Source organism: Erinaceus europaeus, chromosome 8 (assembly GCF_950295315.1).
Source record: "Erinaceus europaeus chromosome 8, mEriEur2.1, whole genome shotgun sequence".
In the NCBI taxonomy this organism is placed as follows: domain Eukaryota; kingdom Metazoa; phylum Chordata; class Mammalia; order Eulipotyphla; family Erinaceidae; genus Erinaceus; species Erinaceus europaeus.
The window spans coordinates 9,208,817-9,280,905 of NC_080169.1; positions in this window are offsets into that span (position 1 = coordinate 9,208,817).

Consider the following 72,089-nt stretch of genomic DNA (forward strand, 5'->3'; position numbering starts at 1 on the left):
GGACGTTTACCATACGGCCTCTTCGACCTTCTATGACTCCATTACTATTGGAACTATTCAGCTCGTCAATGTATATAAGCCTCCCAGTGCCTCATGGGATAATGAGGTCCTGCCTAGCCCAAATCACCCAGCCATTTACGTTGGAGTCTTTAATAGTCATCACCAAGACTGGGGATATTCCTCCACTCATGCTGACGGCTCTATCTTAGCCGACTGGGCTTCAGCAAATGACCTCTCCCTTTTATAGGATCCCAAATAGCCAGGCTCTTTTCACAGTGCTAGATGGAATAAAGACTCGTCACCCGACCTGTGCTGGATTAGCACAGTCAATGGCCAAGCCTTTCCCGCTATGAGACAAGTTCTCAAGATCTTCCCGCACAGTCATCACCGCCCAGCTATCATCCACATTGGTCTTCAGCTCCCACTGATTCTGTGCTCGGAGAAAGTAAGATGGAACTTTCAGAAAGCAAACTGGCGTCTGTTCAGTGATCTTACCAACAAATCTATTCCTGTAATTCCAATTAACTCTATCCCCTCTGAAGATTCCTACAGGCGCTTCCGCCAAGCCATCTTCAAAGCAGCTTCCCAAGCCATTCCTCGTGGGAGACGTGCTAACTATACGCCTTGTCTTGATGCTGAATGCAAGCAACTACTAAAGCAGTATGATGAGTCAGGCGACCCAGATGTGGCCGACCATCTCATTGCCTCCCTGGATGCAGCACGCCAAGCCCACTGGCAACAACTCACAGAAAAGTCTGAACTTCACCCACTCAAGTAGGAAGGCCTGGAAGCTTCTTCATAGTCTGGGTGCTGGTAGCCAACCCTCTCCCGTCTCCCATCCTCCCGTATCTCCAAACTCAGTGGCCAGTCACCTAACTCAAGTTGGACGTGACAAGATCGACCCAGTCTGGAAAAGAGAAATTTCCCATGAGTGGTCACCCCCACTTCCGTTTATCTTGTCCATCTCCAAAAATCTCTCCCTTTACACTGTCTGAACTGGAAGACGCTTTAAAGAGGGTTAAACCAGGAACGGCTGCTGGCTATGATAACATCACCCCAGAACTCATTCTTATCTTGGGCCCAGCAGCAAAGAAGTGGCTCACTACATTCCTGTCCCACATCTTGGAATCCAAATCTATGCCCAAAATTTGGCGTCGTGCGAAGATAATAGCAGTTTTGAAACCAAAGAAAGACCCAACACTGGCCGCCAGCTATAGACCAATTTCTCTCCTCTCCATGTGTTACAAACTCCTTGAGAGGCTGCTTCTGTCACGTATTTCTCCTCTTACAGAGAAATTCCTATCACCCGCCCAAGCTGGTTTCCGCCCAGGAAGATCTACCTGTGAACAAGCCCTGGCCCTCTCAACTTACATTGAAAATGGTTTCCAGAAGAATTTAAAGACGGATGCTGTCTTTGTTGATCTCACAGCAGCCTATGACACGGTCTGGCACCGTGGTCTCCTAGTCAAGATCTCAAGATGCCTGCCTCCATGGGTGGCCAACACTATATTGTTTCTTTTCCAAAACAGAAGATTCCGGGTGCATCTGGGTGACAAGTCTAGCAGATGGAGACTTGTCTCAAGTGGCCTCCCCCAGGGCTCTGTTCTGGCTCCTACGCTATTTAATATTTACATCAATGACCTTCCAGAAACTTCTTCAAGGAAGTTCATCTACGCCGATGACATCTGCTGTGCAACTCAGGCATCCAAGTTTGACATCCTCGAGGAAACACTCACGAAAGACATGTCTCTGATATCTGATTACTGTAAAAAATGGCGAATAATCCCTAGCACTGCAAAAACGGTATCATCTGTTTTCCATCTACACCATGCCTCTGCCTCGCGTGAGCTTAATGTGCAGCTTGACGATATGAGAATCCGGCATGAAGCCCAGCCAGTCTATCTTGGCATTACTTTCGATCGCACCCTGTCATTTCACAAACATCTCATAAAAACTGCAGCAAAGGTGGGCGCGAGGAATCACATCATTGCAAGCCTGGCCAGCTCCTCATGGGGCGCTAGCGCTTCCACACTACGATCATCCTCTCTGACATGATGCTATTCCACTGCAGAATACTGTGCCCCAGTATGGTTCCGTAGCCCCCATGTCCACTTGGTCGATTCCAAATTATACTCCTCCGTGAGGATCATTTCTGGAACCATCCGTTCCACCCCGGTTCCATGGCTGCCAGTTCTTAGCAACATCGCCCCGCCAGATATTCGTCGGGATGCGGCATCATCTAAGTTCATTTCCCACATCTACGCTCGACCAGACCTGCCAATCTACGCGGATATCTTCGCCCACCCTGTCCAACGCTTGACGTCTCGTCGCCCAATCTGGTCCCCTACGCCTACACTGAACTTCTCTGTTCCAGACTCTTGGAAACAGAGTTGGCAGTCAGCTGAGGTCAAGAACAAACACCTCATCACAGACCCCTGCAAGCGTCAACTCGGCTTTGACCTAGCATGTTATGATTGGGCCCTCCTCAATCGCTATCGAACAGGCCATGGCCGGTGCGCCGCTATGTTCCATCACTGGGGGGCCAGAGACGACCCGAACTGCTCCTGCGGCTCCAGACAGACTATGACCCACATAGTCAACGACTGCCACCTCTCCAGATTCAAAGGAGGTCTCGAAACTCTACATCAGGGTCAAACTGACGTTGTTGACTGGCTACGGAAGAAGGGCAAATGCTAGAAGAAGTCACTGCATTCGTATTTTAAGTGTGGATCGTATTAATAATTAATGAGGCTGCAACATGGTTTGTCTGGATAGTGTGCCTGCTTTACCAGGCATCTGACCCAGGTTGTAGAAGTGTTGGTATGTGGCTTCTCCCCCTCCACTGCATCTCTCTCTGAATAACAATGCCAGCCCTGCATATTGAAAACATGCCAATAGCCAAAAAACAACAATTGCAAAGCATTTAATGACAGCCCTCCAAAACCACTTTTTTTTTTAAACCAGAGCACTGCTCAGCTCTGACTTATGGTGGGGCAGAGGGTTGAATTTGGGACTTTGGAGCCTCAGGCCTGAGAGTCTCTTTGAATAACCATTAATCTATCTACCCCCAACCCTTCTTCCACATTCCTTTTAGTACCTCTTGTCAAGTGCCATTCAGGGGCCTGGAGAGACCACATAATGGCTATGCTAATGATTTTCATGCCTGAGGCTCTCAACTCCCAGGTTCAGTCCCCAATACCACCAAAATCTACAGCACTCTGAGAAAAAAAAAAGAAGTGTCATAAACCAGGACTTTGTCAGTTGAGCTTTCTTCCATGCCACCGCTCTGAGTCTTGGGAAATGTGTCACATTACTAGAGACTAAGAGTATCCTGAAGGCCTTCAGAATCAATGTGTTGTAGGAGAGAGTGGCCAGGAAGGACCCAAGGTAAGTCCTGGAACCACAGTCCACTGCTGGAAGGGTCCAGTCATAGCGCCTTCTTGAAAAAGAATTACAAGAGACTTATGCTCAGCTGTGCATATCTTTCTCTTTTATTACAAAGATGTAAAAGTTGTGCAGAAGTGCTGAGGCAGCTTGTGAAGTCTATAACAGACACACACACACACACACACACACACACACACCAATTCTCTCTGAGGTTGCCTGTCTTTCCACAGTCTCCCAGGTGTAACTACCTCTCTCAATCTCCCTTATAATGTACAAGGTGCTGGGGTTGGATGGTAGCACAATGGGTTAAGTGCACATGGCCCAAAGCTTAAGGACTGGCTCAGGGATGCTGGTTCAAGCCCCTCCCCCTGCCCCCCACCTGCAGGGGAGAGTTGCTTCACAAGTGAAGCAGGTCTGCAGGTGTCTATCTTTCTCTCCCCGCTCTGTCTTCTCCTCCTCCCTCAATTTCTCTCTGTCCTATCCAGCAACAACAACAATAATAATGATGATGATAAACAATAAGGGCACCAAGCCCCAGCAATAACCCTGGAGGCAAAAAATAATTAAAGAAATAAAAGAAAGAAAGAAAGAATGTACAAGGTACTTCCTATCTCCACTATTTACAATTTCAGAACTCCCATCTTTGTACTGTTCCTAACAACCTTTATAATTATCTAATTTGGAAACATTTCAATTTGAACTCTCTCCTTTCTAGGGATAATTCAAAAATCAACTCTCTTTGAATAGTTTCCTTTGGAGAAAAAGACAGAGCAGGGATTTTGTGCAGGCGGTTCATTTTCTCAAGTGATTCTAGAGAACAAGAGTGGAGACTGGATAGTGAGTCAGGGAAGGGGTTGAAGCCACAACCAGAGATTTCTACCTTGGGTTTCCTTGAGGGCAAGTGGAATTCTCTTCTGTCTGGGCCCTCAGAGAAGCCTAAGAGTTACCCACTTTAATGACAGAAGATGTAACTTACCAACATTTTTTTAAAACTAGTGGATGGGTGGTGGTGCACAGGCTTTAGCACACATAGTACAAAACTTAAGGACCTGCACAAGGATCCCAGTTTGAGACCCCAGCTCCCCACCTGCAAACAATTGCTTCACAAGCAATGAAGCAGATTTTCAGGTGTCTGTCTTTCTCTCTCCCTTTCTATCTTCCCCTCCCTTCTCAATTTCTCTCTGTCCTAGCCAAACAAAAATTGAAGAAAATGGCCTTAGGAGCAGTGGATTTGTATTGCAGGCACCAATCCCCAGGGATAACCATGGAGGCAAGGGGGGAAAAAAAAGAAAGAAAGGAAGAAAGAAAAAGTCTGTTGTACAGATACACCATGGACTACTACTCAGCTGTCAGAAGTGAAAGTCATCTCCTTTGCCATATCTTGGACAGAACTTGAAAGCATTACGTTGAGATAAAACAGAAAGATAAGGTTGAATACTGATTGATCTCATTCATAGGTAGAACTTAAGAAACAAAAACAGTAAAGATTGCATAAGGTGGAACTTAGACCAGGAGTGGTATATTGCACCAAAGCAAAGGACCTTGGGGAAGGAAAGAAAGGGTTGGGATGGAGACTCCCTGGGCTTCTAGTGTAGAATGGGGGAAAGGGAACAGATTGGGACAAACAAAATGTCTTGCAGATACCTATACGGAAAGATGAGAGGCTGTACTGAAGTATCAGCAACTAAACTGCAAACTACTAATTCACCAATAAGGCGAAAACAAACAAACAAAAAAATGTCAATGTAAGTCAGTAAAACTCCAGTGAGAACAACAACAAAACTATAACAACCTCAACCACCAAGTGCCAGAGGGTTATGGAAGAGGGTGAATGGCAGAGTGGGAGAAGCGGGTATCCAAGAAGTCCCACATTTAAACACGACACTAAACATATCTAGGGAATATCTGGTTCTCTTTCTCTCTGTGTTATTCATTCTCTTGTTAATAAATAAGCGACTTTAAAAAAAAAAAAAACGTTAGAGGGAAGCAACCAGAGTCTGTCAGGTTTTACCTTCTTCGCAAGATTCCTAGAGCCAGAGTTGCAGGAAAGATGGGTTGGGATGGTTTAAAGTGGGCACAGCTGTTGTCCTACACAGGTGGGATGGATGCCCACTTTTAAAGCAGGAAAAGTAAGGAGGAGATTTCCTCAAATATTTTAAAAAGAATAACTCTGAGTTGTTATTACAGTTGTTATTGCCAGGGCTTTACTGTTCTGGGATGACTATTTCAGACAGAAAGAAAGACAGAGATAAAGAGACAGAGAGAGGGAAAGCCACTACCACACCAAAGCTTCCTCTAACAAAGTGGGGCTCAGGCTTGAACCTGGGTCACATATATATGTGGCAAAGCTATTGCCACACACTATCGTCGTACACACACACACACACACACACCTAAAATGACACGCTTGTTATATTTCATTAAGTACCCCGTATAGAATCAAAAGATCGAAATTTTGAAGTAATGAAATGCCAGCAATTCCCTGTGAACTGATTCCATAATCAAATGAAATGCCAACTGTCCTTCCTGATAGCACTAAATTAGAAGACCAGTGAGAAAAATCCTAGGTTTACTTTGTAGCGTGTGTCAGGGAAACGACATGAGCCTTTCTTATGTGAAATAATACGAATTTTCTTCCCTGGTCAGGGTCCACTTTCTCTTCTCTAGGCCCGAGGGTGGACATCAGCTTCTTCTACGTTTCTGTCTAACATTTCACACAATCTAGCATAAATCTCTGGATTCCAGAACCGTGAAGGTGATAACTTTGTACAGTGCCAAAGGGAATTTTATATTTGTAAACATAGAAGGAATTTTACTCTGTGAACCTTTTGAGGCTTATTATGCTCTATCCCATTAAATGAGCAATGTTTATCAAGCATTGCGAATAGTGCTCAGCACATAATGAGTACTCAATAAATGCCAACATAAATGTAATTCTTGTCGTAATTTTATCGCTTAATAGAATGAATGTAGGGAGTCAGGAGACCTAGTTTTGTAGTGTTTGTTGATTGCCACCAGAGCTCTATGCCTCCATGATGACTCCACCACTCCTAAGGGACCATTTTGTTTTTCTTTATTTTATTTGATGGATAAGAACAAACTGGGAAGGGAGGAGATAAGAGAGAAAGCAAGACATCTGCAGTGAAACCTTCCCCCTGCAGGAGTGGGCCAGTGGGCTGGAATCCCTGTGGTATTAACTCTCAGGCATTCGATCTAGTTCTGAATTTCATGTGCTCTTATTCAAGACAGAACAATATTGCCAACAAGCTGACGTCCAAGTAAGGATAGCTGCAGACTGAAAATGAGGACCGCGAAACACGACACAACCTCCTGCTATATCTGATGAGGTCAGTGATATAATGGAACTTATGTAAATTATCTATGAAATATTCGGTGCCATGACAGGAAGAAATACTTTCATTCAAATCCTGGGAAGAGCATTGAGACAGGCATGAAAAACGTCTTCTCGGGAGTCGGGCTGTAGTGCAGCGGGTTAAGCGCACATGGCACGAAGCACAAGGACTGGTGTAAGGATCCTGATTTGAGCCCCGGCTCCCCACCTGCAGGGGAGTCGCTTCACAGGCAGTGAAGCAGGTCTGTAGGTGTCTTTCTTTCTCTCCCCTTGTCTCCCCCTCCTCTCTCCATTTCTCTCTGTCCTATCCAACAAGGACGACAACAATAATAACTACAACAATAAAACAACAAGGGCAACAAAATGGAATAAATAAATATTAAAAATAAATAAATAAAACATTAACACCGTAGTCTTCACTGTTTTGATAAGAAATACATCAGTCACCCTTTACCTGAGATTTTCAAAGTGAGAATGATAAAACTTATTGACTTCTAATATTTACAGTAAAATTCTTTTTTTTTGTAAATATTTAACTTATGTGAATGAAAGAGAAGTATAGAGAAAAAGATATCAGAATAGTGTTGAGTACTGCTCAGCTCTGTTTATGGTAGTGCTGAAAACTGAACCTCAGAGCCTCTGGTGGTAAGTCTGTCTCCAGAACCAAAGAAAATCTTTAACTATGTTGATAGTTGTTTGTTTGTCAAAGTTTGACAAGATCATCTTAAAGAACAATCTCATGATTTAAAGGATCATAGATGATGGAGACAAACTCAGACCAGTATCTTCCTATTTCGAATATTTCCTTTTCTAAAAGATGAAAGTATTAAAATAGCATAGCCAGTAGACTTTTAGTGAGTTTGAATGATTCTTTAATTATCTTTATTTATCTATTGAGTAGAGACAGCCAGAAATTGAGAGGAGAAGGAGTGACACAGAAGCAGGGAGATGAGAGACACCTGCAGCACTGCTTCATCACTTGCAAAGCTTTCCCCCTGCAGGTGAGGCACAGAGGCTTGAACCCGCATTCTTGTGCATTGTAACACATGTGATCAACCAGGTGTGCCAACACCCGGCCCCAACTTTTACTGAGTTTTACTTAAAAAAATCCACAGGTCAGCAAAGTAACTAACATAGAAAAATGCCTGCTTTGTCAGACAGGGGACCCGGGTTCCAGCCTGGAGGAAACTTCAGTGTTGTAGTGTCTTCTTTCTTCTCTCTCTCTTTCTCCCTCTCTCTCTCTCTTTTTCCGGAAAAAGTAGACTCAGAGTGGTCTGGGGAAGACAAAATAATAATGCCATGTGATAAAAAATGCTTAATTATTATTTGCTTGGTTAGTAATACGTATTCATTAACCACCATTTCCAGATATCATTATAGAAGTTGGGAATAAAAAGTTCTAAGAGCACAACCCATGTCTTACTAGTATACCAAAATGGAGTTATTATTTTTTTATATATTTATTTATTTATTCCCTTTTGTTGCCCTAGTTGTTTTATTGTTGTAGTTATTATTGTCGTCGTTGTTGGATAGGCCAGAGAGAAATGGAGAGAGGAGGGGAAGACAGAGAAGAGGAGAGAAAGACAGACACCTGCAGACCTGCTTCACCGTTTTGTTTTTTTTTAAATTGGGGAATTAATGTTTTACATTCAACAGTAAGTACAATAGTTTGTACATGCATAACATTCCCCAGTTTCCCATATAACAATACAACCCCCACTAGGTCCTCTGTCATCCTTCTTGGACCTGTATTCTCTCCACCCACCCACCCCAGAGTCTTTTACTTTGGTGCGATACGCCAATTCCAGTTCAGGTTCTACTTTTGTTTTCTTTTCTGATCTTGTTTTTCAACTTCTGCCTGAGAGTGAGATCATCCCCTATCCATCCTTCCGTTTCTGACTTTTTCACTCAACATGATTTTTTCAAGGTCCATCCAAGATCGGCTGAAAACGGTAAAGTCACCATTTTTTATAGCTGTGTAATATTCCATTGTGTATATATACCACAACTTGCTCAGCCACTCATCTGTTGTTGGACACCTGGGTTGCTTCCAGGTTTTGGATATTACAAATTGTGCTGCCAAGAACATATGTGTACACAGATCTTTTTGGATGGATATGTTGGGTTCCTTAGGATATATCCCCAGGAGAGGAATTGCAGGATCATAGGGTAGGTCCATTTCTAGCCTTCTGAGAGTTCTCCAGACTGTTCTCCACAGAGGTTGAACCAATTGACATTCCCACCAGCAGTGTAGGAGGGTTTCTTTGACCCCACACCCTCTCCAGCATTTGCTGCTGTTACCTTTTCTGATGTATGACATTCTCACAGGAGTGAAGTGGTATCTCATTGTTGTCTTGATTTGCATTTCTCTGACAATCAGAGACTTGGAGCATTTTTTCATGTGTTTCTCGACCTTTTGGATCTCTTCTGTGGTGAATATTCTGTTCATGTCCTCCCCCCATTTTTGGATGGGGTTATTTGTTGTCTTGTTGTTGAGTTTGGCAAGCTCTTTATATATGTTGGTTATTATACTCTTGTCTGATGTGTGGCATGTAAAGATCTTCTCCCATTCTGTGAGGGGTCTCTTGGTTTGGGTAGTGGTTTCTTTTGCTGTGAAGAAGCTTTTTAATTTGATGTAGTCCCACAGGTTTATACTTACCTTAGTCTTCTTTTTGTTTCACCATTTGTAAAGATACTCCCCTGCAGGTGGGGAGCCTGGGGCTTAAACCAGGATCCTAACACAGGTTCTTGTGCTTTGCACCATGTCCGCTTAACCTGCTGCGCCGCTACCGCCCAACTCCCCAAAATAGTTATTTTATAAGTGTGCTTCCTGTTTGCTCTGAGTTATCACCATGTATTTGCTTATGTGTGAGCTTTCACATGTTTTTGTTGAAATAGAGAAACTGAACTTCTAGAGGAAGACCCCCCCCAAACACACACAGTCTCCCTTTTATTTAATATTTATTTATTCATTTTTTAACTTATTTGTGTATAGAGACCGAAATTGATAGGGAAGGGGGAGACAGACAACCACAGCATTGTTTTACCACTAGTGAAGCTTTCCCCCTGCAGCTGGGCCCTGGAGGCTTGAACCAGGGTCCTTGTATAATAGAATGTGCATGTTCAACCAGATATGCCAACATCTCCCGGTCCCACACTTCAATCTCTGAAACACTTCTATATTTCAAATTTCTTAGCTTCTTGGTCTGAGATTATGAACTGGCCAGTTGTCATCACCAGCCCTTTAAATAATAGTCCCTTCTCTGTGGTGTTACCACATGGAATGCAGTGTGAGGAGTTACAGTCAAAATTTGACATCTTATGACAAAGTGCTCATTGAGTCCCATCTCCTGTACTGCAGTGGACTTGACCTTAAGCAACCTGAACATTTTCTGGAGAAAAGTACGTTCTACAAAGTATCTGTGAAATAACAATTACTGCGAATACTAATCAAGGTGCTACGATACCGATTCTCGTAGATAGTGTCAAATGACTAAGACAGATCGTATGCAAGGGTGTAGGTGGGCGGGGGGGGGGGCGGGTGTGAAGAATTAATCGGGAAGTTAGCAAATGGAAGTTACAGGAGGAGAGAAGAAGATACTATGCTTGAGTGATTTCTGCAAACTTCAGGTACCTGTTATTTTCTCCGGAGGAGAATCTGAAAGAACCAAATCAAGGACCTCTCCCAGGATCTCATACCATTAACTAAGTGCATGCCTGTAAGAATGACTCTTGTGTAGATTAAACACATAGAAAGAAGCCAACCTGTACCTATTTTAGGGACTCTGTGATTTCGCTTATTCCAGTAACCATTGTTTATATAATCATGCACAGAAAATGAGCATGGCCTCTCAGTAGGAAGCAGAGCTCAGTTGAAATGGTGTCTTTCATGACTGTAATTAAAAAAAAAAAAAAGACACTCACTTGTCTCATGGTTGAATAAAACAGTTGAATTACTGTGTTGAAATGAAAGGACTAAATCTCTAGCCACACAGGCCAATAACCACACTGCAGTGTTCGTCCATGTACATGAAGAGGTATTCAGCTCACTTCACTGTCATTTCTATTCTTAGGTTGGTAGCTGTTATAGAACTGAAAATTATGGGAAGTAGGGATGAGAGACTGAGAAACACATTTCAACTATTTCTTTAAAGAATGCCAATCATTTTAACAGATAAATGATTTCATTGTGATGTAAGACTTCTAAGAATCAAATCACAGAAAGATTTCTTAGTGATTTTTTTTTCTTTAATAACACCTTCCTTTTACAGAAAAGGAGATTCTGAGAGAGAAAGATGAAATGACTCATTAAAAGTTGCACAGAAAGAGAGATAAACAGCAGCCACTGAAACTTCTGGCTCATGTCTATAGTCCTAAATGCCAGAACTCGTATCAGAATGTGTCTAATGACAGGAGGCACAATCAGAAAGCATCTTAAATCAAACTCTTGGTACCAGCAGCCCCTCAAAACATGTGGGACATTCTATCTTCAATATGTGGGATGGTTACCAATTCTGTTGTTTTTGTACCTGTGATTTTTGCTACTTCATTCCAATACTTTATTATTTTTTTCAAAGAGAAATAATTACAATGATGTCCACTTTGAGGTGAAAAAACAAGTTATTCTGTTACTCAAAATTTTACTAGAGATAATTAACTAAAATCATTGAATCTATTGTGGAATGAAACAAAACATGAATACTTAATTTATTTCTGCATATAATTAATAATGTCTGAGGATGCTTACACGTATTCCTTTTTAGTCAAGTGTACAGAGAGAATCATGAGTTACCCTTCTCCAAAATGTGTAGCATATTAAAGTCCAGAAAAGGGGGGGGGTTGTTGGCATAGTGACACTATGTATACACGTGGGGGAGGCAAAGACAGCAGGGAAGCAGTTACAGAAGCCAGACCTTCCACCTTCTGCATCCCATGATGACCCTGGGTCCATACTCCCAGAGGGATAAAGAATAAGAAAGCTATCAGGGGAGGGGGTGGGATATGGAGTTCTGGTGGTGGGGATTCTGTGAATCATTCCCTTTTATCCTTTTATCCTATGGTCTTGTCAGTGTTTCTATTTTGTAAATAAAATAATAATAATAAAAGAAAACACACACACACACACACACACACACACACAAAAAAAAAAAAAAACAAAAAACATAGTTTTGTAGTTGGAAGCAGGAAGGATGGCCCCAGAAGCAGGATAAGTCTCAAAGGACTCTCTTACAATTTTTTTCCCCCAAAAGTGACTAGGATACCAGAGAGAGTAGATTTTTTTAAATGTTAAGTAAGTAATCCAGCTTTGTCATGTGGCTGGTCCAGGTTCTAGCCTGGCCCCCACCATACTAAGGAAAGCTTAGGTGCTGTGGTGTCTCTGTCGGTGCCACTCTCTTTATTTATTTAACTTTTTAATTTGTATTGTCATTGTCTCCATAGTTATAACTGAGATTTGGGGCTGTTTTTTTTTTTTTTTCCCTCTTTTTCTTTTTCATCGAGACTAAAAGGAGGAAGAGAAGGAGAGAAAGGGATATAAGGCAAACATCTGCAGCACTGCTTCACCACTCATGAATCTTTCCTCCTTCAGGTGAGAATCAGTGAATTTGAACCTGGCCCTTGCATTGACAATGTGCTCCACCACCCACCCCCACTCTTTTATATCTGAAAAACATAAATAAATAAGTAAATAAAAGTATTGTGAGCAATGAAATCCCACTGACCACAAAAATAATATGCTAGAGGGCAGAGAACCTTGAATAAGCAATATGAAATGTCTACCCTTAATCACTGATACATATTTCTCTCCCTTCCCTTTTCTCTTTCTTCTTTATCCCTTACTTCTTTCTCCTTATATGTCACCAGGATGCTCTCAAAGACACTTAGGCAGTTTACAAAAAATAACAAGTTATGCACTGAGAATACTAACTGGTAGGAAAAGGAAGGTGGTGACAGAGAGGAAGAAAACTGTAAATAGAATGAAGATTATGTTCTGATCTTCTACTCAATGTTTTATTCAGTCCTCATGACAAGCCTGTGAAGGATATGGGATTATTACTTGATTTTACAGAGTGGGGAAGGAAAGCTCAGGAATAGCTCATCTCTTATTAGGTGGCAGAACTGGGATTCAAGCTAAACACACTTGGGAAATGCCTCCCAACATTTGTCTTTCTTTTGCTTTGCCTCCAGGGTTATGGCTGGTGCTCACTGCTAGCACTGTTGTTAACATCATAGCATGTCCTCAACATCATAGCACTATGAATCCACTGTTTCTGGCGGCCATCTTTTTTCCATCTCATTGGATAGGACAGAACAAAATGAGAGAGAAGGGGGAGACAGAGAGGGAGAAAGAAAGAAAGAAAGAAAGAAAGAAAGAAAGAAAGAAAGAAAGAAAGAAAGGAAGGAAGGAAGGAAGGAAGGAAGGAAGGAAGGAAGAAAGAAAGAAAGAAAGAAAGAAAGAGAGAGAGAAAGAAAGACACCTGTAGACCTGCTTCCCTGCTTGTGAAGCATCGTCCCTGAAGGTGGGGAAACTGGGAGTTAGAACCGGATCCTTGCATGTGCTTCATACTATGTGCGCTTGCCACGTGTTATCTAAGTTCCATAGTTTTTGTTTGTTTGTTTTTCATGGAGTCACAAGATCTCTTGCATACACAGTTTCACTGTTCTGGGTGGCTTTTTAAAAATATATACTTATTTTCCCTTTTGTTGTCCTTGTTTTTTATTGTTGTTGTAGTTATTATTGTTGATATAATGTCATCATTGTTAGATAGGACAGAGAGGGGGAGAGAAAGAGAGACACCTGCAGACCCGCTTCACCACCTGTGAAGCGACTCCCCTGCAGGTGGGGAGCCGGGGGGGCTCGAACCCAGATCCTTATGCTGGTTCTTGCGCTTTGTGCCACATGTGCTTAACCTGCTGCGCTGCCTCCTGACTCCCTCTGGGTGACTGTTTTCTCACAGAGTGACAAAGATACCATATACTGAACCTTCTCCCAGGTGCTTCATCATTGCCATGTAGAGTACGGGGGCTCAAAGTGGGGCAGATTACACAGCCAGGCAGGCACCCCACCTCTCTCCAGGTCCCATGTTCTTTTGTAGAGCTAATACCCAATGCTACTCTCATCAGTTTGGGTGAAAGGAACCAGGACCTTGAGAAATCCTACTCCAAAATGGCCTCCTGCTGCTGCTGGACTTAGATGAGGGTGAAGCTCTCTGGATAAAGATAGATGAAGACTTTTCAGGATGGAGCAGGCACTCTGGAGCCCAGATGCTCCTCCCACAGCATGACCAATGCTTTCCATTTCTGCCCCTCACTGGGTCACGTCAGCCTTACGGTGAGCAAGGCTGTGAATCAGCACCTCCAAGTGCCTTTCCCACCATCCCACTAAAGGATCTGCATGAATCAACATCATGTGTAGGCTGCTTGAAAAAGTGATGTACCAGTCAGCCACTGACAAAATTAATGTAAATAACATATTTTGTGCTCTCACCTTTGCGTTTTGAAGAGTGCAGTTATTACCCATCCAGCTCTCTTATGTGTCATGATGTAGCTAGCATGAAACTTCCTCTTAAGGGAATAATTTAGATAATATAATTTTTCTACTTAGTCACTGTTTCTTAATTTCTTTTAGTATCTTTATTTATTGGATAGAGATTGGCTAGAGATAACCAGAACTCAAGAGGGTAGGGAGAGATAGACAGTGAGAGAGACAGAGAGACACCTACAGGCCTGGTTCACCACTTGCAAAGCTTTCATCCTAACGGGTGGGGGAAGGGGGCTGGAACCCTGCTCCTTCCTTGTGCACTGTAGTATGTGTGTTCAACCAAGTACACCACCACCCGGCCTCTCTAGTTTCTTGTCAGATGAATATTGACAAGCAACAACCTTGGAGACTCTCTATACTTAAGATTGTAAAGAAGTTCTGAAACCAAAATGTTTAAAGATTGAAGAATAACTGTACAGGTGACATTCTTTTATTTTAGCCATTGTATCAACAAGTTTGGTCCTTAATAGTAGGCCAGTTCAGACTTAAAGCGTCTTTGAAAATTAATGACCCCTTACCATTTATAGTCTGCATGTCATATGCCAATGAAAGAAAAACAAATGAACTCAGGGCAGAAGCCATAACCTCCCAGTCAACTTTTGCAAGGATTTTGAACATATTCAATAGAGTTAATATTTATACGATTGGGCAGAATCTAAGCTTCAGTTAAAAAGAAAATGACTTAATGAGCTGCAGAAACAGAATTGGGAGACTAGTGCATAGCTAAGAAGCAATAAACCATGGCAGTTATATTGATTCAGGACAGGAAAGTGAAACCAACTGAGAAGATCTCATTTCATGATTAAGTGGATTAAATGATTGCTCCGCAACTGTGTCAATGATGCGCATTTTCACCTTCAAAGCTGAAGGAAGATATATTTGCTTTATGATGGAAAGATTTATTTATTTATGTTTTATTGAACAGAGACAGAGAGGAATCAAGAGGGAAGTGGGGGGGATAAAGAGAGAGAGAAAGAGAGACACCTGCAGCATTGCTTCATCACATGTGAAAATTTTCTGGGGACTTGAACTAGGCTACAGCAAGAAGACTGAAAAAAATTGTATTTATTTATATTTATGCATGTATTTTGGATAGAGACAAAGAAAATTGAGAGGGAAGGGGGAGAGAGACAGGGAGAGACAGACCTGCAGTACTGAGTTCACTGCTCATGAGGCTTTCTTCTTGCAAGTGGAGACTTGAGGCTTGAACCTGAGTCATTGTACACTGTAATGTGTGTACTCAACCAGGTGTGCCACCACCAAGGCCCTGCAAGAAGGTTTTTAAAGAACAAACACAACAGGAAGACAAAACAAAACAAACACAGGGCATTTATCTCTAAGCACTTCAATGGTGGAACTCTAGTAGTTTAAGTGTAAAAATAAAGGCATAAATTTATTGACTGAATTTTTGCTTTATGATCATTTAATTTTTTTTTTTTTACCAGAGCACTGCTCAGCTCTGGGTTATGGGGATGCAGGGCTATTGAATCTGGGACTTTGGATCCTTGGGCATGAGAGTCTCTTTGCATAACCATTATGCTATCTAACCACAGGACTTAATTGCTATACTTTAGACTTTCTGTTGAAGTGTATAGTATGCTCATGAAAGAATACAGCTCAGCTCGGTGTGTGAAGCTTGGGATTTCTCACAAATACGGAGGAGAGGTGAGTAAGCACTATTTAGACAAAAAATAAAAAATAAGACACAGCCATGATCTGTGAAGCCCTCTCAGTCATGATAATCTTTTCCATTATCTTTCCTTCTATGGTGCCAGAGATTAGCTTTCTCTCTTTCAGAGTTCTAGTTGAATAAAATGATTCATCATGTATCTGGCGTTTCTTCTCATAATTAAGTTTGTCATATTCATACTATACACTGTTAGGTATAGTGACCATTTATTATTTTTTATTGTCATCAAGTATTTTACTTTATGACTTCTATTACTTATATGTTACACTTTGGCAGCACATAAAAGTAGTAAACTAGTTTACAACATTGCACTTTGCAAGTTCTGTCTAGTCAACATTCTTATTTTATTTTATTTTACCTCTAGGGCTATCGCTGGGGCTTGATGCCTGCACTATGAATCCACTGCTCCTGGAGGTCATTTTCCCCCCTTTTTGTTGCCCTTATTGTTTATCGTCACTGTTATTATTATTGTTGTTATTGCTGTCATTGTTGGACAGGACAGAGAGAAATCAAGAGAGGAGGGGAAGACAGAGGGGGAGAGAAAGACAGACACCTGCAGACCTGCTTCACCGCTTGTGAAGTGACCTCCCTGCAGGTGGGGAGCTGGGGTCTAGAACCGGATCCTTAAGCCAGTCCTTGCGCTTCGCTTCATGTGGGCTTAACCCCCTGTGCTACCTCCTGGCCCCCTCAGATCATCTTTCTTTTTTTAAAAAATTTTTTATTTAAGAAAGGATTAATGAACAAAAACATAAGGTAGGAGGGGTACAACTCCACACAATTCCCACCACCCAATCCCCATAACCCACCCCCTCCCATGATAGCTTTCCCATTCTCTAGCCCTCTGGGAGCATGGACCCAGGGTCGTTGAGGGTTGCAGAAGGTGGAAGGTCTGGCTTCTGTAATTGCTTCCCCGCTGAACATGGGCGTTGACTGGTCGGTCCATACTCCCAGTCTGCCTCTCTCTTTCCCTAGTAAGGTGTGTCTCTGGGGAAGCTGAGCTCCAGGACACATTGGTGGGGTCTTCAGTCCAGGGAAGCCTGGCCAGCATCCTGGTGGCATCTGGAACCTGGTGATTGAAAAGAGAGTTAACATATGAAGCCAAACAATTTGTTGAGCAATCATGGATCCCAAGCTTGGAATAGTGGAGAGGAAGTGTTAGGGAGGTACTCACTGCAAACTCTAGTGTACTTCTGCTTTCAGGTATATATTTTGCAGTAGTTTATGGATACATGTGCACATAAGCTCTCTTTCACAGAAACTGGTGTATATCTAGGTTATGGGACTTTGTTAGAAAGTGAACCACCGGAGATGAAATTAGAGTGTACTATAAAAGGAAAGGTCTCACCCGAGTAATGAAGCTGAAGGGTTGTCATTCTACACGTGAAGTCTCTGGATACAGTCTGAGGTGAAGCATGTTGAGGTGGCAATCGTTGCGTTGGTTAGGTTGTGATCGGCAGATGCAATATTATTTGGTTTGGATTGGGAGAGGCATACGGGAAAGTGGGCCCTATCCAAGGGTTCCAGGACTGGGGGAAGTAGGGGCTCTATAGTGGAGATATGAGGTTCCTGCTGTCTTAGGGTTCAAAAAGACAATCGATAGTTAATATTATCATCACATTATTTGTTAATTGGGTTAACTTTGAAAAGTGCCTTTGTTATGGTTTGCTGTACAGTATCCAGTATCTTGTATATAGCTGTGCTATTGGATGCTTCTAATCTACTTGGTCTAGGCTTTTGAGAGAGCCCGCATATCAAATAGATAGCCTATATATTAAAAAGATTCAGTTTGTCTTTTGAGAAACTTTGAGACATACAATTGATTTTCCCCCTCTCATATTAATTAACTACTGATTTATATGTCTACATTTTGCTAGGAGTGTACATAAACATCATTCCCACCACCAAAGGACTGTGACCCATCCCTCCCGCCCACTCCCACCCCCCACTGGCCCAGGAAGCTGCATGTCTACCCCTCACCACTGGGTTTTTACTTTGGTGCCCTACTTACAATTTGATCAGGTCCTGCTTTTAGTTTCCCTTTCAGATCTTCTTAGTCAGCTTCTGTTGATGAGTGGGATCATCCCATACTCATCTTTATCTTTCTGAATTAGTTCACTTAGCATAATTCCTTCTAGCTCTGTCCAAGATGGGTCAGAGAAGGTGGGTTCATTGTTTTTGATAGCTGCATAGTATTCCATTGTGTATATATACCACAGCTTTCTCAGCCACTCATCTGTTGTTGGGCACCTGGGTTGCTTCCAGGTTTTAGCTATTATGAATTGTGCTGCTATGAACATAGGAGTACACACCTCTTTTTGGTTGGGTGTTATGGAGTCCTTGGGGTATAACCCCAGGAGAGGAATTACTGGATCATATGGAAGGTCCATGTCTAGCCTTCTGAGAGTTTTCCAGACTGCTCTCCACAGAGGCTGTACCAATTTACATTCCCACCAGCAATGTAAAAGGGTTCCTCTGTCCCCACAGCCTCTTCAGCATTTGTTGCTGCTGTCCTTTTTGATGTATGCCATTCTTACAGGAGTGAGGTGGTATCTTAGTGTTGTCTTAATTTGCATTTCTCTGTCAATCAGTGACCTAGAGCAGTTTTTCATATGTTTGTTAGCCTTTTGGATCTCCTCTGAGGTGAATGTTTTGTTCATTTCCTCTGCCCATTTTTGGATGGGGTCATTTGCTTTTTTGGTGCTAAGTTTGCTGAGCTCTTTATATATTTTGGTGATTAGTTTCTTGTCTGATGTCTGGCATGTGAAGATCTTCTCCCATTCTGTGAGGGGTCTCTCTGTTTGTTTAATAGTTTCTTTGGATGTGCAGAAGCTTTTCAATTTGATGTAGTCCCATTGGTTTGTTTCTGCTTTAGTCTTCCTTGCAATTGGGTTTGATTCATCAAAGATGTCCTTGAGGTGTTTGTGGGAAAGTGTTTTACCAATGTTTTCCTCTAAGTATTTGATTGTTTCTGGTCTGACATCTAGGTCTTTGATCCATTTGGAGTTGATTTTTGTTTCTGGTGAGATAAAGTGGTTCAATTTCATTCTTCTGCATGTTTCAACCCAGTTTTCCCAGCACCATTTATTGAAGAGAGCCTCCTTTTTCCATTTAATCCTTTGGGCCCCCTTATCAAAGATTAGATGCCCATAGGTGTTGGGATTCAGATCATCTTTCTATGTGATTTCTTGCTGCACGTTTAAGTCCTTTTTTTATTGAGTGTATATCTATAAATGAAATAATTTTATCATTCATAGTTAACATTAGACAATAGATTAGATCCCATCTCTCCCTCTTCCTTGTGCTCCAAAGCACAGCCTTGAGGTTAATCTCCTGCCCTATCAACTGAGTTAAACAGCAATTCAGGGGGCTGGGTGGTGGCGCACCTGGTTGAGCACACGTTACAATGCGCAGGTCTGAGGGAGGAAAAAAGCACTTAAAAGTGACTTTAGGGGGCCCGGCACTAGCACAGCAGGTTAAGCGCAGGTAGTACAAAGCATAATGACCTACCTAAGGATCCAGGTTCGAGCCCCTCCCCTCCACCTGGGGGAGGGGTCTCTTCACAAGTGGTGAAGCAGGTCTGCAGGTGTCTATCTTTCTCTCCCCCTCTCTGTCTTCCCCTCCTCTCTTGATTTCTCTCTGCCCTATCCAACAACAATGACAGCAGAAACAATAAACAATAAGGGCAACAAAGGGGAAAAAATAGCCTCCAGGAGCAGTGGTTTCCTAGTGCAGGAACAGAGTCCCAGCAATAACTCTGGAGACAAAAGAAAAAAAAAGTAACTTTGGCAGTGGGTGTGGTAAGAAAGTATACCCTGTAGTCTTTTTTTTTTTTTTAATATTTATTTATTTATTCCCTTTTGTTGCCCTTGTTTTATTGTTGTAGTTAGGGGTATTAAGGATTTTTATGCACCTAAATAAACACATGTTGTAATAAAAGTGTTGTTTGTTAAACTCCCAGCAAAGTCAACAGAAGTCTTTTTAATTTTTACTATACTTTACAGCCCAGCTCTGGTTTATGGTGGTACTAGAAATTAAACCTGGAATCTTGGACCCTCAAACATGAAAGTCGAGAACAGAACCATTGTCTCCTTGTCCTCATGTCCAGATTTTCTATTAATCCTTTGCAAAGGTGCCACACTTTTCTAGATCAATTTCCCCAGATATTTTATTTATTTATTTATTTATTTATCTATCCCAGAGCACTGCACAGCTCAGGCTTATGATGGTGAGGGGAGCATTGAACTTGGAACTTTGGAGCCTCAGACATGCAAGTATTTTGCATAAGCATTATGTTTTCTTCCCCAACTCCCCAAATATTTTGAAAGTATTTTTTTTTTAATTCAGATTTAACATAGACAACTGATTTTTCCCCTGTTCCTCTCTTCTGTTTTGTCTGTTGCCCATGGTTTTAAAAATTTGATTGCAAATTAATGAGCCCTCGATTTATAATGATGGCATGTTGCATTTAAAATAGTGCCTATAAGGAGACCCTGACGAGGCTAGTTAGAATAAGGCTTCAAGAGAAAATTAAGCATTCCATCCTGAACATGGTGCCTTATATGTAATCAATTAATTTTTTTCCCATGATAGAGGATAGTGTACACAGGCAATATCCTTGACAGAATTGGAAAAAAAAATTCTAAGTTCAGTTTCTGTGTTCTGTGATTCAGATGAGGAACCTTTCTGGAGACAGATGATCTAAACTATTAAGCATTTTTCAAGCTTTTCAAAATCCAAACTGTATTAACAAGAAATTCAAAAGTTCAAGATGATTGCTTTGTTTCATTAAATACTAAGTAGCACACACTCTCTTTTTTTAAAAAAAATTATTAGCGATTCGATATTGATTTACAAAATTACATGTTAATGGATATAATTCCACACTGTTTCCACCACCAGAGTTCTGAATCCCATGTCCCTCCACTGCAAACCACCAAAGTTCTCCCAAGGTTGCAGATAAGGGTTGTCATCCCTACAACTATCTGTCTACATTTGTACATATCTACCCCCTTTTACTTCCAGGTCTAGTCCTTTTTTCCCCTCCATGCCACATGTTACATGGCATTCAAATCTCTCTCTCTCCTTTTCATCCCCTCTCTCTCTGAGACCTGATGGAGCTGAAGTCCAGAGCCTTCTTATCCTCTTCCTCTTCCTCCTATCACTTCTCCCCCACTGGGAGTATGGATCAAAGTTGTTTTTGGGGTGCAGAAGACAGGAGTTCTGGCTTCTGTAATTAAGTAGCACACTCTCAACTAAGTGTTTTTATGCCTCTAAAGAAATTGAAACACAATTAAAGACATATTGGATGTTCAAAGACTTCCTATTTTTTGTTTCATTATAAATTATTTTGAAAGAAACTATTATGGTATAGCAGAAAAGCATAGACCAGTCAATTCTGAAAGAACAGTTCTTTTGGAGCAGATGAAAAGAATTGGTTCCTAAGAATTCTGGAAAATGTTAAAAGAATCTTAGATCTGGTTTTAAGTCCCTCTTCTGGAAAGACAAGTTAGTCTAAATTTAGTTCTTTTTTCTTTTTTTTCAGTTGAAGCGCAGCCACTTTCCTCAGAAAGTAAAATGCAATTCTGTTTTTTTTTTCTTTGAAAATTCTTGATGATGCTTCTTTAAAAATGTTCTGGGAAATTTATTTAATTATTGTTCTATCCTTTTTCATTCAAAAATTATGTTGTGAGTCTCTTTCTGAAACACGCACTACCTTTATGGCTTCAAATATATTCATACACTTTAACTGTAAATACACACTAGACATTTAGTCCTCTTGTAATATCTTATAAACTCTCCAAATGTAATGGGCCTCATATTTATTTCTTTTGGATTCCAAGCTAAATTGTGAAACACTTGGATTAGTGACAGGTAATCTCCCAGTAGCTACCTTCAACAGCCTGTTGCTAAAATGTAGGAGTCTTGGTGCAAACCACAAAAGACCACTTGGGTGGTCTTTGCACTGGTGAATGGTTGATTCTCACTCAGATAAGTGATCCATCAGACACTAATAGAAAGTGACTCTCCTGTTAAATATAGCACCCCTCCCCACCAAAGAAAATATGTCAACTTATGAAGTTGTCTCACACACATAGATACAATACTTGGAATTCTTAGGAAAATAAGCTACCCAATTTCATTTAGTTGGATAGTCAATAATTAGTGATTTTTGTGACTTGACCCTCATATGGAACATCAATCATAGTAATTTTTTTTTCTCTACTCCAAGTAACACCACTACTTCCCACACAATATGTCATTACCATCACAATAGGATCTGTGCAGTAATAGAAGTTGGATTGGATCCTTAGCTTTTAAAGCTCTATTTAAAATGCAGCTTCCTTCCTGTTGCAGCTTACCCTTAAAGCAGATTTCTAGTGATCTTGGGAACTCACTCTATTTCCCTGTCTGTGTTTGGTTCTATTACCCTGTATTTGCATAAGTTTGAATTTTCTATTTTTCCACACAAGATCAGCTTTCCCTAAGTATATTATTATTTTTCTATATTTTTTATTCTTTTTTCCTTACCTTTTTTAAATTTTTGATTTGTGGCTTAATATTGATTTATAAAACTATGAGATAACAGGGTGTAATTCTGTACCTTTCCCACCACCTCTGTTATGCCCCATTGCCTCCAGTGGAGGCTGCAATAGTTCTCTTAAGATCACAGATAGATTTCTGTAACTATCTATATTTATATATTTGCCCATTTTTCTATGATCCTGCCTTCTCTTCCTTTCTAAGTCACACCTACTATTTCTGAGTGTCCTCCTCCTCTTCCTCCTCCTCCCCCTCCTCCTCCTCCTTCTTTTTGTTTGTTTCCTCCTCTTCTTCAGGTCCTTATGGAATGAGTTCAGAACCCTCTGGTCATCTTCCCCCTCTGGGAGTATGGACCAAAGTTCTTTATGGGGTGCAGAAGGTGGAAGGTTTGGTTTCTGTCATTGCTTCTCTGCTGAACGTGGATGGATGTTGGCAGGTGGATCTATACCCCCAGCCTGTTTTTATCTTTCTCTATTGGGGCAGAGCTCTGGAGAAGGGAGGTTCCAGGACACACTGGTGAAGTCCTCTGCCCAGGAAAGGAAGTCAAGTTGGCGTCATGGTAGCATCTGCAACTTGCTGGCTGAAAGGCAATAAGATACAAAGCAAGACAAAATGTTTAATGAACAGGAACCATAAAGTAGGGATAGAGCAGATGGGAATAGGGATTTTAGGGTGGTTAGAAGCTAGGAAGTCTAATTCAGGCATATTCCTAGGGGCCCATGATGGTGGTAATTTTTGCTGGAGCTTGATAGCTAAACCTGCAGGTGGACTAAAAAGATTATCTGGGAAGATGATGTCATAATTGAGAATAAGGCTAGAAATTTAGATCAGGGCAGAGAGTAGCCACTAATCTTGAAGAAAATATATAAATGCAATTAACTGTTTGCCACACCCATCTGACCCAGGCCCCATATCTATTCGGATTTAGCACAGGAGCCTGTGTGACTTCTGAGTCCCTGTCAGTATGTGCTCACAGTCCCTGGTCACACCTGGGACATTTCCAGGCTGCTCTCATTTCAGGACCAGTTTTCCCTCGAGTGACAGAATAGGCTAATCCAATCTCCCTTCAGAAAGGGGAGGCAGTTCTCATCACTGGTAATTCATAGTGATGAGAACTCTCCTATAGAAGCCCGTAAAATGGCTTATGGTGACATTCCTGATGGAAGTGATCAGTGGTAGTGGAGAGAGGGATCTATTAGAAGTCTAGGCCTTTTGCATCGATGGAGGAAGCCAAGGATTCCCTGACCAGGGCCCCAGGTAATGGGGTGGCCTAGCAGTGACCAAGAAGGCCATCCTAAATGAGCCAGCCTGTTGCCCTTTCTCAGCCTTTGTAGTCCCTTTCTTACTTGATAAGCTTCAGCTTTCTCCCAGTTGTTAAAGTGTCGAGCATCATTTCTTGTGGTATTAGGTTGATGGGGTCTGGCCTCAAGTTAGGGAGGAAATAGGCCTAGGATTTTAGTGAGATCTAAGCTACCCTTGAGTTTTCATTGCATTTCCTTTTTCGATGGTTCTAATAAAGGTTACCATAGAAACAATAATTATTTTTTTAATTGATAAATATTTTTTCCCCAGTATATCTCTTGGCCAACTGTATGCAGTGTTTCTGGTAAAGATTATTGCGGGGGGGTGGGGGGGATGGATGTTGGCACACTTGATTAAGTCCACGTATTACCATGCGTAAGGACCTGGGTTCTAGCCCCTGGTTCTCTCCAGTAGGGAGAAATTTTTACAAGGGGTGAAATAGTGCTGCAGGTCTCTGTATCTCTCCCCCTCAAATTTTCTCTGTTCTATCAAATAAAATACATAAAGTTTTTTTAAAAAGGCATAACAAAAGATTATCAGGGGGTGGTAATAATGCCGATACTGTCAAAAGAAATTAAGAGATATATCTTACCTCCTTTCTTTTGTGTAATTGGTTGAGCTGATAAAGTGATTGAGGGAAATAAAGTAGGGGGTAGGAGAGGAGGGTGTCTAAGGCTAAGTAATACGTACTTGATTAGAAAATCCATGGTGCCTACTACTAGATTGCTGAGCTAAATAGTTCTAAAAATAATCACAGAGGACTATTAAGCACTTTTATTTTGAGGTATATTATTGTCCCTAACTTATGGATATGTGTATGCATGTACCCAGGCCTGTAGGCCCTAGCCTATATCTAGGATCTGAAACTTTGCTAGAGAAAGCACCATCTGAAGTGGAACTAGGTAATCCCATGTGTTAGGAAACATCTCACCAGATTACTGGGGTTAGAAGGTTGACATCTCCGGCTTGGGGGTGGGTGGGTCCCTGGATACAATCCGAAGGAAAAAGGCAGTGGCGGCATAATATGGCCTGTGACACAGGTCACATTGTTTTAGTTGAAGTATAAAAGGGTAAGGGTTCTATGGAGAGGAGAGACATCAGGAAATACAAGCAAAGTCCCAGAAGCTCCAGGACTGAGAGAAATACAGATTTTAGGAGAACCATTAAATATTTAAAGAAAGACATTGGTAGAACTCTTTTCATTGTAAACTTTCAAAACATCTTCAACAACTCAAGTCTAATTGCAAAGGAAACAAAAACAAAAATAGACCAATGGGACTGTATCAAACTAAAATGTTTCTGCACAGCAAAAGGAACCAACCCAAAACAGAGATACCCTCTATGGAATGGGAAATTATCATTACATGCCTACCCATGCTATAGGAGATCCTGGAACCTGAGATGTTTTTAGATTGCTTTATTTAAAAAGGAAGAGGAAGAGGAGGAGAAGGAAAAGGAAAAGGAGAAGAAGAAGTGGAAGAAGAAGAAGAAGGAGGAGGAGGAGGAGGAGGAAGAGGAAGAGGAAGAGGAAGAAGGAGAAGGAGAAGGAGAAGGAGAAGGAGAAGGAGGAGAAGAAGGAGAAGAAGGAGAAGAAGGAGAAGAAGGAGAAGAAGGAAAAGAAGAAGAAGAAGAAGAAGAAGAAGAAGAAGAAGAAGAAGAAGAAGAAGAAGAAGAAGAAGAAGAAGAAGAAGAAGAAGAAGAAGAAGTAGGAGAGGAGGAGAAATAAAGAAAAGGAAAAACATGTAACAAAGGTTTTTCTTTTTTCTCTTCTTTTTTTTTCCTATTTTCCCTTTTAGTTTTCCCCAAACTCTTTATTCTAGAAATCTAACATCAGTTTAACAGCGTTCAGCAGAAACTTTTTTGTTGAAAGCCTGAGAATTGAATGAGCACCAGTTTTTGGTTTTTTTATTTTTATTTTTATTTTTTTAAGATCCTCCTTGGGAAGTGAGTGTGAAATTCTCAACAATTGAGTTACTTCTGAATTTTTCTTTTTAGTATGGAAGGAAACTTCCTCTCACTGGTTATTTTCACCTTTAGCATATAAGAAAAAAAAAAAAACACAACAGAATCTCAACATACTTCGCCACTAACATATTTGCTGTCCCCTATTTTGCCTGCTCGCTGACTGACCTGGACCTGTTTCTATGGCATTTGCTCCCATCTGCCTCATGCTAAACTCTTTATAAATTACTCTTTCAACACATTTCTGATCCACATTCTATTAAGTACCCCAACCAAATATAAGTTTCTATTGGCCTAAAAATAGATTTCTTGCCATCTGGAGTCCCAGGTTTCTGTTTGTTTTTTTTTTTCTCTTTCACCTCGGAGCAACTCCAGCAGTCATACAAAGAACTTCACCTTTTTTTTTTTTTTTTAATAATTGTGTGTGTGCTTCCAACTCCTCCTAACACATTCTGGAGTTTTTGTTCTGAGTGAATAATTCTCCTCCATTATCATTGGGTTTCCTAAAGGGATCAGATGCTCATTCATTTGGACACTCTGAAATCCTCAAGATAAACTTCAGAAATCCCCAAGTTTCATTTCAGCTTTACTCTTAGCATTTAAAATAGTTCTTTTTTTAAAATTTTTTTAAAATATTTTATTTATTTATTTATTCCCTTTTGTTGCCCTTGTTATTTTATTGTTGTAGTTATTATTGTTGTTGTCGTTGTTGGATAGGACAGAGAGAAATGGAGAGAGGAGGGGAAGACAGGAGGAGAGAAAGATAGACACCTGCAGACCTGCTTCACCGCCTGTGAAGTGACTCCCCTGCAGGTGGGGAGCCGGGGTTCGAACCGGGATCCTTATGCCGGTCCTTGTGCTTTGCGCCAACTGCGCTTAACCCACAGCCCGACTCCTTTAAAATAGTTCTTATACAACACATGTATAAACTGGATCTATAAAATCTCAGACTAATCAACATCCTTATTCTTCTCATCAAAGAGATCAAGTTCTTTTTATAAAGTTTAAGAAGGTAAAAATCAAAACACTTGAATTTTCCTATGCTTTCAAAAAAGCTCCCATTGTATTTAAAACCAATAAATTCACATATAATCTTGCAATATCCAAAACACTGTCGTCAATTGAAGTTTGAAATATAGATCGAACATTCCACATTAATTCTCACTGATAGTCTATGCTCACCTCCAGCAACCGGATTATTTATTTTTTTTCCTACTGAAGTTTTATTTTAGTGGTGGTGCTTTCTATTTTATTCCTTATACACAAAACCAAGAAGCTATTCCTAACTTTTCATTTTTGTCCCATTTCAAATGTTTTCATACGTAGGTATCATACATCTTTAATACCCCTTCAACTCACTCACCATTTTATCTCTCTCTCTTTGTCTGCCATTGTAACCTAAAACAGTTGTACCTTTCTGTATCTAACCAAATATTCCCAGAACCATTCTTATCTCCTTCAACCAATGTGATTTTATCATAATTTTTTTTTTTGAGCTACCATCCTCTACCTAAAAACCTGGTAATGTTTTGAGTCTTGAAATGGCCTAAATAGCCTTTAGAAACTTTAACGTTTCTAACCTTAATTAAATAATGGACTTGTGTTTTGGACAGAATTTATTATAGAAACTCACAAAAGCTCAAAATAACATGTTTACATTAAACAGAGTAGTGGGGATTAGTTCATCCAATCCTGTAAATACGTATAACCTAGTTTAAATAATCTCCTCATACAATATTTTAATGGGAAAAAATGAAGACATCACATGAAAATTTTTAACAAAATGTGAGAATAAGCAGTTTATAGAAAAGTCAAAAGAGCAAGTTATAACATTTCTAAACTAAGATTCATGGCCCACTAAATTTACACAATTATTCTCAGGATTATCATCTCATAACATAGATGTGATTTGATAAGCTTAAATTATATCCTTTCCTTAGCTTCAATGCTACTAAACTTAGATTTTATTAGAAAATAGTATCTCTTTTCCAATAATTTATTAAAGAAAAGTAATCATTAATTACTCACATGGAAATTGTTTCATTACCATTTTAAGACATAGTTTTACATAGTATCTTTGAAAAAAATTATTAAGTAATCTTGTTAACTGGTTTTACTTGAGTATGTGGTCTCAAAACTGTGACATTTGAAAATGATTGTGTAATTACAATACCTCATGATTATAAAATAATATTTTTTTTAATTGTTGTCGTTATTGATGTTGTTGTTGGACAGGGCATAGGGAAATGGAGAGAGGAGGGGAAGACAGAGAGAGGGAGAGAAAACAGATACCTGCAGACCTGCTTCACTGCTTGTGAAGCCACTTCCCTGCAGGTGGGGAGCCAGTGGCTCAAACTGGGATCCTTATGCGGGTCCTTGAACTTTATGCTACATGTGCTTAACCCGCTGCACTACTGCCCGACTCCCAATTGTAAAATAATCTTATTTTCTACAAAGGCAAACAAAGCGGTGAGATGTCTGATGTCCTATATATCATTTGTTCTACACAGTAACCATTATAGTATCAGGTACTATTTTTTCCCTATTTTATTTATAAATGAAACATGATCTAAATTCAAAGACCAGGGAAATAGCTTCATAGTTACTGTATTCATTTACTCACATGCTAACCTATACTCTTTAAAATATCTGTGATTCTTCTATTGCAAATGTTCTAGATACTAAAAATAAGTCAGCCGCAAAAGAGCTTAATGACCAATGAACAGACAGTGATAAGTACTCTCACAGGAATACCCTTGTTTCTGAAGAATGTTTAAGAGGAAAGTGGTCCAGATGTGTGCAACTGAAGCAATCTTCTCAGAAATAGGAGCTTTTGGAGAGAGGAGGGTAGCAGAAATGGATGCTCTAGGTCAAGGAAGTAGCATGTGCAGGTCTTATGGTGCCTGTTACAAATAGTTATTACTCTGAGCAAATTGTCACCTGGGAAGCATAAGCTAGAGAGACATAGGCTTGGGATATAAATTTGGAAACTATTGGCATAAACTGTTATTTGAGGGCCAGATAGCTCACTTGTCATGAGCAAGACTTAGGATCAGATTCTCCCTGCCCTACCCCCCCCCAAAAAAAAAACCAAAAAACAGTGGTATGTGTTAGCTTTATGTCTATGTCTTTAAGACTACATCTTTGAAGCCTAGTGAGGAAAACAAGCAAAGTATTTAGAATTTTGAAGGGATTAAATTATCTAGCCAAAGTGTATTGAGTGGAAGGAGAAACATTTCAGGAATAAACTCTTGTAAAATGTAATCACTGAAGGTACTGAAAGAGGACAGGAAGATATGATACAAGGTATGACAGGAAGGTATGATACAAGAATATGTAAGGACTAGATTAGGTTGGAGAGATGGCTCAGCAGGGGAAGAATATGCCTTGCCAGCACCATAGCTTCAGTTCTGTGGTGTTCCCAACCAAAAGCTTTCAACTCACAGTTAAGACCTAAGACTATTTGTAGAAAGCAGGGCAACAAAGGACAGCGTGGATGGTCCAAGAGGAGAGTGATAGAGACAGTGACTGTGAGGAATGGCTGCACAACTCACCACTGAACTCACAAAGGGGAACAACACCGAGAATTTGGGAATACTAAATTCAGTGTGTGCAGGTACGTGACCTCTCTTGAGCACCAGATAAATGGACTGGGAAGGTGGGCAAGTTGGGTTAAATTTGAACAAAGGTTTCCGAAAGGTGAAGCATGAAACTAATCCGGCAATTTAGATGAAACAAGATCAGTTTCATGGCATGAGATACCTCTGGCACAAAATGTGACAAATTTGCTCCTTCTCTGAATTTTGCAAATAACTCAGATAAAGGCAGTGAAAACAAAGGAAGACGTAGTCAGGGAGGGTGGCTCAGTGGATAGAGCATCAGACTCTCAAGGATGAGGTCCTGAGTTTATTGTCCAACAGCACTTATACCAGAGCCATGTCTGGTCCTCTCTCTCTATATATATATCTCTCTCCTTGTACCAGAGCCATGTCTGGTCCTCTCTCTATATATATCTCTCTCTCTCTCCTTGTACCAGAGCGATGTCTGGTCTCTTTCTCTCACTCCTCTTACCTTTCTCATTATCTAATAAATAAAATATCTTTTTAGAAAGGAGAACACTAGGTTTATAAGCAGCTGATTTAGTAAAAATATGGGGTTTCAGGTGATAACACAGATTTCATACGTGTCAAGGAGTGAAAGTGAGTGTTCCGAGACTCCAGAATTAATGAATGAATGAATAAAAGGAGAGGAAGGAGGAAGAATGTGGACATGGGAAATCCACCTTCTGCATCCCACAATGACCTTGGGTCCATACTCCCAGAGGGTTAAAGAATAGGAAAGCTGTCAGGGGAGGGGGTGGGATACAGAGTTCTCGTGGTGGGAATTGTATGGAGTTGTAACCCTCTTATCCTATAGTTTTGTCAGTGTTTCCTTTTTATAAAAAAAAAGAAGAAGAAGGAGAGTTTTCTAGAGAACCACGGGAAGTGAATTTGAGGGAGGAGTGAGGGGTGAAGCAACAGCTAGGGGTGTGGTGTTGGTGAACACCCTTAATCATGATTGTCCAATGGAAATGCCATGATAGATGTGTGTCACCAAGACAAGGACATTTCACTTAAATCAGGGAATAGATAAAAGATACAGAACGGAGTTTATTCCATAAAGGACAACCATCTGTAATGAAACCATGGTTTCAACAACAGTTGTGAAGATCTGGGGAACAGTGTGGAGGCCCATTATGGAAGCTATGGGGCTGAATAATAAGGGTAAGATAACAAAAGAGTGTCCATAACCAGAAAAAAAGTCATCACATTTTAGTAACGAAAGCCAGTAGGTACATAATTCTTTGTGGCTATGATGTGGCAGTGACATATGTATTTGTTTTACCAAGCTTCAGTGAAACCAGAGAAAGAACAATAATCACTGGAAAAAGGATAAAACGTGTGTCATGCTATTGGGCTGGCAAAACAAAGTCATGACACATTTCTTTATAGGCTTTTCTAGGCAAAATGTGTCAAGACTTTCCTGACAACTTCTTAGTAGCAAACACTCTATTTGTTTAGAAGGTCGGATCTTTAAGAAAATGACTCTTGTTTGAAAATGAACTGACATCAATGGGCACTTACTCAAGAATCTAGTGCAACCAATGCCACTGAGTGTCAGTTGAGCTGGATGCAGAGAATCAGCACACACACTTGCACTTCAGCCGTTCAATCGCTTCTCCTCCGGAGACTGACACTAGGAACCGAGAAATACACTAGCAGCCGGGAGTCGGGCGGTAGCGCAGCGGGTTAAGTGCACGTGGTACAAAGCACAAGGATCAAGGAACCCAGTTTGAGCCCCAGGCTCCCCACTTGCAGGGGAGTCGCTTCACAGGCAGTGAAGCAGGTCTGCAGGTGTCTGTCTTTCTCTCCCCCTCTCTGTCTTCCCCTCCTCTCTCCATTTCTCTCTGTCCTATCTAACAGTGATGACAACAATAATAACTACAACAACAATAAAAAGCAAGGGCAACAAAAGGAAAAATAAATTAAAAAAAAAGAATACACTAGTAGCCATCTGACAAGTTTAGGGAATGAAATGCAAAGATAGACCTGCTTTCTCTGTGTTATGTCTGTATTGACTGAACTCTAACCTCAGTTTCTCCCACAAAGCATGCTCCTCTGAATGTGACTGTGGCTTGCCTAGTTTCTTCAGTAACAAACAAACACATCCTTGAGTGAAATGGTACCACATATTGACTCTCTTTTTCTTTGGCTATGGAAATAAAGTGAATCTTCTGCTCACTTCAGCCTTTCACTCCTATGGATTTACTTCTTTGTCCTTCCTGCCCCAATTATCACTAAAGAAAGGTGTGTGTGTGTGTGGGGGGGGGAAGCATCTAGATTTTATTCCAAACCTTTACTATTTCCCTTAAAGATGCAAGATTATATCCTTCGTCAGTTTAGCAGACAGGACAAAAGTGAATCAAATAGGTATTGTATAAAAAAATATCAGAAACTGTAATTTTGTAATCTTTTAACAGATAAACTTATAGTGTCTCAAGATGCAGGTTTTTTTCTTCAGATTTCTCCTCCTAATATTATATATAACATCAGGCTTTAGACTATACCTTACAGGGATTCATAATGAGAGGGATAAAAGAATTTTCACCTCTTTGGGAATCAGTGGCATTCTCTGATATTTGCATATTCTTACTCCTGAATAAATGGTTTTATTGGAAATCAGATATGTGATCACTCGGGAAGAAGGGAAGATCTCTTTCTGACGGTGAGCATGCCATGCTGATCTCCACTGCCAAGACCCACTGTACTGGTCATTTGCTATATTATGTGGGCCCGAATATTTGACATCATCTTTAACCAGATTCTAACCTCTCCATACCTACTGGCACTTCCTGCAATTTTCCTGTTCTCTCACAAGGAGATGCAAAGTCATTTTACTGAGAAATGTTATACATGCACCAGCTACTGTATTTTACTGTCAACTGTAAACCATTAATCCCCCCCCCCCAATAAATGGAAAAATGAGGAGGAGGGAAATAAAGAGAGATAAGATCATTTTCATCTTCTTCTAGTTTGGGAAATCTAGAGAGCTGTCTCAGGCTCATCAATCGACCCATATTTTAGCGATAAATAAATGAGTGCATTAAGTAAATTCAAGTTAATGCAGATCCAACCGTAGCAAACACAGCGCTATCACAGAAATCCTCATGCCCTTCTGAGAATAACTTTCTTTGACTTGCCAAAATTAATTTTATCTGTTTTTGTACTTCTTATAAATGAAGTCAGGCCGGTTTGTGCTCCTTTGGTCTGACTTATTTCATTCCATGTCACTTGTAAGACTTATCTGCCTTGTGTTAGTGAACGGGACAGTTAGCGCCCATTGCTGTAATTACTCAGTTGTGTGAAATTTAGAATTTCAAATCTGAGATGAATTCCTCATACAATGAATTTTGAGGAAGACAAACCAACAAGATCCATTTCTTGCTGTTCTGTAGTCAATGAAATTTTCTTGGGTCAAGGAATCGGGAGGGAATAAAAAGAAAAAAAAAGGTTGTTGCTGATTGGGTTCCTGAGGAGGAAACTAGATCCCAAGGCACAGTGTAGGAGCAGGGAGAAATGTTTAGCCTACCAGTATATAGTAATTAAAAAAAAAGTGAAAGACTTCAGGTGCATTTTGGTATGGGTTTAAGACAGGTAAAGGCTTAGTGCTTATTTTGGAACAGCAAAGTACACAATGGGACAGAGATAAGACTAGGCCGGGCTCATGAGTCCATAAGTTAATTACTGGAATTCAGCTACGTGTGTTCAGTTTCCTGGGAGAGGCAGCATGGTGTGTCCTGGGGGTGGGGGGGAGACAGGCACTGAGAAAGCTCAGGAAAAGAGAGGCAGGAGTTCTGGCAGGCTGATGCTTAAACTACTTGGTTTACTTCAGTTATATGCTAATCATGTTCCCAAATGCTAATCATATGCTGTGTTACAACACCAGTAGGCTTGTTAGCTAACAGGTCTTTGAGCTCTTGCAGTGTTTCAGCAAGATACTAGTATCCACCATTTGAGCATGTCATAGTCTTTAAAGTTACAATCTTTCCTAATATGCAATACCTAATTGTAAGACTTTGGGATTTTGTTGTACTGTATTCTTGCCTCTTGACTATATCATAAAAATATCTCTTGTCATTATCTCTGCCTGCTTTTAACATTTTGAACATACTGGTTACAAACTCTTTTTTTAAATCGCTACCAGGTTTACTGAGGGAATTTAGTACAATGAATCTACCACTTCCATCAGTCATTTCTGTTTTCTTTCTTTTATTTGATAGGATAGAAAAAAAATTGAGAGGTGAAGGAGAGGTGGAGAGGGAGAGAGAAAGAGTGTACATAGTCACATAGGTATGCCAGCCCCAGCCCCCTGTAAACCACTTACTATCCAGTTGATTCATGATAATTATATTTATGTAAAATACTTCAATCTATTGAAGATAAATATGGAGATGTACCCTGTGACAATAACAGTCCTATGAATCAATAATCATCAATAAAATGATACTGAAATCAAAGAAGATACTTTAATCATATTCTTTATTAAATGCAAACATAATTACTATATTTCATAATATTTCTACACTCATTCTTTTACATATAGCTAAACCTTGCTATTTTCTTTTTTTTTTTTTCCTCCAGGGTTATTGCTGGACTCGGTGCCTGCACCATGAATCCACCGCTCCTGGAGGCCATTTTCCCCCTTTTGTTGCCCTTGTTGTTGTAGCCTCCTTGTGGTTATTATTATTGCCATTGTTGATGTTGTTCGTTGTTGGACAGGACAGAGAGAAATGGAGAGAGGAGGGGAAGACAGAGAGGGGGAGAGAAAGATAGACACCTGCAGACCTGCTTCACCACCTGTGAAGCGACTCCCTTGCAGGTGGGGAGTCGAGGGCTCGAACCAGGATCCTTACAATGGTCTTTGCGCTTTGCGCCACATGCACTTAACCCACTGCGCCATCGCCCGACCCCCTGCCTTGCTATTCTCTTACCTAAGTCACCAAATTATCTTACAAGCACCTTTCTCTTCTGCTACAAGCTCACTGCTAATCCACCCAGGCCAGTCCATCAGAAAGTACCACCATCACCCCTATACACACACAACTCATTTCTACAAGCACACTGCTAATCCATCCAGGCCATTCCATCAGGAAGTACCACCCCTATACACACACAACAGATGTGTACTCCCTTCCAAGTGATACCCAGGGTCATTTTCAATACCATCTGATTTCATGATGGATTCTGTAACAACTACAGGCCAGTGACTAAAGTATCTCCCCAGACCAGAAGACTGAGAAATCCAAGAACAAGATGCCAGAAGGAGAAGAAAAAGTGGAGGAGGTGGAGGAGGAGGAGGGGATGTGCACTAAGAAAAAGTAAGCAGGGAGTGGGGAGCCGGTGCACCAGGTTGAACATTCACATTACATTGCTCAAGGAACCATGTTCAAGCCACCAGTCTTCACTAGCAGGAGGGGAAGCTTCACAAGTGGTGTAACAGTGCTGCAGCATGTTCATTCTCTCTCTCTGTCTCTCTCTCTCTGTCTCTCTCCCTTCCCACCCAATTCTTCTCTGTCTCTATCCAAAATAATAATTAAAAATACAAAAATAAGGAGGAGGAGAAGAATTAAGTAGGAAGTCATGCTAGTCCAGGATGCCCTGAGTTCTTAGTTTACACTGGATTTTTTAAAAAAAATTTATTTATAAAAAGGAAACACTGAGGGGCCGGGTGGTGGTGCACCTGGTTGAGTGAACATATTATAGTGCACAGGGTTCGAGCCTCCAGTCCCCACCTTCAGGGGGAAAACTTCACAAGTGGTGAAGCAGGGCTGCAGGTGTCTCTCTGTCTCTCTCCCTCTCTATCATCCCCTCCCCTCTTCATTTCTGGCTGTTTCTATCTAATAAATAAAGATTTTAAAAAATTAAAATAAAAAAGGAAACACTGACAAAACCATAGGATAAGAGGGGTACAACTCCATACAACTCCTACCATCCTTCTCCTGATAGCTTTCTTATTCTTTATCCCTCTGGGGGTATGGATCATTATGGAATACAGAAGGTAGAGTGTTTGGATTGCTTCCCCACTGAACATGGGCATTGGCAGGTTGACCCATACTCCCAGGCTGCCTCTCTCTTTCCCTAGTGGGACAGGACTCTGGGGACCAGGGCTCCAGGACACATTGTTGGGGTCATCTGCCCAGGAAAGTCTGATTGGCATCATGGTAGTAGCATCTGGAACCCGAAAAAATGAGTTGGTGGCTGAAAAAGAATTAACATATAAAGTCAAATAAATTGTTGACTAATCATGAACCTAAAGGCCGGAATATTGCAGATGAAGATTTTGGTCTCCACTTTGAAGATAGCTAGTAGGCCTATTTTAGGTATATTCCACAGGGCCCATGACTATACTAGTTTTTTCCTAAGTCTGACATCTGATATGCAGGTGAACCTAAGTTGTTGTCTGGGGAGATGATGTCATGGCTGGATATTTTATCCTGGAGAAGTAGATTTAGGGCACTGTGAGAGATCTTGTTTCCTTATCTATGGGTGGTCTGTCAGTCTTCCTTTAAAGGCTATTTCTTCCCATGGTCCCTTGAAAAGTTCACAGAGATAGGCTGGTATGGGTCAAGCCCTCAATGAAAATTTCATATTAATAGTATTGCAATGAGTTAGATTAACAGAGGGAAAAGGCAGACGGTAACTAACTGTTCTTGATTGTCAGGTAAGGACTTTGTTCAAGTGTCCCTTGCAATCTGTATTTCCTTCTTGAGATGGGCAGGTAGTTGACTGTCCTACTGACACAGCTGTAGTTAACCCACTCTTTCTGTCCCTCATCCTCTTTTCAGGGCATTTCACCTTTTGTTTTAACATTTTATTTATTCATTAATGAGAAAAGGCAGAAGGAGAGAGAGAGAGAGAGAGAACCAGATATCACCCTAGGCCATGTGCTGCCAGGGATTGAATTTAGGACCACATGCTTAAGAGTCCAATGCTTTATCTACTGCACCATCTTCCAGACCACCAGTCCATTTCATTTCTAGCAAACGTAACAGTATAAATATTGACTCAGAGATCTAAATATAGAACCCAAATGAAATAGTATCTAAAAAAGATAGGAATGAAACTCTGGATATAATCAATTCTGAGGCAAATTACTTTCTACCTGTGACTTTGTGAAACCAAACAAGTTGTGTACATCCAAAATATCTGACCAACACAGGATAGAAAGTGTCATTCCAAAAGGGAGAAGTGAGAAAGAAAAAAGGAAGTTTTTTAAGAAGTGCAAATGACAGGTCCGATGATGTCTAGGCTAATATAATGAATCCAGTAGATTTCTATAAGAACTGTAGACTGGGATGTGGAAAATCTTCATAAATATAATTTTTCAGACAACCAATTAACTTCTTATTATAAATCTCCTCATTTTTAGAATGTTTAGCCATTTTTTGTATTTTAAGTGTGCCCATATAACATAAATATAGATTGATTTAAAAATGGATTTTGACAATAACCTTTGATTTATGGTTTCATCTATTTACATCTATTGTCTTTGTCTATCTATTTGGATTAGTTTCTACCATTTTACTTTATGTTTTTTATTAAAATTATTATTTTTTAATTTTTGTTTGCTTTGTATTTTCAAATTATTTTTATTTGTTTTTACCTATTCTGTTTATTCCTTCTGTTTGTCTGTTAGTCATCCTATGTCAGCTCATACCGTCTTTGAATTTTTACCATGTGTAACTAATTAGGTATAAAATTGATTATTTGTAAATCTGCCCCCCTAGATAATCAAGTTGTAGAACACATTCAATCTGATAACTAAATTTTCATTAAGTTGCTCTAATTAATTTAATTTAGTTGACATATTCACTGATGCATATTGTACTGACAATGTGTTTAGATTTACCCATCTTTTCTTCATTACCTATTGTAGTTCAGGTTCTTTAGGAAATGTTCCTTTTTGTAACGTATTTTCTACAAGTTCCTTGGTGTAGACTTGTTGATGATACATTATCTTAGTTTTTATCTATTCCAAGGTGTCCTTATTTCATATTTTTTACTAAAATTGCTTCTAGATGTATAACTCTAGATTTATAGGTATTTTCCCTAAACATATTAGACAGTGGAAGACACTATTTCAGTACTTCCTAAGTAGTTGCCTTTAAAGTGCTGTTTCTCATTGTTGATCTTTTCATTTGACACAGATTATTTTCAAGATATTCTGTCGGAATTTTTATATTGTAGTTTTCAAACAGTGTGTAGATACAGATGAATTCCTTTCTATTTTCAGCTTGGGTTTGTTGGTGATAAGAATATTAGGTTTGTGGGGTCTGGGAAGAAATACACATAGGATTTTAGTGGAGTCTAATTTAACCTCAAGTTCTACTGTGCCATTGAAATGGAACTAGGTAGTCCCATGTGTTAGGGAAGGTCTCTCCAGATAATTGAAGTTGCAAGGTTGCCATCTGAGGTTTGGCATCTCGGGATACAATCCAAAGTGAAAAGGCAGTGGCAGCATAACATGGCATGGTAGCACTGATTTAATCAGCAGAGGCAATAGAACAGGGTAATGGATCAAGAGAAGAAGCAACAAGAAATACAAGCTAAATCCCAGAGGTTACAGACTGGGCTCTACTTGGTCTCTCTCAGCATTCTTTTGCCAATTCATAAATGGGCTATAGTTTTCCGCTGTGGTTTCTCTTTGTCCCCTTCTCTAAAGTGACTTTTCTACTGGCCTGGGAATCTCACTTGCCTTCAGAAATTCCAGGATCTGAAGAGATCTCTTGAGATGTTGTCTTCATGCAGCCATTAAATACAGTATAAATATCAGGGCACCTTAAGTTAGGAAATTGATGAAAAGATTCTTCTAATAGCCTCTCTAAGTGTAAGCTTTTAAAAAAAATGCTAGTTTTACTTGTAGAATTAGTAAGCTTCCATTGTATTGGACAAGCAGAAAAAGTATTAAGACATTTGATATATTTAAAAGTGCTATTTCCTGTTTTATGATCTAGTGAATAAATAAGTTATGTTCAGTAATTATTAAAGGTTAACTTTACTGCTCTTTAATCTCAGACTCAGTAATGGAAAGCAGTGGAGAGCTGTGGAGAAAACATGGTGGTTATGCTTTGGCTCACTCCCTAGCACTACCATAAACCAGATCTAAGCAGGGCTCTGGTAAAAAAGAAAGAAAGGAAGGAAGGAAGGAAGATAGAAAGAGAGGAAGGAAGGGAGAAAGAAAGAGTGAAAGAGTGAAAGAAAGAAAGAAAGAAAGAAAGAAAGAAAGAAAGAAAGAAAGAAAGAAAGAAAGATTCTCTAATGCAATCCTGACCTGAACATAGGCCCTATTCTGTTCTCTAGGAGACACTATCAAATACTCTCAATCGACCCAGTTATTCAGATAACCTGTGTTGTGAATAGCATTACTGAAGAAAGTATCTAAAATGTTAATAATTTAATGGAAAGCTAGATACTGCTGAAAGGCACCAAATTGTCGAGCCACATACATTTTAAGATGTAGACTCTATCTCGTTTTCCTCTTATTCATTTACTTGTAGGCAAAGACCCAACCTGTGGAACTGTGGACCGATATTTTGGAAACAACTAGGTCTTGTTCAACAGGTAGAGAGTAGAATGAGAACATTCTTTGTTAAACGACTTGTGAGTCTCTCTTGAGCAACCAACTTTGTGCAACAAAGAAAAGTTGTAGAGAAACTCACTCTGTAATGCCCTGTAACAAGGGGTTACAGACACCAAGAGAAACACACCTGCTATTTTTTATTGAGAATGTGTTACCTGCCACATGATGTTAGAACAGAAATGAAAGTGCTTCATTGTAGTCACCCAAAATAAGATGATCTACACTTGGCTGTCATCCTAGTGTGTGTAAAGTTTATGTTATATAAGGTTTGCAGGTCCCAGAAAGATCATGAAGATTTCAGTTCTCTTCTTCTGACCATTCTGATAACCTCTGAAATGCATCTCTGTTTTCCTTCCTGGTTTTAAAGATAGCACAGTTTTGCACACACAATCACAGACAGATAAGTAGCTCCTTCTTTACTCACTGAACTTTATGGTAGAACTGTTAAAACTATTTAATCAGCGTACCTTGCTGGATTCTTCCAACCACAGTTCTGTGAGTATCTGTATCAGAACCCACTTTTAATATTTATTGAAAATACAAAACCTTTCCTTTTTCATCAGGACCACAGTGACCAATATTTGCTGGTAGTAGTAGATGAACAGAAATGGGTGAATGGGCATAGCAGACCTTAGGTGATTTAGAGGACTATAGTTTATACACCATTTTTATTTATTTTTTTCATTTTATTGGTCACTTTGGATCAGTTTGTAAACAATGTGTATATAAGGAAGGAGTAAAGAAGTGGAAGTAGTTCACAAAATGAACAATTAGCTCTTGTATAGCTTAGAATTAAATACATAAAATTTCAAGAAAATCTCTTCTGAAGAATGTCTCAAGCATGAGATCTCGGGCTTGATCACCAATATTGAATACGCCAGAGAAATACTAATTTTTCTCTCTCTCTTTCTCATAGACAAATAATTGTTTTTAAGTTAATTGTTCAAATTAATAATAAATCATTAAAAATTACAAGCTATGACTCCTGGGAAAGTAGTAGAATTTTATGTGACCACTTAAGAAGAGAGATGTATAATAGTTAGAGTTGTTTAATAAATGATCTTATTGTCCTAATAATGCAGAGAAACTTTCAAATAATTTCAGCAAACCTTGGTTTGTATCTTTTGTTTTCCCATCATACAGTCTACTCAATTAACTCCACTGACATCACCACCTCTGTGTTTATTTGGACTTCTAGAGAGTTTATATTTCTAGGTTCCCAGGGATCTTAAGACATAGTGAGGTGGGATTATCATTCATTTCATCAATGTTTATTTTCTATTTCCAAGGCTGCCTCATGTTATGCTGTGGAGTGTAAAACTGGCCTTCTTGTTGTGGTCCAAGTAATTATAAGAGATTTTCTGTTGTCTAGATTGGTGACATTTTAACTCATTTGCTCTCTCTTTTTTCTTTTCTACTCAACATGTATATGAAAATTGCCTAGGGAAAAATGCTAGTCATAATTCACTCATGTGATTTTTGAAGTCATTCAATTATTTTTTCAAGGAAGTAATATTCTTTAATCACTTTGTTTTTTAGAGTCACTGTGGATATGGACAGTTCTGAGTTCATGTATTTGGACCTGAGATTGTTGTGTCTCCTATTATCACAATCACAAAATTGCTATCTTTCAAGGTTAGAGGAGCTCTTAGAAGTATACCAGCAGAAGAGTCTTCCTGGCTGGAATTCTGCTCTACCCGGGATGCCACAGAGCAAAATGACCAGAACCTTCTCACAATAGCTCCATAGATTTTTTTTTTTAAATTTTTGAAATCCTATTTATTTATTTATTTATTTATTTATTTATTTATTTTTATTGCCATCAGGATTATTACTGGGGCTTGGTGCCAGCATTATGAATTCACCACTCCCGGCAGCTATCCCTTCCCCTTTTTATTTTTTTAATTTCCTTCCTTCCTTCCTTCCTTCCTTCCTTCCTTCCTTCCTTCCTTCCCTTTCTTTCTTTCTTTCTTTCTTTCTTTCTTCTCTCTTTCTTTCTTTCTCTCTCTTTCTTCTTTCTTTCTTTCTTTCTCTCTTTCTTCTTTCTTTCTTCCTTTCTTTCTTTCTCTTTCTTTCTTTCTTTCTTTCTCTTTCTTTCTTTCTTTCTTTCTTTCTTTCTTTCTTTCTTTCTAATTTTTGTTATGGAGGACAGAGAGAAACTAAGAAAGGATGGGAAGATAGAAAGAGAGACACCTTCAGACCTACTTGCCTGCTTGTGAAGCTTCCCCCTCTGCAAGTGGGAGCAGGGCCTCAAACCTGGGTCCTTGTATTGGTGCTATGTTCACTTAACCATGTGTGCCACTGCCTGGACCATGATCCATAGATTTTTCATTAGAGAACAGGCCACATCCAAGAGCATAGGGGTATAATCAGTGGAAGGCAAATTCACGATAAGAGTCAGAATTACTCTATTTTTTTTTTTTTTTGCCATAAGATTCAGAAGCCAGGTTTTGTAGAGTCCTTTGTTCATTTATATTTTATCATCTTCATTTTTTCTTCCTGGAAACTTCCAGTTACCTAGAGTTAAATGCTTTGTTCATTCCCAAACAAAAAAAAAATTCCAAGTACTTCTGCAATCTCCCAGTTTTTTGCAGTCTTTAAAATCCTTCTATCAATAGTGAATTTTTCATACCAATGCTAAATTTTACATATTGATCCTTCTACCACCAAAAAAAATGTTAAAATTAAATTCAATCTTATTAGGTACCTTATCACATGAATGAAATATATGTGATAAAAAATATAACACACCTAAAAAATTTAATAGCACCTAGCATCTGACACACATCTAAGTCTACCTGAAATCATTTACTCTTTCAGAAAAGAAAATAAGTCCGCTAAAGGAATTCTCTGCATAAGGCACTGTGCTAGAACTGTTACAAAATTCTGTAAGTTTTTACAGTTACAGTCAGTTTCACTTTTTTCATAATTTCCAGATTTTTAGGAATTCCTGTAATAGTCACTGAATATTGTTGGTAAAATATCTGGAAAAATACACACTAGTCTTAGAACAGATCTAGGGACTTACCAAATAAAATGATTCTATGTGGAAAGATGAGGTAATTTTCAATGATCTCACATCTGTATAATGTCCAGCAATCTTGAATGAATCTTTAATGATTACCATAGCAATATCAAATTAATCTAGTTGGTTTTCTTTTTTTAAAAAAAAGTTTATTTATTTACTTATTCCCTTTTGTTGCCCTTGTTGTTGTAGTTATTATTGTTGTTGTTACTGATGTCGTCATTGTTGGATAGGGCAGAGAGAAATGGAGAGAAGGAGGGGAAGACAGAGGGGGAGAGAAAAATAGACACCTGCAGACCTGCTTCACTACTTGTGAAGTGACTCCCCTGCAGGTGGGGAGCCAGGGTTTCGAACCGTGTTCCCAACACCAGACCTTGCGCTTGGTGCCACTTGCGCTTAACCCACTGTGCTACCGCCCAGCTCCCCAATCTAGTTGGTTTTCAATGGTCTTTTACCATCTGGAGTCTTTCACATTTTGATGTAATTTTATAAGACATTTTTAATGCATTTTTGTCGCTCTTGGTTGTTTCCTATACAGAGTTCTGGTGGTGAGAATTGTGTGGAATTGTACCCTTCTTATCCTATGGTCTTGTCAGCATTTCCATTTTATATATATATATATAGCAACGTCCCTATAAAATCAGATTTTAAAGGTTGTATTTCCTCACTCATCACAGAATGTTATGAGAAGGATAATATACACTTTAAAAATATTCAATTAATTTATTTACTAGATAGAGACAGAGAGAAATCAAAAGGGCAGGTGGTGATAGGGAGGGAAACAGGGAGACTTCTGCTTGTGAAGCTTCACTCTCTGCAGGTGGGGACCAGTGGCCTGAACCCTTGTACACTGTAATGTGTGCACTCAGCCAAGTGTGTTACCAGCGCCAGTATAGAAATTTTAAATGGCTCTCTAATAGAAAGTTTCAACTTTGTCTAGGATATGCATGCATACGCTGTTAACTGATGTGTGTGCATGTTTAGCTATGCAATTTTTGTAGAGATACTTTAAAAATATTCTTTCTTAATGGAAATAGCAAAGAAGATTGACTAAGAAAGCATGAAATTGCTAAATTAGTAGCAGGAGTAGAATCAGATAAAATCAGGAGTGAGGAAAAGTAAAGAGGAATTTCAGGTAACTAATAGTAGAGTGCTAGTAATATTGTCATCAAGTTCTTGCCTCAATCTGTCTGGTCTTGCTCCTTAACAATACATTTTTTTTCATAAATCCTTGGGCAATTTCTCAGGTTTGGGTTCCACCTAAGTCAGTTTCTTATAATTTATTTTCTTGCATAGCCATATGGGAAAATCCTACTCTCTGATGCAAGTTTGATAGATCTCTTTCTTATAATAATAACAACAACAACAATAATAATAATAAACTACCTCAAGAAATGGCCATATCTCTATCATCTCTTATGATGGTTTTAGGATAATGATAAGGATTTTTCTCTTATACTTACTTCATAATAATCAACAATTCTCATTTGAGATATTTCTTATTATCAGTTGACAAGCATGTTTATTGATTGAAATTTATGAGGAGATGTTTATGAGAAGACATTTTTCCTGTTGATGTGTCACTTCATTGATATTAATTCAAAAGAATTTGACAAGAGATAGGCAAGTCCTTAAGTTGACTAATACTACAATACCTTGTTTAATCTTTCCATTGATATAATGAAGAAACAAATTATCACAGGCATAACTTCACTAGGAAAAACACCTGAAGTCATTTGGAGATACAATCATTTGATTTCTAATCAAATGATTAGAAATCAAATTTTTAGGTTTTACCTAAATCCTGAATATAAGAAGAAACTATTGAAAACCTTATTTTTCTTTTATATATTTTGATGTTGGGGGGCTTAATGATTTACAGTAAATACAGTCTTTGATACATGTGTAAAATGTCTCAATTCTCTGCAAAACACTTTGAACCCAGCCTTGGTCCTCCTCCATCACCAGGCACCAGGACCTGAGTCCCGTTTACTCCATGCCCCAGAGTCTTTCGCTATAGTGCAATACACAAAACTCAGTTCAACTTTATGTTTCCCCTTTCTGTTCTTATTTCTCAATTTCTGTCCATAAGTCAGATCATCCAATATCCATCCTCATTCTGTCCTATCTTACTTAACATGATTCCTTCAAGCTCCATCTAAGATGAGGTGAAGAAGGTGAATTCATAATTTTTTTTGTCTCCGGGGTTATCACTAGGGCTTGGGATGCATTGGACCGACCTTGTCGTGGTGCATCCCGTGAGTACCCATTTATTGGGGAAACTGACAATCCTTCCTAGCCTTCCTAGCCGACTGAATCCACATGGATCCCAGTCACTTTCAAAGCCAGCAACAAGCAGACATCAGGCTCAACCTGACGCTGTTGACTGGCTACGAAGAAGGGCAAACGCTAGAAGAAGAAGACTGGGGCTCGGTGCCTGCACTGTAAATCCACTGCTCCTGGAGGCAATTTTTTCCCCTTTTGTTGCCCTTGTTTGCCACTGTTGTTGTTACTATTATTGCTATTTATAGCTGTCATTATTGTTGGATAGGACAGATAGAAATGGAGAGAGGAGGGGAAGACAGGGGGAGAGAAAGACAGACACCTGCAGACAGACCTGCTTCACTGCTTGTGAAGCCACCCGCTACAGGTAGGGAGCTGGGGGCTCAAACTGGGATCCTTATGTCCATCCCTGCACATGTGCCATGTGCACTTAACTTGCTGCATTACAGACTGATGCCCCAAATTCATAATTTTTAAAGCTGAGTAGTATTCCATGTGTATACACGTCACAACTTTCTTAGCCGTTTGTGCTGTTGGACCCCTACATTGCTTCCAAGTTTCGGCTATTGTGCTACTATGAACTGAGGCATACAACACGTCTTTTTAGATGGTTGTATTTGATTCCTTTAGGATATATCCCCAGGAGAGTAATTGCTGAGAGTAAGAGCTATTTAAAACCTTTTTTTGTGAGGATTGTAGACTATATGCCCAAATGTAATGCTTCCATTACTAAACAATCTGAAGCTTTGACTGCTAGACTTGCCAAGATTTAATATACCCATGTATACAGAACACTCTTTCCTTATTTCCTTTTCTCCCTTCTTTCCTTCATTTTAGCTTTTTCCCCCTCTTTTCTCCCTCTGTTTTTAAAAAGTGCTTACTGAAAACATGTGCAGTTTTGAATTTATGATGAAAGATAATGCCCTGAGGTGAATTATTGTTATATAGTGTAGTGAGATCACTGTTCCCAAGCCATAGGATTAATCTGTGTTGCTTGGTCAAATTTAAGCTGGCTTTTATCTCTGGCATTTCCTCATTCCAGGGAAACGATTTTAAGCACTTAACCAGAGCAACATCAGAACTCTGTTGAGTCCTGTTATAAACCCTCAAGAATTAATGAGAAGTGTTTTATGGCATCTATGTTAGGGTTCTGTGTGTAGAAACGGTCCCATTCTTCAGCACACATTAATACGTTACTTTAGAATTTGAGAATGACAGATAGTGTGCCAAAAATAAATTTTGTATTCATCTAAAAACTTAAAGTTTGTAATGCTACATTGAAACTTAGTACTTTTCACTCTTAGCAAGGAGTATTTGCCTTCAGTAAGTAGGCTTGATTCTTTTTTTTTTTTAATTTTTTTTTATTTAAGAAAGGATTAATTAACAAAACCATAGGGTAGGAGGGGTACAACTCCACACAATTCCCACCGCCCAATCTCCATATCCCACCCCCTCCCCCGATAGCTTTCCCATTCTCTATCCCTCTGGGAGCATGGACCCAGGGTCATTGTGGGTTGCAGAAGGTAGAAGGTCTGGCTTCTGTAATTGCTTCCCCATTGAACATGGGCGTTGACTGGTCGGTCCATACTCCCAGCCTGTCTCTCTCTTTCCCTAGTAGGGTGGGTCTCTGGGGAAGCTGAGCTCCAGGACATATTGGTGGGGTCTTCAATCCAGGGAAGTCTGGCCGGCATCCTGATGACACCTGGAACCTGGTGATGCAAACTCTAGTGTACTTCTGCTTTCTTACTTTGGTGCCATACTCCAAACTCAGTCAATTTCTGCTTTGCGTTTCTACTTCTTTTTTTTTTTTTTTTACATGCATAACATTCCCCAGATTCCCATTTAACAATACAACCCCCACTATTTCATTCATCATTTTTCATGGACCTGTATTCTCCCCACCCACCCACCCCAGAGTCTTTTACTTTGGTGTAATACTCCAATTCCATTTCAGGTTCGACTTGTGTTTTCTTTTCTAATCTTGTTTTTCAACTTCGGCCTGAGAGTGAGATCATCCCGTATTCATCCTTCTGTTTCTGACTTATTTCACTCAACATGATTTTCTCAAGGTCCATCCAAGATCGGCTGAAAACGGCGAAGTCACCATTTTTTACAGCTGAGTAGTATTCCATTGTGTATATAGACCACAACTTGCTCAGCCACTCATCTGTTGTTGGACACCTGGGTTGCTTCCAGGTTTTGGCTATTACAGATTGTGCTGCCAAGAACATAGGTGTACACAGATCTTTTTGGATGGATGTGTTGGGTTCCTTAGGATATATCCCCAGGAGGGGAATTGCAGGGTCATAGGGTAGGTCCATTTCTAGCCTTCTGAATTAACACAACTACAGAAGCTTTTTAATTTTATGTAGTCCCATAGGTTTATACTTGCCTTAGTCTTCCTTGTAATTGGATTGCCTTAGTTTTCTAATTAGATTCGTTTCATTGAAAATGTCTTTAAAATTTATGCGGAAAAAAGTTCTTCCAATATTTTCCTCTAAGTATCTGATAGTTTCTGGTCTAACATCCAAGTCCTTGATCCACTTGGAATTTACTTTTGTATTTGGTGAAATACAGTGATTCAGTTTCATTCTTCTGGCACAGGGGTATACTGTCTCCTCTCTTCTTGGTAGGTGTGCTAAACCCCTAGTCTAGTCTATTTTCCATCATCATGCACCAGGACTCCAAAGTTCCTTCATCACTTACCTTCTCTTCTTCCCCCAGAGTCCTTTGCTTTGGTCCAATATACCGCACACAATCAAATTTTTACTTTCTATTTCCCCTTCAATCCTTATTTCTTAAGTCCATTTTATGCATGTTTTTAAGGGCCCACAACTATAATAGTTTTTGCTTAAGTTTGATACCTAGGGTAAAGTTAGGTAAAAATACTGTCTGAGAAGATGGTGTCAGAGTAAAGGAAAGGGCCAAAAAGTTTGATTAGAGCAGAGAGTAGCTCCCATTCTTGAAAAAACTCTATGGATAAAATTAATTATCCATTTACCTCACCCACCTGACCCAGGATAAATATCACCAGAGCCTGCAAAAGTTTTAGCACCTGCTCTTTTAGTGCCACATTACTGATTTATATGTCAGTTCTTTGACCTAAAAAGTAACGAAAAGAATATGTTTCCACTCTTAGTAAGTTAAAAAAAAAAAAACCTGATGTAAAGGACCGGCAAGATCTCGGCGGGTACCTGTTTTTCCGTGTACTCAACCCAGGTTCAGGGCTGATCCCTCATTGAACTGGGCAAAACCTTGGTGCTCTGGTCTCTCTCTATCTGATAAAATATTTTCAGAGGGGTGAGGTTGTGGCTATAGTGAAAAAAATGTATAAATACATAGTGGAATAAATATGAAATCTTACCATTTGTGACAACATGGCTGAACAACAAGGGGTAATGCTAAGTGAAATAAGGAAGATGAAGAAATAAAAATATGTGATTTTAGTCATATGCATAAGAGAAAGAAAAAAGTACACAAGAATAATAGCATATCCTTAGATTCTGACAGCATGATGATAACTACTAAAGAAATCATCAAGAAAGTGGTGGGTCCAGTGTGGGCTAACCTGTTAGAACATACACATTAGCAGCCTGCAGGGACCCAGACTTGAGTCCCTGGTCACCACATATGGGGGATGTTTCGCAAACTGTGGAACTGAGGCTCAGATGACCCTCCTCTTTCTCTCTCTCCCTCTCCCTCTCTATTTCTCTCTTACCTTCTCTATCTCCTTAGTCTCTCACCCTTTATCAAAAAGAAAAAAAAAAAGGGGGGGGAATTGGGCAGTAGCGCAGTGGGTTAAGCACAGGTGGTGCAAAGCGCAAGGACTGGTGCAAGGATCCTAGTTTAAGCCCCCGGCTCCCCAACGGCAGGGGAGTCGCTTCGCAGGCGGTGAAGCAGGTCTGCAGGTGCCTCTCTTTCTCTCCCCCTCTCTGTCTTCCCCTCCTCTCTCCATTTCTCTCTGTCCTGTCAAACAACAATGACAGCAATAACAACAACAATGATAACTACAACAATAAAACAAGGGCAACAAAAGGGAATAAATAAATATTTTTTAAAAAAGGAAAAAAAATCACCAGGAAAGATGGAGTCATGCAAGCATCCAGTTTCTTCAATAGCCCTGGAGGCAAGAACAGACCAAATAGCATTTTTTAGATAAAGACAGAAATGCAGAGAAAGACAGAGTATGAAAGGGATCATAGTACAGGTGGTTCTTTCCATGCAGTGGGGGCCAGGTTCGGATCTAGATTGTACACATGACTCTATAGAAATGAATTAATTCACTGGCAAATTGAGATGATTTTTATGTGAGTTTATCTTAATCCATATTCTCTCTGTCTCTGTCTCTGTCTCTCTCTCTCTCTCTCTGTGTGTGTGTCTTCTCTCTCTTTTTTAAATTGCCACCAGGGTTATTGCTGTGGTCCAGTGCCATTACAATGAACCCACCACTCCTGAAGATCTTTTTATCCCTTTTTTCTTTCTTTCTTTCTATTTTATTCAATTAGATAGAGAGAAAACTGAGAGGGGGGAGAGAAGAGCTTGAGAGGAAGAGGGAAAGATAGGCAGTTGCAGACCTGCCTCACCGCTTATGAAGCATCTCCCCTGAAGGTGGAGAGCAGGGTTAGTACTGTGTGTGGTCAACCTGGGACACCGCTGACTGCTTCCTCCCCCATCCCCCCATCTGCGGCTACATTTTGTCTTGGTGCATTTTACATGTTTGCCACATAAGCATGGCTCTGTCAGCTCTGGCCCAATATCAGATAAAGTCTGACAAGTTTACCTCCTCATTTTCCATTCCCTTCATCACCTTCTTCCTGACTTTTTCAACTCCCTTGGTGTGTCCTGCCCTTTAAATATCCTTGGCAATGGTTCCAGCCAGGTTTCAAAATGGAATAATAGTTTCCAAAAGAGAGACATACTTGGAGAAAACAGTTTAGAGGAGATAGGCTATGCAGGAAGTTCCTAAAAGCATTCCTGCAGGATTTGTTGTCTGAAGAGTTTTCCACCAGATACTTAACAATGGACATTTCAAAAGGCATTGTATCAAATAAACTTTATTCTTAAAATATGCCATTCTCTTTGCAGCTCTTCTAAGTGATTCAGTGCTGTTGAAGTTTATTACTTTCAACATCCCAGAGAAAAACCTTTCTCCAAATAAATTGAGATGTCTCAACTTACATGTGCAATATTTTCCTATTGCTAATATGGACAGTAGATATTACTTAAAGTAATTTTCCTTATTTATAGATTTCAACAAAGATTCATCATGAAACATTATCTAGGGGTGTGTACAACTGCATACTAATTTATCTTATAAGAAGAACAATTCCATGTACTCTCCATGCATGTTAAAATGCTTAGTGGTTGGGTGGGTGACATTCAAAGATGTAACTGACAGATTAGAAGAAGGATGGATACATTTACTAGCATGTTTGGTGTCTGTCAAGGATATCAGAAAGAACTGTTTCAGGACCATCTCCTAAATTTAAATAGCATGAAGGGGGTATGTTTATTGAGTAAGTCATGAAGTGTAAAAATGTCTTATAAGATCAAAGACATGATCATTAAACAATAAGGAATATCAAAGAAATTAAGCATCTCTAAGTTTATCAGCCTACATGGCCTTTGGTGATCTGATCCTACCCCCTCTAACTCTTCCTTTTCACCTATATTACTTTAATTGCTCTTCTACCATTTACGATCCTTCACTTCCGTCTGTTAGAACAACTAGAGCCATTATAGTTTTGCCCAGAAAGCTCTTCCCCAAAAGAGTATTTTTTTTTTTTTTGCTCCTTTCCCCTTCTTAATTTCTAATCAGATGACATTAACTCCTGAGATCTATCTGGTTAACTTTTCTAAATTTTCCTCTGTCCTATAAACCCATAGAACTATATATGTTTTAGATGGCCGGGCAGTGGTGCACTGGGTTAAATGCATATAGTACAAAGCACAAAGACCCATGCAAGGATCCCAGTTCAAGCCCCTGGCTCTCCACCTGCAGAGGGGTCACTTCACAAGCGGTGAAGCAGGTGAACAGATGTCTTTCTCTTTCTGTCTTCCCCTCCTCTCCCAATTTCTCTCTGTCCTATCCAAAAAGATAGAAAAAAAATAATGGCCATAGGAGCAGTGAATTCATAGTGCAGGCACCGAGGTCCAGTGATAACCCTGAAGGCAAAAAAAAAGTATATAATTTTTTTTATCTTAGAACAGATATATATCTATATATCTATCTATTTATATCTATATGTATATATAATTTCAGAATCTTTTTTATCTTACAACAGTTATCTGTTACTTTGTTAGAACAGTTATTTGTATCTTTGCTATCTTAGAACAGAATATTTGTTATCTTTGAACAGTCTTTACTATAGGCTTAATCACATCTGACATTAATGTGTGTTTCTTAGCATTTCTTTCTTCTTCTCCTTTTTTAAAACTTAGATCAAGCTCAGTCTTATCTTCCCAGTATCCTGACGTGCATAAAACGCTGATATCACGTTAGTCCTGAAGATGCAGAGGTAGACATAAATTTTCAACATTTTGGTATCAGGAGTCTGGATTACAAAGTAAGTAGAGGCTCACCAAGGGAGCTTACCCGGGAGGTTGCTTGCTTTAATGTAATGTAACCAGGTTCCCGTCCTGCCCCGGAAACACTGGGACAAGCTTCCAGCATGTGGTTGGTGTCTTGCCCTTTCACCCTTTGTCTCTTTCTAGCTGAAAAAGTCCACCTGGAGTAGTGAAACTCCAGCAATGACAAAACAGGTAAGTACAGTACTATAGAGGAACTGTGGTGGCGGTGTAAAGAAACACAGGCGCACATACACAGCTGCTGCTCAGTACAGAATGGAGCAGTCACCCGCCATTACCTTCTCTTTGGCTGAGCAGCTTGTGCTGTATGTTCCAGGCTACTCTGTAGCCACTACAGGGCTTCCTACAGCTAAAGAGACAGCTTCCTTTAAGCGGAGCTTGCAGACCTCACTGGCCGATGGTTTCCTAAAATGTTCAGAAGGTAGGTGAGAAAGACTTCTCATGTTACTCGTATGACTAGTCCTGCTCTGGTAATATGATCCGTGGAAGACAGGTTACATTAATGTTTCTGGATTAATTCATATGTTCTACCATTTTTATTTTGTCATTTGAAAGAATTGGGCTATCAGCTATCAGAGCTATTAGCTCTGCTTTTTGTTGTATTTTAATATATTCATTTTCTACCTTGATATTCTGTGTGGATGTACTGGAAGATAACAAAATAGATCCTGCATCCAACATTTCTACAATAGTCCCTCTTTCTGATGACCTGCTGTGTTGAAAAATTCACTGAAGTGCTCATTGCAGGGGGATATTTTGTATAGGTTCCTTTCTCTAATTTTCAATTTTTTTTCTTAACTCTTTTATGGAAAAAGAGCACAACAATTTAAAATGTATATGGAAGTAATCTTGGTGTGTGTTCTTGACAGAGTATAAGTAAAGATGCAGGAGATGTGACTGGAAATATTATTGGCAACGTGATCTTGGGTAAATGGTAGACTGTTATGTTAGTGCCTCCATCTGTAAAGTAAGAATAACAAATATGCCTTTCAAGTGCTTAAAAATGCTGGGAGAATTAAATGGGTGAATGCTTATAAAAGGTCCCATCTTTTTTGTTTAGAGAAGATCAAATATAATTTGGGAAGATGTAATCACAGAGGAATTCCATTTTCACTCCTCACCTTTTACTTTAAATGGTGTGATCATAAAAGGTGTTAGTTTTCTCTGTGAGTGTTGGCTATGCTCTGAAAATAAAGCTGCCTTTATAAAGACAATTTCTTCCCACTGTCATCCTATTTTACACATCTGCAACATATGCAAACTGTATAATTCTTTATTTTAACGAACTCACACTTTGAAAGACATTCTTTAAAAATTTACATTGGAAATGGTTCCTGAGCCTGGAAAACCCATTGCTTTGTATGTAGAAACTTCATCTATAAGGTTTTATATTCTTCCTTGAAATAGCCCTACCTGGAGAGCAGTCTTACCGGCACCATTTCAGGTGAAAAATATTATCCAGTGTTTACTCACTCTTTTTCACAAACTCTTGGGTGCATCATTATAGACTTGTGCCCCAAATCTGGAAGTTGACGATCTTTGATAGAAATATAACAAATACCTGCCTTTCAATTCTAATAGTTTCTTTTTCTTTTCCCTTCCTTCCTTCCTTCCTCCCTTCCTTCCTCCCTCTCTCCCTCCTCCCTCTCTTTCTTTCTTTCTTTCTTTCTTTCTTTCTTTCTTTCTTTCTTTCTTTCTTTCTTTCTCTCTTCCTTTCTTTCTTTTTTATTTTTACACATTGTAGCTTGAGTTTTTCTCTGTGGACACAGGTATGTTTTGTATGCACCTTGGTGGCGGGGGTGGGTATCACACCCAGTGATGTTAGTTTGTTTGTTTTGCTTAAGAACTTGACTTACTCATTCTAGACATAGTGCCCTGTATCACGTGTTGTTCTAAAACACATGTTATTAGACAATGAAAATGTTGTACACACCATACGACTCACAAACACCTAATATTCATGCATTTCTGTTACATTACTTACTTCTTATAAATATGATTCACATTGGCTTGTTGAAGCAGAGAAATAGAATGCAGTTATATTACAATAATGCCATAACAATGAAAGAGAATTAAAAAAAAAAACCAAAAATCTCCCTTTCAAACTTGCATATATTGCAGGCTAGAAGCTTCCTGAATTTTTCCTACTGTAGCTTCAACTTCCATTTTTATTTTTGCCAGAAAAAAAAGCCAAATGATGATGTTTAAGTGGGATATTGATAACTATTGTGAAGAAAAAATTTTAATTACTAATATAAGGATTATTAAAATAATATAATATCATGAAATCTATGGTCTTTCCTGGATTTTCAGTATACTTATTTGAATTCATTTTTATTTTCTTCTATTTTATATTCTACTATATACTTACAAAACATTTTTTCCACAACTCAAAAATATATTTTCTACATTCCTTTTTTTTTTTTTTAATTAAGGCATATCATACAAACGCTGAAAAGGGCAGGCTGCAATGGTTGGCATTGTTTAATCATTTTCACATGTATCTGCTTGGTGTTGAAAAAGGAAGAAAGCAAAGAGAGAAAGAAAGAGAGAAAGAAAGAAAGAAAACTCAAAATGAAGCTATTCATGCTAGACTTAATACCTAACCAATAGCAGCTTCATATACAAAGACATAGCTCAATCAAACAAGTTTTGATTCCAGATTATAACCTTGGGTTAATTGTATTACTAATTCACTACAATAGATTCTAGTTCAGATTTTTATTACTCATCATCTTAATCTTTTTCTAGAAGATTGCACTGTAATAAGAAAACCTGTAAGAGCAGATTTTCAAAACAGAGCTGTAGCTAGAGTCCTTGAATTCACACATCAAACTTAACCTTTATTTATTTATTTTTAAAAATATTTTTTAATTTTCCTTTTTTGTTGCTTTTCAAAAAAATTTAATAAAAATAGTTTTTATTTTCCTTTTTTTGTTGCTCTTGTTGTTTTTATCATTGTTGTGGTTATTATTGTTGTTATTGATGTTGTTGCTGGATAGGACAGAAAGATATGGAGAAAGGAGGGGAAGACAGAAATAGGGAGACAAAGATAGAAACCTGCAGACCTGCTTCAACACTTGTGAAGTGATCCTCCTGCAGGTGGGGAGCTGGGGGTTCGAACCGGGATCCTTACACCTGTCCTCAAGTTGTGCACCATGTGAGCTTAACCCGCTGTGCTACAATCCGACCCTCAGACTTAACCTTTATTAAGCCTGACATGGTCCCTGTTCCTCGCCAGTAGTTTGAAAATCTCATGAGTGGTAGAGTAGTATTGCAAGTGTCTGTTTATCTCTTTCTTTTTTTGTTCTGTCTCTATAATAAAAAGAAAGAACAAAGGAAAACAAATGGTAGCTAGGTTCAGTGGAATAATCTGTGGGTCATGAATCCCAGTGGTAACTTTGTTGGGGACAGGAGGTGAAAAATAAGAAGAGAAAAAAAATAATGAAAAATATTTCTAAAGACAATGTGAATTGAGTGTGTCAGAACATTATGCAGTGGCATTCATGATCACGCTATCTGTATTTACTTGGAAATACTCCAATAAACACCTTGCTCAGGGTCTATATGAGTCTGGTAGCTAAAAGCTTGTAATGGATGTTGTTAACTACCAGAGGAACTGCTCTAACAATGCATATTCATAACTTGAAGGGAATTAGATTCTATAAGAAAATACCCAATTATTATAAAAGTCATTGTCACAATTAGACCAGATCTGTTCTAAATGGCTTGATAACTTGGAGTGAATGCTAGAAATGAATATGCTCTCCCAACACTACCAGTGTTCAGATTAGATGGATAGTTAGAACTATACACCTTCTGGAAGGCTTTAAGAATCAAGTATGCCCGGGCGAGTGGTGGTGCACCTGGTTGAGCACATGTATTATAATGCTCAAGGACCCTGGTTCGAGCCCCAGGTCTCCATCTGCAGAGGGAAAGCTTTACGAGTGGTGAATCAGGGCTGCAGGTGTCTCTCTGTCTCTCTCCCTATCATGCTCCTCCCTCTTGATTTCTGGCTGTCTCTACCCAATAAATAAAGATAATAAGTAAAAAAAAAAAATTAAATAAAAAAAAAGAATCAAGTATACCCAACCTTGATACCCGTCACACAAGGACCCCGGATCTGATTTGGATCTGTTGCCCATAATTCTCTGGTGTTTTCCTTTTTTTACTGGGCCAGATCCTGCCACTGGAATGTGGTTGTACTGAACTCTGCAATCCATACCCTGCTGAGCCTGCTGCTGTTCTGCAGGGAACTGTGAGGCTGAGGTTGAGCATGGTGTGGACCTCCTATGAAATAGGTGCCTGGTAGTACAGCCATCCCGTCAGACTCCCCCACCTGGGGTCGAGCAGGGGGGGCCTCGGCCTCTGGGATTCTGTCCCCCTATCAGACTTCCTTGCCTCACAAGGGCCCCACATTCACTAAGCACAAAGGTTCACTTCCTTGTTCTCAAATGGGTTAGTCCACTTACCCAGCTACTAGAAGCCCCCTCACCTCTTCCTTGTCTCCAGTTCTTCTGACCATATATGGTTCAATTCCCCCTGCCCATGCAAAGACCACCCCACCCTTTTCCCCCCGTGTGCCTGCTGATAATCTCACTTCCTCATACCCTCCCAGCAGTTACTGGAAAAACCCTCACCCTTTCTTAACCTTCTGGAGCCTTAACCATATTAGGTATAAACAAACTGCTCCGCCTATCACCCTTTAAAAACTCTGCTCTGCTGCTCAGTAAACAGACTATCCACCGCTATAGTCTCCTGGGGTGATCTTTGGTCTCCTGTCTTACCGCAGGTCGCAAAGGTATCCCAGCGTACTCGCCCTTGCTGTCTCGGGGCATAATCTTGCTAGCTCCTGTCTCTGGTGGCCAACGAACAGTCACGCCAGAGAGTCTATACCCAAGATAGCCTCCCCCCTGCTGCCCCCCCGAGAGCCTGACATCATTTGTTCTGTGATGTCTCTTTTGTCTGGAAAAATTTAGGGAGTCTCAGACACAGAGTCCTAGGACTTCAACTCCGCAGGCAGGAGCAATGGCTGTTTAATGTGCTAACTTATTTAATTTGCTTGTTTGTTTTACCAGAGCACTGCTCATCTCTGGTTTATAGTGGTGCTGCAGATTGAATAAGGGACCTTTAGTGTCTCGGGCATGGAAGTTGTTTGTATAACTATAACGCTTTCTCCAGCCCAGGCTAACTAATGTCTTTATGTAAGATAGAAATTAGTAATAAGTCATAGATTACTTATCTTTCCTATTTTTTGGAGTTAGTAAATATATATATATATATAATTAGTGATTTAATAATTACTAATAAGGTTATGAGATAAGAGAGGTATAATTCCACACAGTTCCCACCACCAGAATTCTGTGTCCCATCCCTTCCACTGGAAGTTTCCTTACTCTATCTCTCTGGGGGTATTGACCAAAACTCTGTTTGGGGTGCAGAAGATGGAAGGTCTGGCTTCTGTGATTGCTTCTCCTCTGGATATGGGCATTGGCAGATCTGTCCACACTCCCAGCCTGTTTCTATCTTTCCCTAGTGAGGCAGGGCTCTGGGGAGGTGAGGTTCTAGGACTCATTGGTGAGGTCATCTGCCAGGGAAGTCAGGATGGTATCATGGTAGCATGGCTAAAAGGGGGTAAGGTATAAACTGGACAAATTTGTTTAATAAACAGGAGCCCAAAGGTAAGAATAGAGCAGAGGAAATTAGGGATCTTCTTGTGGGAAGACTAGAAAGACTATTTTAGGTATGACTTTAGTAATTTTTGCCTGAGCCTCATAGCTAACATGCAGATGGGCTAAAAGTATTGTCTGAGAAGATGGTGTCAGAGTTGAAAATAGGCCTAGAAAGATGGATTAGGGCAAAGAGCAGCTCCCAAAATATGAAGAAAGTATGTAAACACCACTAAGTGTTAACTCCTTTGATCCTATTTTACAACGTGAACTACTGATTATCAAGTATATAGACTAAGGGTTGAGGAAATAGCTCAGCACATTAAAACATAGGACACATGTGTCTAAGAGCCTAGATTTAATGCCAGACCAGAGTTGAACAGTGTTTCTGTCTATCTTTTTCACTTTCTCATAAAAATAAATCTTGAACAAGGAAGCAGGTACAGTGGCACCATCTGTAAAGCATATGTGTTACAGTGCTCAAGGACCCAGGATCAAGCCTCCAGGCCCAAGCCCCCAGGCCCCACCTTCAAGGAGGAGGAAACACAGCACCAAAGATGTGGTAGGGACTGGGCTCAAGCCTGGGTCACATGCATGTCTGGGCTCTATCTGGATAGAGCTCACCTGGTGAGCTCTTTTCCCATTCATACTTTTTTCCCCTTCCTTCCTTCCTTCCTTCCTTCCTTCCTTCCTTCCTTCCTTCCTTCCTTCCTTCCTTCGTGCCCTCATTGTGCGTCCACCACCCCTCACAGCGTCCCCCAATCCCCCCTTTTCCCTTTATTTTATTTGATAGAAACAAGAGAGAAATGGAAAAGTTTCTCCCCACAGGTGGGAGCTCGGCACTTTAACCCAGGTCATTGTGCATGAGAATGTGTGTGCTCAGCCCAGTGAATCACCACCCAGTCCTCCTGGTTTTGTTTCTCAAGACCAGTATCTCTGTCTTCACTTGTCTCTAATCTTTTCGCCCTCTCTGTCTCACCTGACAGAACACAGTTTTCTGGCCTATAGAGAGAACACCTCAGCCTATCTCTCCTCCACAGCAGCTTATTTTACCCAGGAGACATACAATGCCTAATAAAGAATAATGATTGTGATTTAGGACCTAGAAATGCACACAGTTCAGGCTGAAGGTCTGACAGAAGAATTACAGGGTCAGACTCATTAGCTAATTACAATAAGCCACATACACTGCTACTTGAAAAAGAAAGTATTGCCAGTTGAATGAGATTCCTTAGAATATTAACATCTAACTGTCTGAGGTATGAGACAATGCACCAGTGTTTTCAGTGATGTCAGTAAGGAATGAGTGGCACGGAGTTAAAGCAATTTTTGGTGCAGGAAGGTGACTTCTGGGACAAGGGTCATCCCCATAGTCAACGTAATCTAGTTTGTTTGTTGGTTCTTCCTGTGCTATCTCTTAGGAATCGCATGGTTTTACAGTAGGTAAAGCAGTGGACTCTCAAGCATAAGGATTTGTAGGGTTTTGCATTTTACGTTTAATTACCATTGGGGTTCCTAACTCATTTGCCCCACTTTTTCTTCCTCCTCCTCCTCCTCCTCCTCCTCCTCTTCTTCTTCTTCTTCTTCTTCTTCTACTTCTTCCTCTTCTCCTCCTTCTTCTTCTTCTTCTTCTTCTTCTTCTTCTTCTTCTTCTTCTTCTTCTTCTTCTTCTTCTTCTTCTTCTTCTTCTTCTTCTTCTACTTCTTCCTCTTCTCCCTCTCCTTCTTCTTCTTCTCCTTCTTCTTCTTCTTCTCCTTCTTCTTCTTCTTCTTCTTCTTCTTCTTCTTCTTCTTCTTCTTCTTCTTCTTCTTCTTCTTCTTCTTCTTCTTCTTCTAAAAATTTTTTATTGCCACCCATGTCTATCTCTGGGGCTTGGTGCTGGCACTATGAATCCATAGCTCCCATCAGCCATTTTTTCTCTTTCTTTTTTTTCTTTCTCTATCTCTCTCTTCCTCCCTCCTTCTCTTCCTTTCTATTTTATATGATAGGCCAGAGAGAAATTGTGAGGGGAAGGGAAAGTAGGGAAGGAGAGAGAAAGAGAGATCCCTGTAAGACTCCTTCACCACTCTGAAGCTTCTCTCCCCCGCAGGTAAGGCGCGTTCAAACCCTGGTCCTTGCACATGGCCAAGTATGTTCAGCTGGATGTACCACTGTGTAGCACCCCTAACTCATAATCTCCTACACTGAGTTTGCAACAATTCTCTTATTACACTGTGGTTCTCCTACCCCCATGGAGGAACATATGCACGGGGATCTATCAGAGTTGCTTAGGAACCTCTCTATCCACTTGTCTGCTCTAACTCGGAATACTATCATTTCTCCTGTGACCTGACTTCTTGAATCAGTTTCCAAAGAGTCAGTTTCTGTTTGTTTTTTAACTATCTGTTAGGATGGAGTAACGACTTCCAAACCCCCTTACACGCTGAACTTGAAACTGGAGGACTGTGTTTATTTATTTATTTTTTTAAAGTTTGCTTATTTATTTATTTATTTATTTATTTATTTATTTATTTATTTATTATGAGAGATGTCAGAGAACTGTTTAGCTCTGGTACAGGGTGATGCTGTTAACCAAACCTGAGTTCTTTCTGATCTCAGGCATATAAGTCTTGTATACTAGTACTGGGCTATCTCCTGGACCCTGATTATGGGATGTTTAAACTACTTTCTCAAAAGCTCAGAGATGACTGAGTAAGGAAGTTATTAGGAGATATATACTCAATGAAATGTTACTTTGAAATTTTAAGTAAAAGGCAGTACTGTGGGAGTCGGGCGGTAGCGCAGTGAGTTAAGCACAAGGACCGGCATAAGGATCCTGGTTCGAGCCCCCGGCTCCCCACCTGCAGGGCAGTCACTTCACAGGTGGTGAAGCAGGTCTGCAGGTGTCTGTCTTTCTCTCCCCCTCTCTGTCTTCCCCTCCTCTCTCCATTTCTCTCTGTCCTATCCAACAACAATGACATCAATAGCAACATCAATAATTACTACAACAATAAAACAACAAGGGCAACAAAAGGGAATAAATAAATTTTAAAAAAAGGCAGTATTGTGTTCTTTGGGGGGGGGGTGGATGAAAGGTAACTTACTGGATGACTTCTCCCATACGCAGAATATAGAGAATTGGAACATATATGCTTGCCAAAGGGGGGAATGAAGGTAGCCAACCAGAAAAGTGCTTCTAAGACTTTATAAGAACTATGGTAGGTATTGTTGGGGGGCAGTGGTTATGAGTGTGGGGTGGAATACCTCTGCAATTTTAAAATATTCTAAACCACTATTAAGTCACTGATGATTTTTAATGGAAAAAGCTGCCTTTAAATAAATGTATTTATGAATGTGTGATATGTGTGTTATGTTTGTGTATATGAGACAGAGATAGAGAGAGAGAGAGGGAGAGAGAGAGAACTAGAGCATCACTCTGGCATAGGAAATGTCAGGAATTACACATGGGACTTCCGGCATACAAGTGACTTTATACACTATGCCACCTTTTGGATCACTATGATTTTTAATATCATTTTATTAAAGATGTATAGAGATATTTCACATGACAACCAGTGAGAAGAATACCAAAGTTAAGCGCCAAAGAACTGGACTTTCACCCCCAAGTCTATGTCAGGCTTAAGTGATTCATCATTTCTGTCATCCAAAAAGACATTGAATAAATGAAAGTTTCTTTATATTTTTAGATACAAGGCATCGCCGGATACTGGTCGAAGTTGCTGATGTAAATTCTTTTCAGCTAACGTTATCTTTCAATTGTACATAGCAGCCCCTAGAAATTCCTGCAGAGGTCACCTCTAAGCCTTTTTGACTATTAATTCCAGCTCTAGATATGTGTGAGCTTCATACTGATGAGGACTTTAGAGTGGGTAAAATATCACACATGAGCAATAGTAACTAAGGCTCCCCCCCATCATTGGGGTTTCACCACATAGGCTGACTTTTTCAGCCTGAAACAGAAGGGAAGAAAGAGAACGAGAGAGAGAACCAGAGCATTGAAACTTCTTTCACCGTGGTGCAGGCGGGCTCAAATCTAGGTTGCACATAGGGCAAAGCAATAGCACTATCCAAGTGAGGTGCTTTGCCTCTTTGCCTGCTTTCCTTTCTTCCTTCCTTCCTTTCTCTCTTTCTTTCTTTCTTTCTTTCTTTCTTTCTTTCTTTCTTTCTTTCTTTCTTTTTCTTTCTTTTTGTTATCACTAAGGCTTCACAACTCCAGACCAACTTTTCTTTAGGTTGGAAGACAGAAACAGAAACCAGAGAGGTAGAGAGACAGAAAGACAGACACCCCAGCATTGAAGTTTTCTTCAGTATAGCTGGGGCAGGACTCCAAACTTGAGTTTTGCACATGATGAGCCAAGTACAATATCCAAGTGATAGCTTTTAATTATCTTTTTTTTTTACTTATTGGATAGAGAAAGCCAGAAATCGAGAGGAAAGGGGGAGATAGAGAAGGACAGAGACAGACAGACACCTGCAGCCCAGCTTCACCTCCCACAAAGCTTTCCTCCCTGCAGGTGGGGACCAGGGGATCGAACCCGGGTCCTTGTGCACTCTAACATGTGTGCTCAACAAATGCGTCAACACCTGGCCCCCCAAGTGATATCATACCAGCCCTTTTACGAAATAACTTTTAGCTATCACAAGCTAAGCCCTTTCGATAAGAGTATTATTTTGATTCTCACTTGAATTTTAGAAGACAGGTATAAGCAGACCCTCTTTTGCAGAATATCTTCATGCCAGTTACGTGCCAGGAATCATGCTGAGTTCATCGTCCTAACAAAGTTACCAGGGTTTGCATTAGAGTTAGTAATTTATTATGCAAAAGGAGACACTTTTGAGAATTGAAGAATTCACTATTAATAATAATAATGAGATCTAAGAACCAGCATCAACAGAGAGTCTCAAGGGCACAATGGGACATACGGTCTTTTTAGTTATCTACTTTTTTTTTTCTTTAAGAGGAATAAAGTAAGATAGCAAGCAAAATAGCTGAGGCTTGATTCAAAGAGTAGAGTCATTTTTACTCTAGAGATGCCAGTTTTAATATTTAAAAACAACACGTTGAGATTGTCCAGTGAATGGCACCTGTGGTGAATTTCCCCAGTGTCTCAAATATGTTTTGAGTTTGTGTCATCAGTTCACCCTTTAAAAGCAAATTCTCTTGTATTTACTTAGCTACTATTATCAGTGACTTTAGAGATAAGCTAATGCAGGCTCAGAGAACTGTGAAAATGAAGATTTATACTTCACTGGAAATGCTCACAATAGCGGGATTTTTTTTCCCGAGAAGGAGAGCCTAATTACCTTTCGAAATTCCAAAAATGTCAAACTGATTACGGTGTATGCTTTTTTTATAACATCACATGCACTGAAGTTATTTTGGGATAATGAGCGATTTTAATCTTGCTTAATAAAAGCTATTCACAGGGCACTTTAAGGAGGGGATCTGCATATAAGTAGTTTTTACCAAACCACTTTCCCCCCTTCAGTGGCATTTATTCAAGAGTATGCAAATTAATCTAAAACTGGCAACTAAATTTAGAAATCAGTAGGGCAGAGCTCTGGACTTAAGTAATTTTTCAGTTTTTTTAAAAAAGAGAAGAAAATTGGATTTTGAATTTCATATTTCATCTATGTGCTAATAAAAGACACAGATGTGTTGAGGTTTGAATTTGAATTTAAGTTTGAATTTAGGTTTACAAGTTAAATGGAATTTATTTATATCATTCTAGTCAATGTGATGAAATCATTATCAAAAGATATTCAAAAAGAAAAATAGCTGAGGAATTTTTTAATAAAAAACATTTTTTGAACTTGTCAAGCAAGATGTGGAAAATTTAAAGGCAATATTCTAAGCACACAGACCAGCTGAAAGCAAGTGCCCTAACTCTTAAGATTCCTCATGCTGACCAGCTAATAAGAAGCTATTGACCACACAAAAAGTTTGAACCATTCATGAGTTGGCCGTGGAGATGGAGAGACGTGGATTCACTTCAAAACTCCTATGGCTCTAAGACATATTCCAGAATTATTCTCCAACCGCATTTATCATAGACCTTTATGTGAAGTTCTTTCCAATATGGGTGTTGAGGGAGAGGGTACCACCCAGAAATAGGAGCGGTTACAGTTGTGGCTTAGAACGGTGTATGCAGGGCTTTGGTTTTTAAAAGGCTTAACCAGGAATCGAGCTGTAGTGCAGCAGGTTAAGCGCACATGGCTCAAAATGAAAGGACCAGCCTAAGGATCCCGGTTCCAGCCCCCGGCTCCCCCCACCTGCAGGGGAGTCACTTCACAAGTGTTGAATCAGGTCTGCAGGTCTCTGTCTTTCTCTCCCACTCTCTGTCTTCTCTTCCTTTCTCCATTTCATTTCTCTCTGTCCTATCCAACAACAATAATAACTACAACAATAAAACAAGGGCAACAAAAGGGAATAAATAAATAAATAAATATTTTTTAAAAAGGCTTAACCTTTGAGCTTTCACACTCTCTTTGCTCTGACCACAACCACAATGTAAGTCAATCTTTCTCTCTCTCCCCCTCATGCCCTAACATGTGAATGTTTTTTAAATAAAGTAAATATACCTGGAAGTCATGCTCTCCTTTCAATTCTTTGCCGAGAGAAATGTGTGAAGAGTCTTTAGGATGGGGGGGCAAATATTGCCCCCCACCTTTTCTCCTACAACATTGGTGCTCAGATTTGCCAGCTGAGGTCCGTTTGAGAAATGAGAGCAATGTAGGTCCTGATCTCTCTGTGTGTGCATGTGCGTGTGTGTGTGTTGTTATTTGTTTGTTTCAGAGAGAGAAACAAACAAACAAACCATGGTACCTAAGCTCCCCCCAATGCTGGACCCAAACCTGGGTTATGAACGTAGCAAAGCAGCACCTAGTACCTGAGGGGACTATTTCACTGCTCTGTGATGGAAACAACACAAAGCCTGGGTTTTCCCTAAAACTTTAATTATCCTCTGTTCCTCCTAGGTTATCTGTTTCTTTCAGATAGTAAAGATTGGCTAACTGAGCAGTTAATAAAGAGACATATCTACAACTTCCTGTATATGTAGATCCCCTTCTTGTTATTTCCTGGTTTTAATTGATTAATTTATTTGTTTATTTTAATTTTTTGATTATTTTTTAAAATTTATTTTTTTCTATCATTGGGGGATTAATGTTTTAGATTTGACAGTAAATGTGTGCATAACATTTCGCAGTTTTCCACGTAAAAATACAACCTCCACTAGGTCCTCTGTCATCCTTTTCCAGGATCCGTACTCTCCCCCCAACCAACCCCAGAGTCTTTGACTTTGGTGCAGTACACCAACTCCAGTCCAGGTTCTGCTTAGTGTTTTCTCTTCTGGTCTTGTTTTTCAACTTCTACCTGTGAATGAGATCATCCCATAGTTATCCTTCTGTTTCTCACTTATTTCACTTAACATAATTTCTTCAAGCTCCATCCAAGATGAGCTGAAATCACCATTTTTCATAGCTGAGTAGTATTCCATTGTGTATACAGACCACAACTGACTCAGCCACTCATCTGTTGTTGGACACCTGGGTTGCTTCCAGGTTTTGGTTATTACAAATTATGTTGCTATGAACATGGGTGTACACAGATCTTTTTGGATGGGTGTATTGGGTTCCCCAGGGGGCCAGATGGTGGCGCACCTGGTTGAGCGCACATGTTACAGTGCACAAGGACCTGGGTTTGAGCCCCCGGTCCCCTCCTGCAGAAGGAAAGCTTTGCAAGTGGTGAAGCAGGGCTGTAGGTGTCTCTCTTTCTCTCTCCCTCTCTATCTTCCCTACCCTTTCAATTTCTGACCGTTTCTATCCAATAAATAAAGATAATAATAAAAAAAAGAATAGATCCTCAGGAGAGGAATTGCAAGGTCATAGGGTAGGTCCACTTCTAGCCTTCGGAAAGTTCTCCAGACTGCTCTCCACAGAAGTTGGACCAATTTATCTTTCCACCAGCAGTGCAGGAATATTTCCTGGATTTTCTACTGTTAGGGAACTTATCTTGGTTACTGTGTCTGATTATTATTGATGTTACAAACTTCCTCCTTACTATATATCTCTAATCTCCTTTTCTTTTTTTTTTAAATCTATCTTGATTTCAAAACACAAATTTAAAACTTTTTTTGTAAGAAGTCATGCTGATATTCAGTTCCTAAATATTTTATCATCTCCATCCAGTAAAAATGGATTTATGTCTATCTGATAGGGGTGCAAGCTTTTGCATCCTGCCTTGAGAAATTTGATACAGTCTTACTTTCTGAAAGCACCCCCTCTTGCTTCCTTCCATGTAATATTCACAGGGCTATTCTGCTGCCCAAAAATTCCTTCTGGAGGCTAGGCAGGCGCACACCTGGTAGAGTGTACATGTTACAAAGTACCTGAGTTCAAGCTTCTTGTCCCCACCTATGGGGGAAAGCTTCATGAGAAATAAAACAGGGTTGCAAGTATGTTTCTGTCTCTCTGTCTCCCCTTTCCCTTTCAGTTTCTTTCTCTATCCAAAAAGTGAATAAATAAAATTAAAAGTAAAATCCTTCCTTGATTCTGACCCCCTCCTAGCCAATATCAAACTGTTTGTTTTTTATTCTTCATTGATTACTTCCTTTATTTTTGGACCTAGAAGACCAACCTCTCTTGTTCTACTGGATTGAATCTCTCTATGACCTTCAAGTTTATTCTTTCCATAGAGTACTAGCTGATATTAGCTTGAAGTAGGAGTATGATGCTGATTTATCAAAGTCGTTGGGTTTTCAATGACTTTTGACATGTGGAAAGTGAGTTCATGACTTTTCCAATAGGATTAATTGTCAGTGGTGTTGGAAAGCTCTCACAGCTAGTATATGGGCTCTCACAGCTGCTCCCAGATTTTATATTTACCTTCTTCTGTTATGCATGGACAGGAGGACCCAGAGAGGAAAATATGAAGCTGAAATTCAATAAACATATGTTTTGTTGATTTGTCTACTCTACAAATGAGACTGTGAGCCTGGATCAATGGAATGATTAACTCTTAGTACCGCAGAATTATAGTTGATAGGTCATAATTTCAGAAATTTCTCCTTTCATTTTCATTCAGTTTTATAACTTGATTCTTCTTTGGACAACTTTCCTTAACATAAAATACTTTTTTTTTTTTTTTAGTTCACAGTGTCACCATCAAATGTCTTCCCCAAGAATACATTCTTGCTTGGCCTCAATCTACCTGCTTGACATCCCTTGTTTCTGAGAACTCTCTCACTTTGCTTTTTCACCATCCATCCATGCTCATTGTAGACTTCTAATTTTCACCATGTCCTGAGTTTTTCTTACAAGCAAGAAAAATAGGATGCCTATTATTTGTCCAAAGCATAGATGAGAGGGGGATTCTTATCACCTCTTGTTACAACTACATAAGTACTTCTATCCTCTTTTGATTATCTCAATTACAGTGTAAAGGCACTACAAGTCAGACTGACCAGAGACTTGTCTAAAATCTCACAACAAGAGTGATATTTGAAGGAGATCTCTCTTCAAATTCAATTTTTCGACATTGCTAGTGTCAGGTTTTCTTCTGTTGCAATGTCTTCTAAACCATGATTGAAATGGCTTAGATAAATGGAAAGGAAGGAGACCACCCTGATCCTCTCTGATTAGAAATAACTTCTGTGGGAGCCGGTGGTGGCACACCTGGTTGAATGCACATGTTACAGTGCGCAAGGACCCAGGTCCGAGCCCCTGGTCCCCACCTGCAAGGGGAAAGCTTCACAAGTGGTGAAGATGGGCTTCAGGTGTGTCTCTTTCTCTGTGCTCTCTATCTTCCCATTCCCTCTCACTTTAATAAATAAATAAAGATAATTAAAAAAAAATAGATCTGATGGAAAAGACAACTCTTTAAAAAAAAGAAATAACTTTTATTGTCATGCAGTGGATCTTTATATATTATAACAAGTGAGTTCTGAAGACAAGCATTGTTCCCTCTGTTTATTTTTTTTTCTCTCCCCCACCCCCCAGAGTTCTGGTCAACTCTGGCTTCTGGCAGTACTAAGATTTGAAACTGGAACCTTTGGTTCCACAAGCATGAAGATCTTTCAGCATAGCCACTATGCTATCTCCCCAGTTTATCTCTTGACTAACTTTTTGGCATGTACTAATCACTATTATCCTGAAGGAAGTAAAATGGGAAATTCAAGAAAGAGTCCAGTCCAGTGAGGGTTTTTCTTTTTATCTTTATTCTATAGGACAGAGAGAAATTGATAGGGGAGGGCGAGATAGAGAGGGAGAAAGATAGACACCTGTAGACAGGCAGGCGGGGGATGGGGGCTCGAACCTGGATCTTTGCATGGGTCCTTAACGCATATTACTATGCACTTAACCAGGGGACCATAGCCTGCCCCCCACCTCCCTGTAGTTGTTTTATTTCTTAGTGCTTGGGAATTAGGACTTCAGTAGATAACACCTATTTAGTCTTATACAAATAAAGGATTGGTAGTGTTAAGGCATGGTATATTTACAGCTTTACAGATTTGGAATTACATTGGGAAATTATCCCACTGCCAAGATAGCCCTCCCTAAGGGCCATTTTCAGCTAGAAAATATTTGTTTTCAAGCCTTTAAAGCATACTTGCATCTAAGGGGATAAACATGTACTTGGTCAGCTAGGGATTGGTTCTGCAATCTTTTTTTAAAACTATCAAAACAACATTTCTAAAATGTGATTATCTAACAAGTATCCCAAACAAGGTCAGTGTTTTGCTTCTTTTGCTTTAATTTAAACCAAGGTTATTCTCAGATGAAATTTACTTGACTTCAGACCAAGTTTTTGCATAAACGCCTTTCAAACACCATGAAGCATACCCTCCCCATTTCTGTCTCAAGTAGGCAAATCCATTCCAAAGATTTGGAATGAGGTTAGCCTTTACAAATGGAGAAATTCAGAGTTAGGTTAGATTCAATAACTGAACCTCAGGAATGTGCCTCAGAAACTCAGAGATGACTATAAGAGTCAGGTTCAATTTCCTAAAGACTTTATAAGTTCCTTTCGAGTTTCATTTATATTCATTGAATATCTTTCATGTAATTACTGGTTAACCTTGACCAAATTACTTAACTTCTTTAGGCCCTGGTTTCATCACTGGTGAAAGGAAGGTAACAATTGTAGTACCTCATAAATTTAGTATCATGGTTAAATTAGACAATCTTTGCAAAGTGCTTCACTCCATGCCTCCAACAAGCCAAGGAACTGAAAGTTGTCAACTATTAAAATCCCTGATATTATTAAATATTATTAGTCATGCTTAGTTGAAGAAAACATGTTTTTGTCTTTTTTTTTTTTGCCTCCAGGGTCATTGCTGGGGCTCAGTGCCTGCACTATGAAATCACTGCTCCTGGAAGCTATTTTTTCCCCCCTTTTTTGCCCTTGCTGTTTATCGTTGCCATTACTATTATTGTTGTTATTGCTGTCATTGTTGTTGGATAGGACAGAGTGAAATGGAGAGAGGAGGGGAAGACAGAGAGGGGGAGAGAAAGACAGACACCTGCAGACCTGCTTCACCACTTGGGGCCTTCAACCAGGATTCTTATGCCGGTCCTTGCGCTTTGTGCCAAGTGCACTTACCCCGCTGCGCTACCACCTGGCCCCCATATTTCTTTGTTTTGTTTTGTTTTTGTTTTTTAATGTTGTTTAATTTCAATGAAGTTGGCACGGTTCTTAGCTTACACACAGACTTGTAATTTGGTTCTCAAATGTGACTTAGAATCACCCAAAATGCTCTTCAGAATATAGATTTCTTAGTTAAGTTCTTCTGAGGTTCCAGAAGAATCTGGGTTTTAAAGTTTCTCAGATGAAGGCTGGGAGATAGCATAGTGACTATGCAAGATTTTTCATGCCCGAAAAATCTCTGGTCCTAGGTTCAATCCCTTGTCCACCATAAACCAGAACTGAGCAGTGCTCTGGCCTCTCTCTATATCTTTCTCATTAAAAATAAAGTGTCTCAGGTCATCCTACTGATGAACAAGTGGAGAACAACTTCTGTAGAAGATAAGAAGGGTTGACTGAGCACTCAGGGCAACCAGGAATCCAGGTATAAATAAAGGAAAGGTAAATTTAAGTATTGCCTTTCCTGTCAAATACTAAAAATTGTTTGTTTTACACAAATGTATTCAGGTGGGTATAATTCTCACTTTCTTGCAGAAATCAGGTTATAAATGACCCCCCAAAGGAAACATTGGAGTTCTACAGACTCTGACATGTGGTCTTGGTCCTATTTATTGTAATAAGAGGCCAGTGGATCCCTCTGGTGCAATAAGAAGCACATATCACACCTGCTGTTTTGCACCTATGTCTGAGGTTTTAAGTAAATGTTCAGTTATCTGCAAATTCCAGAGAAAGAAGACAATTCATCAGTGCTTGATGATCTTCTCTGGTGGGAATACACTTCTTTTGCACCTGAAATAACAAATATTTATTTATTTATTTATTTATTTATTTATTTATTTATTTATGTTTACCAGAGCGCTGCTCAACTCTGGCTTCTAGTGGTGCTGAGAATTGAACATGCTGTTCAGTCATGAGAGTCTTTTGGCTTAACCATTATGCTATTTCCGCAGCCTTGAAATAGCAGAGAGCTCAATAAGACCTTGCCCTAGAAATGAGTCACTCTCTCGGTGATCACAGCTTGGGATCTCTCAATCAGTTTTAGGAACTTTCAAGATGACAAACGCCGAATAAATTGTTTGTAACACACATTAAGTCAGAGGCTTGATGCAGCAGTGGTATATTATTTATCTGTAAATAAATGACAATGTTAGCATGGATATTTATTTATTCTATTTTATTTAGTGCTCTACATTCCTCAGAAGTCCAACAACAAAATGTTTCATTTTTCCAACCGATTCTGTTCTTCCCCAAGGCCTTGATACTTTCTCCTCCCTCTTTCCATATTCCCTTCTCTCGTGTTTGTCTTTTCAATCTTCCTCAAACCCCAGACAATCTCCCCCTCAACATAGGCTTCACTTCAGTCTTCCCTGTTCTCTCTCATTGTGGTCAAATGACAGTTTGGCTGGTCTTCAAGGTCTCTAAGAGTCTCTTCTAAGTTTCCTGACTAGAGAAATAGGGGAAGGGGTATGAGACTGTGCACCCCAAAGGGAATCTTTCTCCAAAGTCAGCTGAACCTTCAGGGTTAAGAGAACAATGCTTTCTCCAGGTGTTAAACTTTAACTTTTTCTCCTAAGGGCTGATATTCTTTTTTCTTTTGCCATAGCCTTCAAAATACTGTGACAGTTTTCTCTCTGGCCTTGGAGTTGTCTTAGTTATTAATTCCAAAATTATAAATTTCTTGATCACCTGTTGTGGCAAAAGCATAACTTATTTTGCATCTGTCTTCCTACTTCCCTGGGGACACCATATGTCCATTCCTGGCTTCCACCCTCTTTTATAAACACAAAAGTGGAAATACTCAGATTTAGTGAGTGAGAATTCACTATGTCAGTATATTATATATGTCCCTCTGTTACCATCTCAGTTATCTCTCCAGAACTCATATATCTCCAATACTTGAAATGTCTCATTTATTCTAACCACTTATGCAACTGTGCTTTTTAATTAACACCTTCTATTCTTCAAAACATAGTATATAATGTATATAAGTGTCTGTAGTATTGAGCTTACAACTAAGACATTATTTTACCTACCGTCAACACAGTATTTGTCTATTACTGAGGAACACTCATTGCTTCAGATGCATTCTCTATCCAAATAAAACAATCCATTTTGTATGGTTAACATGACACATAGACAGAGAAAGACCAATGCTATGTGAATCTGAAAAAGAGTCAAAGTCATAGCAACAAAAATAAGAACAACAACAAAAGAAATAGTTGCTGGAAACAAAGGATAGAAGAGAATGAGAAACTGGTAAAAATTGTCTAAACTCTGAGTTAAAAGGCATAAAATACTGTAAAAAGTATGGTCACTATTAGACAACTCTGTAGTATATAACTGAAGTTAGCTTGAAAAGTTGAATTTTTTTTTTCTCTCTCTCTCTCTCACACACACACACACGATACATATTTGAAGTGAAAGAAGTGTTTAAGAAAGTGGAGGGGCCGGGCGGTAGTGCAGCACGTTAAGCACATGTGGCACAAAGTGCAAGGACCGGAGTAAGGATCCCAGTTCAAGCCCCCGGCTCCCCACCTGCAGGGGGGTCGCTTCACAGGTGGTGAAGCAGGTCTGCAGGTATCTATCTTTCTCTCCTCCTCTCTGTCTTTCCCTGCTCTCTTGATTTCTCTCTGTCCTATCCAACAACAACATAAATAACAACAACAACAATAATAACAACAATAATGATGATAAAAAACAAGGGCAACAAAAGGGAAAAATAAAAAATAAAATAAAAACAAACAAAAAATTGCCCAGTATTTTTCTGGATAAATTTATGTGGTGCCATTTCTAATGGTAGTCTTTCTGTACTCTCTGGAGATTTCTGCTTTATGGAAAGTCATCTATCTCTAGTGGCCCATTTGTTATATAGGTCATGGTCATCATTTCATAGTATAGGATTCCCTTGGGATATTTCCTGTGTTAAGGGACAATAGGTGGATAACTTTATCTATGACACACAGAGAAAAAAAGTCACCATAGTTAATGAAATACTGAATGTCTTTTGAGTATATTTCAAGTATTAATTAACATTGATAAGATCTGTTCTTGGTATAATAGAAGGAGGCTAATGTTTGAAAGGACTTCATCTTACAGATGTTGAGAAAAAGGAGAGACTAGCATCTGGATGTCAAGACTTGTGCAGGGAGATTTACATAGTTAATTTAATCCTTCCTTGTGGTCTAAGCGTCTTATTCCTTCATTGGTGAGAAAACTGGGCCTAAGAAAAGTATAATGACGTCACTTAGACAAACTATCCACTTGGCAACATCAGGTCAGAACAGATATGTAGTTAAGTTTAATTTAGTTTCCAACCATCTTCCCACCATACCATAGAGGATGTATTGTTCAGTCTTAAATTGAGGTTTTCACATTCACAACTAATAAATTAGTTGGTCAGTTCTTAGTATTGGTGAAAGCTACCTTAATTTTTTGTACAGTGAAAAATATCTTTCACTTTGGGACTGGGGAAAGGGAAGGATTCCCCAAAACATCTGAATTTATGTGAGATGCTACTAACTGCCATTTTGTTAAAGTTTCAGGTATATTAAGGCACAAGACTGCACCAAAAGGACAGAGGAAATGCTGCTCAACATTTTACATTCTTACACTTAGTAAATTAGTTATTTCAAAACAAATGAATGTGTTTCAAGCTATTCACCAATTGCCCAGGGACTTGGAAAAATAGTATCTTTACATGTAGGAAAGGAGTATAACAGTCTACTAACAGGATGATTATTATTCCAGTGGCTCCATCAGAAATTCATCTAAAGACAGATCAAAAGTCTAAATTTGAGGACTAGACTAAATGACCTAACATCCCACTCAGTGATAGAACCCTTATCAGCATTCTGTCAAGGCTCCGTCTGTTTAGAAAACCCCCAAATCCTAACTGGCTGTTCTTTCTGGGAGGGCCTATCTGCAGAAC